General features: G+C 32.2%; 4 protein-coding genes across 7 annotated transcripts; 2 read left to right on the forward strand and 2 right to left on the reverse strand.

The window, feature by feature from the left end:
• Nucleotides 1–21,588: 21,588 nt before the first annotated feature.
• LOC129323048 (serine/threonine-protein kinase BRI1-like 2) lies at nucleotides 21,589–25,414 on the forward strand. Its single transcript, XM_054969589.1, has one exon. The coding sequence runs from the start codon at nucleotides 21,773–21,775 to the stop codon at nucleotides 25,172–25,174; it is 3,402 nt and encodes a 1,133-aa protein (XP_054825564.1). The 5' UTR covers nucleotides 21,589–21,772; the 3' UTR covers nucleotides 25,175–25,414.
• A 6,249-nt stretch (nucleotides 25,415–31,663) lies between these two features.
• Nucleotides 31,664–32,949, reverse strand: LOC129321388 (putative clathrin assembly protein At1g25240). The gene has a single exon (XM_054967129.1). The coding sequence runs from the start codon at nucleotides 32,856–32,858 to the stop codon at nucleotides 31,737–31,739; it is 1,122 nt and encodes a 373-aa protein (XP_054823104.1). The 5' UTR covers nucleotides 32,859–32,949; the 3' UTR covers nucleotides 31,664–31,736.
• A 10,159-nt stretch (nucleotides 32,950–43,108) lies between these two features.
• Nucleotides 43,109–45,565, forward strand: LOC129323077 (putative pentatricopeptide repeat-containing protein At5g52630). Its single transcript, XM_054969627.1, has 2 exons — nucleotides 43,109–43,187; nucleotides 43,543–45,565. Exons 1-2 carry the CDS (start codon nucleotides 43,124–43,126, stop codon nucleotides 45,252–45,254), a joined length of 1,776 nt encoding a protein of 591 aa, XP_054825602.1. The 5' UTR covers nucleotides 43,109–43,123; the 3' UTR covers nucleotides 45,255–45,565.
• Nucleotides 45,566–47,248: 1,683 nt separating this feature from the next.
• On the reverse strand, nucleotides 47,249–54,019 carry LOC129322864 (UPF0235 protein At5g63440). 4 transcript variants are annotated; one of them, XM_054969304.1, is made up of 8 exons: nucleotides 53,913–54,019; nucleotides 53,012–53,271; nucleotides 51,821–51,921; nucleotides 49,970–50,123; nucleotides 49,564–49,660; nucleotides 48,032–48,120; nucleotides 47,867–47,935; nucleotides 47,249–47,519 (listed from the first exon to the last, which is right to left on the reverse strand). In XM_054969304.1, exons 3-8 carry the CDS (start codon nucleotides 51,916–51,918, stop codon nucleotides 47,460–47,462), a joined length of 567 nt encoding a protein of 188 aa, XP_054825279.1. In that variant the 5' UTR covers nucleotides 51,919–51,921; nucleotides 53,012–53,271; nucleotides 53,913–54,019; the 3' UTR covers nucleotides 47,249–47,459. The 4 variants fall into 4 exon arrangements, with proteins under 4 accessions (XP_054825279.1, XP_054825276.1, XP_054825278.1 ...); XM_054969301.1 differs by having other exon boundaries at nucleotides 51,821–51,935; XM_054969303.1 differs by having other exon boundaries at nucleotides 51,821–51,987.
• Nucleotides 54,020–54,445: the final 426 nt, after the last annotated feature.

Raw genomic sequence — 54,445 nt, forward strand, 5'->3', positions numbered from 1 at the left:
CTTTTCATTTATTTTTCCCAAATTTTAAATTTGAAATTATTTATAGGGATTTTATCTAAACACTAGATATGTTCCTGTGCGCCACACGAAATTTGAAGAAAATGTCATATTTTTTATGTATACTGAACAAAAGTGTAGTTCAAGAGTAAAATGATAAAAAATAATAAATATATATACACATCAAAACTTGATGAGGCTTGTTGTCATTCATTTTAACATAAAGTATTTGTTATATAAACAAACACAACATGTATGATACACACTACAATAATAAATTAACAAAGTATTCCATTTAATGTATACTATTTAATACAATATAAAGTATTCAAGAGACCTTGCATTTAGAGCTTGTAATTTAGTGAGTCGGGCTTCTTTAGATTGAGCTTAAAGTATTATATATATATATTTTAAAAAGCTCATCTAATCAAACTTGATTCTAACTTTTTTTTTAGATAGGTTCGGGTTAGACCGTCAAACTTAGCTTGAATTACATACTCTATATACATATAAAGTTGTTAATTTTGACGATTAGGCTTATTCAGGTTGGTATTATTTTAATCGGATGTAAAATATCATGTACTTTTTTTAAAAAAGCACATTAATTAAATTTGACCTAACTTCTTTCAGGCAGATTTTGGTTGGCTTGTCGTGTTTGACTTAAATTATTGACTCTACTTGTATTGCTACAAGAAACTGCCAACGAGGCGGATAAAAAAATGAGCTTCAAGCTGCTAACAAGATGTGGCATGGATAGTAGGTTATCTAGGTCCCTTAAGCGTGTGACTAGGGTTTAATTCCCAAATCATGTGTATGGAAAAGCATTTATTGGAAGAAGTCAGTTCCTTAAATGGAACTCTCGTATTGAGGGATTAGTGTTGAGAAATACCTTGAGATTTTTTTTTTAAAAAAAAAAAAGATAAAAGAGCTTGAGCCAATTAATTAAAGCAAATATATAAATAATGATTCTCTTTTGGCCACTTAGCTATAACTATGAGTAGTGGGGTACAGCATCTTGCGAAAGTCCATCCTAAGGCCCTCCCAATTCCAACTTTCATGCTCATTAATATTCTGTTTGGAAGCCGAGAAAATACAGTGACGAATTTTCTCTCTTCTAATTGAGATTATCATTGGTACCTTTATTTGGTCAACTTTATCAAGAAATTAAATAAAATTCCCACCACTTGCTGGTTGAAATTCCAACACCAATCGCAATTATTCGATATCACTAAAAGAAGAAGAAGAACAGAGCATGAAATGGCAATGCATGGCTTTCTATGCCCTTATCAGGTATCATAAATCCAAATTAGAGGGTAATGTATAGAAATTATGATGAGGAGTTAACATTACAATTACAAAATGAACTCCCAATTAGAGTTGACAATTTGACAGGTTGATTAACTCTTATAGACTCAATTTTTATGGACTCAGGTTATTAAACTCGATTTTTTTAAAATTTTTTATTTTTTTGAAACTCAACTTTTATTCAAAAGGCCAAGGGTAGGGCCTCTAAACCTATTTTAGAAAAATTAAAATAAAATTTAATATTATAATGTTAAAATATTCTTAAATTCAAAATAAATCAACAACATACAAAGCAATGTTGGACAAAATTTTACTGTTTGCCCTTTTCTTCTACCTTGATTCAACAGTCTAACTTAAAAGAGCTATGAAACCAAAATTTTATTGATATCAACAATAGATCTAGATTGACCATCTAATCAAGATTTAAATCAAAATTTTCTTCACCTAGAGTTCCTCCCCCAACAGATCTAAACTAACTATCTAATCAAGAAATGAATAGAAATCAACAGCAAAAAAAAACTCCTTCTTGTGCTAGGAAAAAGAAAAGGCATACATTCAGACATAAAAGTGCAAGAGTCTAAGAGATCACTACATAACACAAAAAATCTTTTAAAATGGAGCACCAAATGTAGATTTGAAATAGAACAGAATGACAAAAGGATTAAAGAACAATGTTGTGGCTTCTTCAAGACATGTACTTTTTAAGGCCAAAGGATCGATGAAACCATAGCCTTAGGGAGACACACATGGCTCTGAGTTTGATATGCCAAGATTAGGTGAGGGAAGTGATGCGATGAATGGTCATCAATAGAGGTCAAAGAGTTTGAGATGCACAAGATTGAGATGACGAGATGGCGATGTCAAGATCATGAGTGATAGAGTGAGGAGAGGAGTTGAGTGACTAAGCACAGTGACTTGAAGCTAAGAATTAGAGAGTGAGAGGTGAGAACGCAAAGAATGAGAGACATCGACAGGCTGACCTACTTTGTATAATGTTCTCCTTATTATCTTAGCATTTAGCCAAAACCTCAATGATACCTATGGATTAAATCATACAATTATCAAATTATAGTTGTAGACTTTAATTGCAATTATTAAAAGACTGGCCATAGTAAAAAAAAATAAATCAAAAGTCTACTATAGTTAAAAGGTTTTTAAAGCAAGTATTAGAATACTTACTTCACAATCTAATAACAATTTTATTTGAAAATATAAAAATTTCAAAGTTGGGATCTCAAGTGTAATACCTTAAACTTTGAAATCAAATATAAACTAATTTAAAATAAATAGAAACATATACAAAAGTATGAAAATCATATAAGATAAGGTAATAAATTCATTTATGGTCAAAAGAGCCAAAATAACATTTCCGGCACAATATACCACAGCATAATGCACATATACCGTTGCACATGGAACAACAAGCACACTTTAGCATTTTTGGCATTACGCTGTGGCATTCACATTTTATACCAAGGCATAAAATGTAGAGCCCATCATAGCAATATGCTATTATGGCAGACTTTTTAGCTAGGCTTCCAATGAGCCCCAAGTATCCATCTAATATCTAATTGAGATGATCAAGGTGTTCAAAAAAAGCTCTTTTAAAACTCTAGTTAATAGCACTAGTTTTATTTTTAAATTCTAACCCAATCATAAATTGAACACCTAAAATGCAAATTATCACATTGTCACCCTTAAATCACAACTAAGGTATCCAAAATTCACATTAAGTGTCAAAAGCATAACCTAACACCCAAACCATGCTTAATAGACTTAACACACCATAGTAACTAGATGTCATATATTTCACAAATTCAACGTTTAACCCCAAACTCATCAAAAGCAAAAAGGGAGGTCATCATCAATTAAATCATCTAAATATTTATTTACAGCCTTCAAAATAATCTTAAACATACTTGCAACAGTATTTTATCCTTGAAGACGCATGTTTAACTCATACAAACTAACCAAGGACAACAAAATACTAGCAAACAATCATATATGCATGCAATAGTGCAAGTAATCAAAATAATTATCCTAGTTTACACATTAATCAAAAGTATTTGAGGCATTATAGTAGAAAATTCAATTCCTAAACCTCATATGCCTTTCCCTTGTCCAAACCAAAGTTAGTGCCTATAAAATGTTTAAGAGAAAGGGATAAATATGACTACTCAATAATCAAGGTACTATAATGTATGCGTAAGAAATCCAATTAATTATAGAAAATGAAAAGTGGGCCATTAAATATAGCACAGGGCCATAACAATTCATATAATTGCAAAATATGCAAGATAATTGTCACAAACCTTTCAACCATGCAACAACTATGAATGATATACATAATCAATCACCACAGTCACAATCTTATCAACTATATAACAAATATCAATGAAATGTGTAATTCATAATCGTAGTCACAATCTTGTCAACCATGTGACCATGAATAATGGTATGCATAATCAATGATTACCCTTATATCCTCCTCCTTATAATCAATGGTATGCATAATACCCATTTTACTAGTTGCTTTAACAAGCTCATTGATTAAGTAGTGTGAGCTGATGAAGCTTACTAGACATATAATCGAACCATAAGTTCCCCCTCGATGAACAAGTGGAGCATTGTAGCCCTAAGCTAGCCTCTTCGAATAATAAGTAGAGATGAGTTAGGGCTGTATCTCTCAACAAACAATGAGATAATCCCTTAATGAATAAGTTGGACATAAATGGGCCAACCATCAAGATTCGAATGGGGGTCTTACCATATGGATTTATATCTCTACTCTAATTCTTACGCGAACGTCCACCAATTATGATTATGAAACAAATATGCTTAATGCAGACATAGAATGCTATTATTCATTACATTAAGTTCTAGGTATTTAACATGCCACATATCTCAATCACATTTATCACTCTGCATAATCTCATTTAATATGCTCATCACATAATCACATGCCACATAATTATCATCCCATTACATAATTTCATGCCACTTCATCTTATTTAAAAAATTGAATATAGACTTTCACATTTGAAAAACCACATCATGCATTCATTACATTTCTCATGTCAATTCACAATATAAAATCTCATTATGACTCATGTTACTCAAGATTGCTTTAACCATCAATTTCAAAGTCACACTTGCATTTTAAAAGTTCTAAATCATAATTTTATATCATGATAAATATGAAAGCAAGTTCATATATTCAAATGTGTTCATAAAACTTTATAATAAATCATCAAGGAAATATAAAAAATTATATTCTTCCTGTTATTTCAAACCTTTAAGAATTAAAGTTTATCCTCAATGAGCTAAATTCAAGGTCTTCGGTGCTTCAAAAGTTAATCTACAGTTAATATTAACACTCATTACTAATAGTCATCAAAATCACCACTTGCAACATCTAATTTTATAATTTAATAATCAAATTTTTTAACTACAAGATCAATCCTACATCCAATGAGTTCCTTAACTCCCATTAACTTTATTTAACTCTCAACAACTTAAATAACTGCTAATATATCATCTAATAACCCAATCATTATCATTACTAATGGCACTTTAATGCATAAAGTCATCCACAATTAAGAATCTACTTTTATGGATGCATACAACCATTGTCTCTATGCTTAGATAATTCAAACAATACTCATTAACTCCATTTAAGTTAATGGGTTTGGATCCAAAGCTCCTAAGGTTAAAAAATCATCTTTCAACTACAAACCTTAACTTAAAAATTGTGATTAAAAGCTTTAAATCTCTTTAAAATACCAACAAAATCGTGCCCTAGTAGAGAGAATCGTAAGCCTTATTGTTCTCCTCTTTTTCATTTTTTTTTCATGAACACAAACACCCTCTTAAGTCTAATTTTTGACATTATGTTGTGACATAAATACATTATGTTGCGGTGCAATGTATAATGGGTCATATTCTTATTTTCTCTCTTCAATTTGAATTCTAGTGGCCTAATTCACTTATGAACCCAAGCTAAAGACTAAAGCCAAATTCAATAAGCCCATTAGCCATCTCTAATCATCCTCAAACCCAATTATAGTTAAATTTATATAATTACCTTTCATTAGTTTAATTAATCTAGGGAATAATTTTTAGGATTTTTCAAGTTGTAATGATAAGAATGGACTTTGAGGACAAGAAGACCAAGCAGCGGCCACCTAGCACCCATGGTGAGACAATCAGTCAATCATCTAAGGCTACACTAGGTAGCAACGAGAGGCAAACCATATCGCAACTTCAATCATAAGAGGGAGAGTAGAGAGGAGAGCAGATAGCAAGATGATGAGAGGAGAGGCGAGATGCAGAGTTGGGAGAGGAGAGTTGAGATTGGAAACTTAGAATGGAGCTTAAGGTATTTTTGCCTATTACCAAATGGTGCGCTTCAAGGGTAGAAAGGCAAAATAAAAAAAAATAGAGAGCTAAGCTTGGAGGGCCACTTAAGCTTAAGCCCCTTTGTTTAGAGCTTATAAAGGTTGGGTGTTGAAACCTGGTTACCCTTAAAAATTATATTTTTCAAGTTTAAACCCTTATTTAAGTTGGTCCTCCAAACTCAGATCTTATTCCCGACTTTACTCCAAAGTCCTACCCTATTAATTAAAACATTTTTTCTTTCTTGCACTCTGACATTGACATAAAAATTCCTTTTATCCTTGCATGCATCAGGCTCTCCTAAGCATCTTGCCATTCTCTACTATACTTGGCTAGTCTATGTGAAGGGCACGCTACTTGTAACCTGGCCTAATTAATCTTATATCACCCTACATGCTAGGCACCCCTAATTAAATGAGACCTTAATTCTCATAAAATTATACTACATAATGAAATATTTTTTTTAACTCCACTTTATTCCATTCTGCAATTCATTCTATCAATGATCATTCTATTTCATTTTGGGAGAGGGGTTCCTTCATTTCTTTTCTCTCCTTTTCCCTCCCTTTCCCAATCCCCACTATTCATTAAATTTGTAATTAAAAATATTAAAAATATTTATTTTTAATTACAAATTTGATGAATGGTGGGGATATAATTTTTAATTACAAATTTGATGAATGGTGGGGATTGGGAAAGGGAGGAACTCTCTCCCCTTTCATTTCATATTAAACTTTGAAATCCTAAGCAAAGGGCATGCTGCTTATGGCTTGGCCTCACCTTATGTGACCGGACATTGTGGCATTACTTGGTCTAATAAATTATAGGTTCAACGAACACCCCTAATTAAATGAGGCCTTAATTCTCATAAAATTACTGAATAATGAAATGTTTTATTTTGCTTCACTTCACTCCATTTCGCTTCATTTCATTAATTAATCATTCTATTTCATTTCATATTAATTCAAAAATCCTAAACGAACGTCATGCTGCTTGGGGCCTGGTCTAACAACCTGACCTATTGAAGTATATGTTCAATAACCACCCCTTATTAAATGTGATCTTATTTCTCATAAAATTACTAATAATAAAATATTTTATTTTATTTCATTCCGTCAGTCTATTTCATTTCATATTAAACTCAGAAATCCTAAGTTACGTGTCTCTCTTTTTTAATTCTAGTGGAATCGAGAACTCATTATCTATCAAGTGAAAGCTAATGCCCTCAACAGGTGGCCACAAGTTCAATGAACTAAATTATATCTTTTCTACTACGTTACAAGTAACTTTTTCCGTTAAAAATAAATCAACTTTGTTATTTATGGTTCAGTACGAAATGTTTCGATATATTTTTCTCTGAAGGAAAAGCCATTTCCAAAATCTATAAATGGCACCTCAAATTAATGAAACGTTTACCTTTGAAAGCCTTTGATCTTTTGTATCTTAAGATTAAATATTGAATTTTTTTTTATTCATCACCCAGTAATTCTCCAATACTTGAAAATAAGATTTAAATAAAATAGATATTCATTTTACACAAATTAATGAATATTGGACAAAATAAATTATTTTTTTAAAACTAAATATCAAATAATTAATATATCATTTTTTAATAATATTTTTATTTTTTTGAAAAATAATTTTTCACATATGGTTGCATTTTAATAACTTAATAGTTATTATATATCATTAAAAATAGATTATCTCAAAAGAGATAAAAGGAAAAAAAAGAGAAGGGTTAATAACTATCATATCTTTTCAACTATTGCGTAAATAATATTTTAAATCTTAAATTTGTGAAATGTATAAAAATGTTTTTTAACTTTTAAATTTTAAATACCTGACCCTGGACGTTAAGTTGAGAAATGTTGACCATTAATTGTAATGAGAGAGAAGATGATTTGACTAAATTATGCCAAGTTGGCATGCCAAGTGAGATCTTCCGTTCGCAAAGCATGATGTCCACTTTGAAAGAAAAAAAAGGAGAAAACAATAAGAAAATGGTCGACAAACATGATTCTATTGATCGGGTGACTCAGAATCAAGATTTCAATTTCGACTCCAATGGCACTACTGCCTTGGTCGCACCTCCACAGTGTTCAAAATTGATGGTAATCAGAACCATCATTGGCTGTGGATTGTTCTTGTATTGTTTCCTGATGTTTTAGTAATGGATTCCAGTATTTATTCCCAAAAAAAAAAAAAAAAGAACCATCTTTGGCAAATGCTGCGGCCACGTCTTGTTTTCTGTCTAGCATGATCAGTTATCTATTAAACTGATTCTGCTTCTCGAGCTTTCCATCTTCATCTTCACAAACTAGTTGGTCCATGAAATGTAATTCAAGTTGGTTCAAATAGCCCTCAAATGCGATAGATCTAGACTCAAATCTTGCTCGCTCTGATTAGTACCTGTTTGAACCATGTGGCAAACACTCGAGTTCACAGCAAAGGGGAAACCAAGCAAAAAAGCCAAGCTGATTCTGAAGACAATCTAGTGCATGTCGATTGAAGCTGAGTCTTACCATCCAGCTTGAAGATGGATCCGAGATTGGAAGAGCTCATGTATATAAGTGCTAATTACGAACACATTGTGGGACTCATTTCATCTCATTAACCCAAACGAGTCACCCGATCAAGAATCATATCATTCAGATCTAGTTGCATTCAGTTTTTATGCCCTTTGATTGCTGCCATGTCCTCTGCATAATGTTGTGTTTCTTTATCAATGGTAAAGCATTTTGGGTCTTTGATTTCAATGACCTTTGGAGTGTTAAAAAAACAGTGAGGGAGTGAGAAAGCCATAATGATGATTATTCAAAAGCACATGTCAACAACACCTCAGCAACATTAAGGTAAGAATGAGTGCTATGTTAACGTGTAAGTGAGTCTCATCATCTAAAAGTAACGATCGTTTTCTTACATTTAATATTAAGGGTCATGTGCTTGAAATTTAAAAGTTAAATTTTTTTTTTGAATACATTTTATAAGTTTAGAATGTACGATACTAGTCGCATGATAATTTAGACTGTATATTACTCATTAATTTAAAATAGAAATGTCAAGTCTTGCACGCCAAGGGAAATAATGTTTCATTTCATGTTTGAAAAAGGTTGATTGAATTGTTCACATGTTGATGGTTACAATTTGTCTCCGAAGATTCACACAATGACATGAATTTAGTAAATAACAGTACACACAACAATATGCTTGTGGGGTCTCGATCAATCGTTAATTTGTAACATGTAACCAAAGTTTTCTTACATTACATCCCTCTCACCAGAAACTCTTTTAACTTATTTACTTTTTTTATTTTATTTATAACTCATTTTTAATATATTTTACTCGTATCAAAGAAAACTTTAAAATTGATTAACTTTATATTAAAATTTAATAATTTATCAACTTTACCCTTATTAAATGTATATATTTCAATAACATATTTTCTTTCTCTAACATTTAATAAAAGGTAAAAAAAAATTTTGATAAAAATTTAACGATATAACTTATAAATGAGATCAAAAAATTCTTTTCTTTCTATCGTATAAATAGGATTAGAGAAAATATAAAGTAAAGAGTATTTTTTATTATTAACAGATGCCTTCAAGTTCAAATAATGTTGACAGATTATTTATCGATAAGATTCTCAGATTGATAGTAAATGTTAATGAAAATATATATTATTAAAATATATTTTTAATGAAATTAATATTAAAAAATTATTAAATTTATAAAAAAATTAATAAATTTTAAAATTTTACTTAATTTTAATAAAATATGTTAAAAATGATTTATAAATTAATAAAAAAAAAGTTTGGAAATGAAATACAAGTCGGTCCGCTGGCGTGCGAGGGACGACAATATGGTCTCTCTCAGTCGCTTTTGCATCAAAAGCCTCACTTCCTTTCCTGTGGGACCCATTTATTTTATACAGTCCCAAATCTTGAATCTTTTTCTTTTAATGTTGAAATATTTGAAATACAAAAAAGCTTGTAAACTTTAATATATATATATATATATATCATTTGTATAAAAAAAAGGTGTTAAAAACATATTTGACCATTTTTTCAATTTGGATAATTAAGTAGAATTAAAAAAAGTTAAGGTGAGTAGTAGAAACTATCATCACACCAAATAAGTTATTGAATTTTTGATATTCAACTTTTATATATGTAATAATTTAATTAAAAAAGATTTATCCATTGCTATCTGAGAAGAGATATTCTCTACTAATTGAACAACATACAAGTCATCCAAGTTAATCACCTTGATTGTCCCTAATAGCAACAAATTATCATTAATAGTAATGTTATTGTCTCTGTATCAAACTCCTTTATAGGATGCGTGAATTATAAGAGTTACATTTACATTAGGTCTCGTTCACCACACCAGAGATTTAATTTTAAATAGATTGTATTGTTCACAACTTATGAATAATGCAACCTTTTTATTATATAAATAAATATTGAAACACACATCATGCAGTGAAACCAAGTTTCAAAATTCTAGAAAATATTCTATTGATCAATTTAAATTAAAAACCTATTAATTTGTTGTCCAATCATCGAAGGATGCTCATATCTCTATAGTTCCAAAGCCCCTGCTAGAGGGATTAAAAATGATGATGATCCAAGGGTTCAAGTACAATAATTAATAACAACCATACTTGGAAAAACTTTGCACCCTATTCTCACTCATAGATAACTCTTAAAATTGAAGTTAGTGCCATGTTAATCAGCTATATTAACAGTGGCCAAATCAGCCTCAAAAGTTTGGGGGGCCAATTTTTTAAAGATTAATTAGTCTCTCTTATCTCTATTAGAATGCACATCTATTTAAGGAAATATAGTTAAATAATTAACTTTATCTAAAAATAGATAAACTTCTAATTTTATTTATATTTAAATAAAAAAATTTAAATTTGCATTACAATTTTTCTAATAATTAGAAAATTTAAATATAGGTAATATTAAAAAAATTGTATATTAATATAATATCAAATTTCTTATATTAATGAAAAAAATCCTTTTAAAACGTGACTTATAATTTATAAGAGCTGGAGGAAGTATTATACGACCTTCATCTCAATTTATAAAATACTTTTTTAAAAAATCATATATATTAATAAAATTTATTAAATAAAATTTACAACTTTATCCTTTTAAAATAAAAATATAAATTTTTAAAAATATTTTTTATTTAAAATTTTAAATTTTATGTGTAAAAAAATACTAAAGAGAGAGAATATAATAAAAAAATAATATTAAAAAATTATAATTAATAAAATTTTATTTTTATTACATTGTGTTATATTTTAAAATTAAATATTTTTTAAAAATATCTTATAAAAGAGTATGGAAAAAAAATAATTTTTTTAAATCTTAATTCCTCACATGCCTCCACTATCTCTCTCTTTCCTCGTTGTTTGGAGATTTTGGCTTCTGTTTTTTATCATATCACAATTCTCTCCCTCTTGTTTTTTTTCCCCCACCTTCTTCTCCCTGTTGACATGAAAGGGCGCGGAGAGTTGGGGGAGCCAAGGCCCCACCCATCGTCAACGTGGGTCAGCCCTTGGCTATATATATATATATATATATAATTCATGGTTTTTGAAAAGCCAGAATATAATTTATCGAACCAGTGGATTACAGTAGTGATCTTCCGAAATTTATAGAAGAGAAGGAAATGGATTCAAGGATAGATGTGTTTGGATATATAGAAAAAAAAAAAACTAACCCTCAATTTGATTAGAAAGAAAAATTGAGAGAAAAGAGAATGAAAGGAAAGAAAATAAAGAGAAGAGAAAATTAAAAAAAAATATTATCATTCTTTTTATTTGGATAGATGGGAGAAAATAGGGAGAAAAGAAAATAAACAGATATTATAATAATTATAATGCCCTTATATCAAAATATATCATATTTCATGTAATTATATTTGTCAAAATAAATTTAAAGTAGAAACTATATTAAAATTAACCTAATTAAATTAATTTAAAATTAAATTATTTGTTAAAAATATATTTTTATATTATATTTTAAAATAAAATAATTAAAATTAAATTAATGTAATTCTAGACACTTTAACTTGTCAATGGTTAAATTATTTAATTAAATAGTAAGATTAATGTAATTCATAACTATAAAAGTTAAAAATTATAAATCAAACTGTTTAATTAAAATTAAATTAATGTAATTAAGTTGTCTTTTGAAAGTTAGAGCATGAAATAATTGTGTGAGAGAGAAGGGGGTAGATGGTGAAAAAAATTTTACTCTCAAGATCTCTTCATTTTTGAAAAAAAAATTAAAAGAAAAATACAGTAGATCTCACAGCCTATTTTTTCTCACTTTTTCTTTCTTCTCAATTTTTTCTTTTCTATCCAGATAGGAGAAAGTTTATTTTCTCTCCATATTTTCTTTTTTTTTTATTTTTTTCCAATCAAACATAGCATAAAAGAGAAGAAGAAGGAGCATCTTTATCAAATATTTCGAATATCTTTAGAGCTATATGTCACGACATGGGAATAAAAAAATTTTGACCATTGGTTCAAAATTTTACCAAGTCCTCACTTCTTTATATTTTTAAGTTCCATTGTTTGGGAGATATTTAAGAGGGAAACATTTATTTCTTTCCTTGTTTTTTTTTTTGGGACCGAAAGAAAAAGTGTCTTTTCAATAAGGGAAATATAATTGTCACTTTTTTTATTCTCTTACCTCTTCATCTTTTCATTAGATTCCCTCCCTTCTTTTAAGCCCTTTTTTTTTATTTCAAAAAAGAGAACAAATAAATCGTATTGCAAATCTTGAACGCTATTCGCAAGAAAATGAGAGAAGGGAGAATGAAGCAACAAGGAGGAGCAAACAATCACTCTTCTTCCTGTATGAAGAGAAATACATATCAGCTTAAAAATTGTAGTAATTTTAACATATAAATAAGAAGAAATCTTCGGATGATAATTTAGAATATATTTGATAAAAATTCTTCATCGTGCTCCCTGTGTGTCTGTTTAGAAGAGTCTATCGTGCTTTAATATAATTCATCATAGATTATATATAATAATGTGTGTCTGGTCACGCGAGTTAAGTCTTCGAAGAGAGCTCATAACATTGAGAAGATTCATCGGACAAATATGTAGTTGATTTTGAACGTTTCACTTTTTTAATCCACATGAGACTTCATATTTTCACACTCGATCGATATATCAACAGTAATCTCTAGCTACCCATACTATGAGTGTGTAATTCATTGCATGTTAACCTAAATTTCACGCGTGCCTAATTAATACACTTAAACACACTCAGCAGTACTCTCTAAGGACTTTAGGTTTTAATTCATTTTGACCAGAGAGGTTACCTGCATACTCCCTCTGCTCAGTATTGTCAAACACTTTTTTGAAGTATCATGTTAAAATATATAAGATATTTTAAATCTTTTAAGTAGAATTAATACTCTTTCCTATTTAAAATATAAGTATATTCTTTCTGTTAATCTTGGCCCAAAATATAAACATATTAGTATTTGTAAAATTTTTTTTTTCACTTTTCACTTCTTGTATTTATTGTTTTCACTTTTCACTTCTTGTATTTATTGACACATAATATTGTGTCTATGAATTTATAACCTTCTTCTCACTCATCATAAATTGAAATTAAGGGTGAAAAAAATGAAAATAATATATATTTTTATGAAAATAGTAATTTTATTGGTATGCAAATTATTGTTAAAAAGGTGCTTATATTTTGGATTGGAGGAAGATTTTTTTCAGAACTACTGTTAATTAGGGAATATAATTAATAAGATTTTTTAATTAAGATACTATTTAAAAAAGGTAAATATAGAAAGAATACATAATTTTAAATGCCATGAGCTAATTTATTGAGATATATAAATTAGTGAAAATCTGAACGAAGATAGTGAACCTTTGGCTCACATACTTTTGTTTAAAAGCCAGAGTTAGTTTCAAACACTAAAAGATGTATTGGGTAACATATTTCATCATCGTCACACACCTCCAATAATGTATAGTTGAGATTGAGATTATATTGAACATACTGTACACTACACACACACACACACACACTTTTTTAAGACCACAAGCGTATTGTATGTAGGTTGGAGTGAAAATGTGCTTTTAATTTGTGCCTTTTAGTTGTGTGAAGGAGATATGGATTGAGAACAACGGATGCTGTGCTTTAATGAAATCCATTTTTGTGTACACAAGAAGACTCATCTTTATCTTACTTTTACGTCGTGTCCAAGTTTTCTCTTATCCTTACAGTAGTCCATATAATAAATTAGAAATGATTACTGATGGGCCACCGTGTTCACCACTCGCAATTATAACCCTCATCATCACACATTTTCCCCTCAACGCACCATTTTCTAACCCTCATTATTCAATCCCAATTAATCCGTCACACCAACATATATTCCTTCTTGTTTTGCTTTTTATGCAATGCTGAGTAGGTTGAAGAATAAATAGAAAAGGGACATTCACTGGGTTTTTTTTTTCCTTGATTTCCAAGCACAACATATTGCTTTCGCCTCACAATATGGCCCTAAAACCGAGGTGGTATCATTTATTTCATGATTGATGATATATGTGTAACCCTTTTGAATTTATGTAATTTTGACTCAACTCATACGTATATTGTTGAAGATGAGACACACACACTCCGTCTATTCATCGATATAACTATACACAAGGAGTATTATCTTCTATAGATTTCTACATTTGAATTAATTATATTTTATTCAGGAAACATATAACTGTATATGGATCATGTGATGCCTTATCATGTTGATTAGTCAAGATTAGCAAAACCTATCATTAATATTTTATGCAGAAGCTTAAAGTATATATTTTTGAAGTTATAAAATCACTTTGTCTCTTGTATATCTTATTTCCCCCATAATATTTTACCCCATTGCGTTCCAAACAGCTGGATATTGCTTTTCACCTAACCATCATCAGACTGACTGATTCTCATAGAGTAGGTTTGTTTGATTTCAACATGAAACTCTCTTGTAGAATAATAACACGATAATAACCCTTTTGAATTTATGTAATTTTGACTCATCTCATGTATATTGATGAAGATATTTATAGTTTACTCTATTTAAATTATAATATAAGATATTTTTTAAAAATTTTATTTGATATAAAATATAAAATATTTGGTAACTTTTACTATTATTTTTTTCAACTATATCACTCCTTCACTTACTACTTATCTTTAAAAAATGATACAACTAAATTTTATTATTATTATCAATGCTCTTATACAGGGCATTTAATAAAGATAGTATAATTAAAAAGATATAAATATTTTTAAAAAATTAATATTTTAATTAACAATTTTTTAAACTATAACTTAGTTACTAAGTCTTGTATTTTGATTCAGAGGGAGTATTCTATTGTATATACTCCCTCAACTCATTAATATAGCTGTATATATGTGTGTGTGGAGTATTATCTTCTATAGATTTAATTTCCACATTTTACTAGGAAGCATATAACTCTGGACTATGTGATGCCGTAATCATCAAATTTTTTTTTTTTTTGGCCAGACGTAATTATCATGTTGATTAGTCAAGATATAGCAATATAGCATAGCAAAACCTATACATCAATTTAATATTTTATGCAGAAGCTTAAAGTATATATTTTGAAATTACAAAATCACTTCGTCTTTTGTCCATCTTATTTTTTTCATAATATTTTACCCAATTACGTACCAAACAGCTGGATATTATTGCTTCTACCAAACCAACACACACACACACACACACACATATCAAAGAGTGGGTTTGTTTTCATCAGCATGTAACTCTCTTGTAGAATAGCAAAAAATATCGTGACTAACCGGATTAGACGTCTTAATTAATTAATTCATTTTCAAATTGAAGACAACTAATCAAACTTGAGTCCATTCCGATCATTCATTAAATTTACTCTACTATTGTTAATGCCCTCTAATCACTTAATTTCATACATATAGGAGGAAAAATGGAAAAAAGCACGTTTGGTCCTTGAGCGTATGTATGATTTCAGTTTAATTTCTTAATCTTATAAAATATCTTTTTAATTCTCTAAATGTCACCACTATTAATGATTTTTTGTACAAATCATTATTATTTATCAATATTTAAAAATTCAATGTCAATTTTTTTTTTTGTTAAGATTAGAGGACTTAAAAGATAGAATACTTTATTAAAAAAATAAGAGAACCAAAATGAAACATTATGTTAAAGTTAAAGAACAAAAAATATATATTTATCTATATACTATTATTTTTACCACAAGACCAATAAATTAAAGATTCTCTAAATTTGTTTATGCATGTTAAGCAAATTTAAATTTGTGGATTTCAAAAGAAAATTAATGGCACCAAAATGTGTGTCAGTCTCTCTCTCTCTCTAGTCTCTAGCAGTTCATTTCTTCTTCTTCTTCTTCTCCGCCTCTCTCTCTATACATACACACAGGCGCACAAACTTTACAACAGACTTTATGTATAACTGAACAAGTTCTAAACTCTTATGATTCGCTTGGTTCAATGAATCAAAGGGTATGTTTTTAAAAAAAAAAATAGAATGTAACGTAACGATGATTACCGTGTATTGTTTTGGAGTAAACATATTTTTTATAATAAAAAATAGTAAAAATATAAAATGACCCTTTTATATCCCTAATCCCTAAACAAATATATTTGATACCTCTGGCACTCCAATTATTAGCCTCATTACAAATACCATCTAAAATTATTATTATTATGCCAAATTTATAGCTCGAATACATGTAATTTTTTCTTCTGAAATTCCTTCTATAATTGAATTATCTTTCTTCCAAAAAAAATAAATAAATCACTTATTAATTAATTACAACAATACCTACGTTATAACTATTAATTAATTAATTAATTAATTAATTTTTAACTTCAATTGTCTTGGGAATGATTGTTAAGAGTCTCACATCAAAGAGCTTTACAATTAGTGTGAGATTTATAAGTATAAATGACTCTCTCATCCAACAGGCTAGTTTGTTAGATGGTAATATAATTTCTTTTGGACTTGTAGTCTCAAAAAGGGCTGCCCAGTAAAGGTTTAGGGTTTTGATCAACCGAGGTCGAGTGAACTCCGATGGATCGAGAGCCACTTGGATTATAGGTTTGGTGGCATTATTATTAAGCTAGTCTTTTGGGATGTGCTTTTCTTTTAAGCTTGTACTCATCACATTGGTACTTTCATTGAGAGGTTAATGTCATAGGAGGGCTACCCAAGGAAGGTTCTGATCGGTAGGAGGCCGAGTAAAGTGTCGTAGAGTACAACCATCGTGGTTGTTGACTTTTAATGAGATGGTATCATCACGAGTTTCGCATCGGAGAGCCTTACAAGTGTTATAAGGTTTATAAGTATGAAAGGCTTTTTTACCAAACAGGTTAGTATGTTGGGTGGTGATGACACTTCCTTTAGGCTTATGGTCTTAGAAAGGGCCTATCATTAAAAGTTTTAACCAACTACGACTGAGTGAAGTGTCATGGAGCAGGAGTCGCCTAGATTATAGATTTGGAGGCACTCCCATACTAGGTTAGTCTTTTGGAATCAGATATTCCTTTTAGCTTTCCACAACACTTCACTCGATCTCCTGTCAATTAGAATCCTTTGTGAGTAGCCCTTTTGGTGACACTGACTTCTCAATGAAAGCCCATCCCAAAAAATAGTCTTTTAAGTAGGAAGATCCCTCACACTTATAAACCCCATGTTAATTGTAAGACTTCTCGATGTGGGACTCATGATAGTGAAATACATGCATACTATATATATATATATATATATATGTATGTATGTATGTATGTATGTATGTATGATGTAGCCTAAGATCCACTTGCTATCTTGTGGTTTAAGCCAACATCAATCTAATTACCCCCCTGATAAAATAAAATATGTCATTAGTTAATCTTCTTTTTTGGATATTACGCTATATTCCAATTAAGTAGGCATGTCAAACTTAATTTCAATTCATTCTTCACTAAATTTCAACAAAGCTTCAAATGAAATAAATTAAAAATGTTTAAGATATAAGTGAAACAAATATTAAATAGTAAAAGTGCCCATTATTTCAACATTCACGTGATTTTTGTTAGTTGATATCTGAAGTTAGATTAACGTTACAGAATAGTTAAGTCGTCTTCAAACTAGATACAGGAGTGTTGGATAAACTTGTGAAGAGCTGATTTTGGACTCATGTATGTGTGATTATTAATTACAATTATTATTTTAATAACGAACAACCAATCCTTTTATTAATAATAAGCTTGTCAAATTTTTTTTTTTTTTTGCAGCGCATCAATTTAGAATAGAATAATCCGTGGCAATAGTTGTTGCAATATAAAATATTTTTCTCCTGTAAAGGCAATTCGATTTATTTTTGCATTAACCCTCCATATTTATACAATTTCATATACCAATGGTTTAGGATTGATACATCAATCAAACTTACGAACGCCTTTCAAGGTTTTGAGAATAATACCGCATTAATTAGTTGATGATCATTTGATGAGACACGCACGATATTTCACTTGTCAAGGTTTTGTCTTAGAAACAGTAAACTAACCTTGCTATAATTGGTCTACATGTTGGTGTGACAGAGATATTCAGGTTCAAAAAGAGAGATATATTTATTTTTTGTTTGTTTGTTGGGTAAGGTAAGATATATTATATGTTTAAAAATAATTTTTTTTTAAACTATAAATTGGTGCAAGAGCTTTTGCATTCTAAACTTTTTTTTTTTATAATGTTCCCCTATAATAATTGAATACTTTAATTCATATATTGAAGAAAAATATTATACAAAAAAATATAAAATCTCATACACTACTAGCTTATAGTTTAAAGATAAAATTTTTCAATAATCCAAATGTTATAGCTGCTGTGAGGATATTAAAAAAATTTAATTGTGGAAAAAATTATAAAATATTTATAATGAGATATGTATATATTTTTTATCTTCACAACTTTACATGTTTTTTTTTTTTACCGAGATATGTATATATTTTTTATCTTCACAACTTTACATGTTTTTTTTTTTACTATTAGTTATTAGTACATACTCCAGTATGCTCTTCTATATGTTTCCAAAGAAAAGAAGTCTCATGACCATACGAAAAAAAGAAAAAAAAGTCAAATGAATTGAATACAGGTTTGAGTACAGTCAAAATGATGGAGCCCCGAAGGGAATGCAAATATCTTCATTGGAGACCTCGGAGAGACCAATCTAAGTAGAATTTTTTTTTTAAATTGGCACAATAATAATAGTAATGATAATGAACTCATCGAAATTCGAATAATGAAGAGATTTTTTCCCCCTCTTTAGAATAATGAAAGAGAAAAGGATCCAAATGCACACACAGCAAACAAATTATGTACACTCATCGAAATTTGTTTGCTTGTAGTGGTTGGCAAAGTAAAGGTCTCCACTTTTAACTCAAGTCAAGTAAAACTCAATACGTACGCCCCTAAACTGTTTACTCCGGTCAAAACTCATCATCCTTATCTATCTTTACTTCAATTGCATATTATATAGTATTTTCTAAAGTCTTTATTAAAAAAATACTTTTAAAGAAGGGTGATCTTTATTGTAACTCTCTCAATAAGTATTAATTAAATTTTTTAATATTATTTTTATTTAAAGTTATTAATTTTGAAAAGTAATGTAATGCTAATTTCATAATATCTCATTTAAATACAAGTTAAATGGAAAATTTATTTCATTTTAAGACAAAACTAACAACTTAACTATCTCTTATTAGTTCAAGATAAAAAAGTTTTATTGTTAGAAAATCTAAAGCAGCTTGCATTTGTATGTATAGATAAGGTAGAAATTAATTGGAACAGTTATCACAAGATAGACTGATGGATTATACGTATCTGACAAACTCTCAATTTGTAATTGCAAAGTTGCAACTTGCAACCAAACATGCATGGTTTCTCAATCAGGTTTTAATTCCAATTGGCAATATAATTAATCCAAGTTCAACTGAGGAGACAGCTGGGGGTAATTAATTAGCAGAAAACTTTAGAAGCAACAAGAATGAAATTTGTGTGGTATAATATACTCCATCCAATCTTATTTATAAATCAATTTTGACCAAATTGTGCAGATTAAGAATTAAAATTAATTAAGAGTTGATTTTTTCAAAAAATTTTACAGAAATTTCAATTATCCTTAATTACAGCTATAACTTTATCTTTAAATCTTAAAGTCAAACATGCCACCTAAATGAATCAATTGGACATGTGGGTATTTTTGAATATAATTCATTAATACTTTATCAAATTTTATAAGGTGTCTCATGTAAAAAACATGAGAGAATATTATATAATCAAGCATTGTTATTATACAGGCAATAAGAAACGAGAGAGGAAGAAAAAGAAGGGATAATGAGGCATTCATTAATGATCACATCGCATGGCATTAACAGAGGGCCTAATTGATGCGGTTCCTTCATGGTGGACCTCCCTTTCTTTGTGTTTACTTTTCTACTCTTCATTTTATTTATTATTTATTATTTGTATTCAATTCATTCTCAAAGCATTCCAACCATGGCTCTTTATCATTGCATTCATATTCCCCTCTTTTCCTTCTTCTTGGGCCCCTCACCCTAAACCTTACCTTTCTCAATTCTTTCATTCAAAATCATTTTCATTATTACATGTCAAACTTCCCCATCAATTAAAAACTCCTCACTAGATTTTTTTTTTTGGGGTACAAATTCACTCTCTCTCTCTCGATATATACATGTATGGTAAAAAATATTAACCAAAATAGAAAGAAAAAAGAGCTAATAATAGAATAAAAGATTATGTGAAGTTTGAATAGTGGGCTGCATAAAGAAGTTTATGACTTGGAAATAATAAGATCGTATAAAATTTCAAAGATTGATAGGAAGAGATGTAAAGATAAGGAAGGGCATGATGGATGGGGAAGCAACAGAATCAAAGAGAGATTCAGGCAATAATTGGGCCGCAAGGGAAAGCCATGCGTGTGCAAATATAAATGAGGAAGGGAAGGAAGTCCAGAGAGTGTGAAGCATGACAACAAGTAAAGATATAAATGTGCATTTAGAGCAAAATTGTGTGAATATCATGTCCCTTGGTTCCTTTCCTCATCCCATAAATAAATGAGAAACAAAGAAAGTAGAGTACAAACAGCAGAGGAGGTGTCATATGAATATGACATAGACACAGTATTAGTGAGTGAGACTTGTGTGTGTTTGTGTCTGTGTGTGTGTGTGTTTATATGTATGTGTGTGTGTGTATATATATATATATGCAGATGTAAGTAAGGCACAAAGGGGAAACATTCTCTCACGCTCACTGACAGGGACAGCGACTCCTTGGATCAAGCAACAAAGCAAAGCACCTCGACACAACGCAGCAATGTTTCTTGATTTTATTTTTGTTTTTTTTTCTTTATAGCGCCGATCTTTTGTTGGACTCTTTCTCTTTTGGTGGGTTCCCACCTCTTTTCTTTTTGACTACACCTCAATTTCTCCCTAAAATCCCTCTCCCTCGCTCTGCAAATTAATAAATGTTTTCTTTCTTTCCGAGCTCATATGCCAACTTCATCGTATCTCAGTCTTTGTATCCGGACTCATTTTCTTCCTACTTCATGTTGTTTTTTTACTCACCCGTCGCCAGTATTGTTAATTATCAAATACTTAAGATATTGAAATTTGATCCCATTATCTAAATACAAGTGCTTTATGCAAATATGGGCAGAGATCAAAGCAAGATTTCAATATCCAATTTCCTTGTTTAGTTCTTTCCTCTGATATTCTCTTCTTTCTCACGTTCCCTCCTTTTACAATTTTTTAAAACACACAAAAGCATCTTCTTTTCCTAAAGGCCACCCTTCTCCTTTTCCACAACACACTCTCATCATTCTCGCCACCATCACCCACCACTCTCCCTCTCCCTCTCTATCTCTCTGCAATATCAGTCTCCTTCAGAACCCCCGACCTCTGTGTGTGTGTGTGTTCTGTTCTGTTCTGGCGTTGCTCAAGCTTGTTTTTTCCCCATGGAGAACCACCCACTTCAGCTTTTTCGCTATCATGCTCTCTCGCTCCTCTTTCTCATGGCTTCTCTTTTCTTCCCTCTCACCCACCAACTTCCAGCTTCATCATCCCTCAAGACTGATGCGCAGGCTCTTCTCATGTTCAAGAAGACGATCCAGAAGGACCCTGACAGAGTCTTGTCCACCTGGCAGCTCACCAGAGATCCCTGTACCTGGTATGGAGTTTCCTGCACTGCAAGACGTGTCACTCAGCTTGATCTCAGTGATAAGAATCTCGTTGGGACTTCTTTAGGTCCCTTGTCTTCTTTAGATATGCTGTCTGTTCTGAATTTGCATTTGAACTCTTTCCCTGTAAATTCCACTTCTTTGCTTGACCTTCCTTACAGTTTGACACAGCTTGATCTGTCCTTTACTGGAGTTTCAGGTCCTCTTCCTGAGAATTTTTTCTCCAAGTGTCCCAATCTTGTAGTTGTCAATCTTTCTTACAACAACTTGACAGGTCCTGTGCCTGAAAACTTCTTGCAGAACTCTGATAAGCTTCAGTCTCTCGATATCTCTTCAAACAACTTGACAGGGTCGATATCGAACTTGAAAATTGAGTGCAGTTCCTTGTTGTTTCTTGATCTCTCTGGAAACCATTTATCAGATTCAATCCCATTTTCCTTGTCAAACTGTACCAGCCTTAAGAATTTGAATTTAGCACACAATTTCATTACAGGGGCAATTCCAAAATCTCTGGGACAGCTCACTGAGCTAGAGACAATTGATCTTTCTTATAATCAGATCACTGGTTGGATTCCTTTTGAGCTGGGAAATATGTGCGCTAACCTTAAAGATCTAAGATTTGCTTTCAACAACATTTCGGGTTCGATCCCACCAACTTTTTCTGCTTGCTCTAGCCTGCAGTATCTTGACATATCTAACAACAATATGTCAGGGCCATTACCAGGTGGAATCTTTCAGAACCTACAGTCAATTCAGGAACTGTATTTGGGAAACAATGCTATCTCAGGACCGTTTCCGTCTTCAATATCATCATGCAAAAATTTGAGGATTTTGGACTTAAGCTCTAACAAAATCTCAGGATTTATTCCCCGAGATATATGTCCAGGGGCAGCATCACTTGAGCAGATTAGAATGCCAGATAATCTCATCACTGGAGAAATTCCTGCTGAGCTCTCAAAATGTTCCCAGTTGAAGACTATTGATTTTAGTCTGAATTATCTCAATGGCTCAATCCCTCCAGAGCTTGGACAGCTTGAGAATCTTCAGCAGTTGATAGCATGGTTCAATGGGTTGGAAGGAAAAATCCCGCCAGAATTAGGTAAATGCAAAAGTCTGAAGGATCTTATACTGAATAATAATCAGCTAAGTGGTGAAATTCCTGTTGAGTTATTCAATTGCAGCAATCTTGAATGGATTTCGCTGACAAGCAATGGACTCACCGGTCAAATACCGCGTGAATTTGGCCAGTTGACTCGATTAGCAGTTTTGCAGTTGGGAAACAACAGCTTGACGGGAGAGATACCAGGAGAGCTAGCTAATTGTAGCAGTTTGGTGTGGCTGGACTTAAACAGTAACAAGCTCACTGGAGAGATCCCACCAAGACTTGGCAGGCAGCTTGGAGCAAAATCATTGTTTGGGATTCTTTCAGGGAACACATTAGTGTTCGTAAGAAATGTGGGAAACTCATGTAAAGGAGTTGGAGGTTTGCTAGAGTTTTCCGGAATCAGACCAGAAAGACTTCAGCAGGTGCCAACATTGAGGACTTGTGATTTCACGAGATTGTATTCTGGTCCAGTCCTGAGCTATTTTACCAAGTACCAGACTTTGGAGTATCTAGATCTTTCATACAACGAGCTTCGTGGGAGAATCCCAGAAGAATTTGGGGACATGGTGGCTTTACAGGTTCTTGAATTGTCTCACAACCAGTTATCAGGAGAGATTCCCTCATCACTTGGCCAGCTTAAGAACTTAGGTGTCTTCGATGCATCACATAATAGGCTGCAAGGTCATATCCCCGATTCATTCTCAAACCTATCATTTCTGGTGCAGATTGATCTGTCTAACAATGAGTTAACCGGGCAAATTCCATCTAGAGGACAACTGAGTACACTGCCAGCTAGCCAGTATGCAAACAACCCGGGACTTTGTGGCGTTCCACTGCCTGAATGTCAGAACGATAACAGCCAACCAGCAACAAATCCAAGTGCAGATGAGAGCAAAGGTGGCCATAAGGGAGCAACAGGATCATGGGCAAATAGCATTGTGATGGGAGTTCTCATTTCCATCGCTTCTGTATGTATCTTAATTGTGTGGGCGATTGCAATGCGTGCAAGGAGGAAGGAGGCTGAGGAAGTTAAGATGCTTAGTAGCTTGCAAGCATCTCATGCTGCCACAACATGGAAAATTGACAAGGAGAAAGAGCCTTTGAGCATTAATGTGGCAACATTTCAGAGACAACTGAGGAAGCTCAAGTTCTCACAATTGATTGAAGCAACTAACGGCTTCTCAGCAGCTAGCCTCATTGGGTGTGGTGGGTTTGGAGAAGTGTTCAGGGCCACACTAAAGGATGGCTCAAGTGTTGCAATTAAAAAGCTCATTCGATTGAGCTGTCAAGGAGATCGAGAATTCATGGCAGAGATGGAAACCTTAGGGAAGATCAAGCATAGAAATCTTGTCCCTTTATTGGGATACTGTAAAGTTGGTGAAGAGAGGCTTCTGGTTTATGAATACATGGAGTATGGAAGCCTTGAAGAAATGCTCCATGGGAGAACAAAGACACGAGATAGGAGAATTCTAACATGGGAAGAAAGGAAGAAGATTGCAAGAGGTGCTGCAAAAGGACTTTGTTTCCTACACCACAATTGCATCCCACACATAATACACAGAGACATGAAATCAAGCAATGTACTACTTGACCATGAAATGGAGGCCAGGGTTTCAGACTTTGGAATGGCAAGACTAATAAGTGCTCTTGACACTCATCTAAGTGTCAGCACACTAGCAGGGACACCTGGATATGTTCCACCAGAGTACTACCAAAGTTTCCGGTGCACTGCAAAGGGCGATGTCTATTCCTTTGGAGTTGTCATGCTGGAACTTCTTTCTGGGAAGCGCCCTACTGATAAAGAGGATTTTGGTGACACTAACTTGGTGGGATGGGCCAAAATGAAGGTACGTGAAGGTAAACAAAAGGAAGTGATAGATCCTGAGTTACTTTTGATGACTAAAGGAACAGATGAAGCAGAGGTCAAAGAGGTGAAAGAGATGATGAGGTATTTAGATATAACATTACAGTGTGTTGATGATTTTGCTTCCAAGAGGCCAAACATGTTGCAGGTAGTGGCCATGTTGAGAGAGTTGATGCCTGGATCAGCGGATGGAAGCAGCAACAGTGCTTGAATTATCATATCCTTGTCTATAAATATGATAAGCGAATGAAGATCATGAGGCTTGTAAGATTTTATCTGAATCTGTTAATGAGTTGCTATTGCGTAGTTTTCAATCACTTTCTCCACATTTGTTAATTCTGTTTACTGCCAGACACTGAGAAAGTGGATATAAACAATGTGTATTGAACCAGTTCAAGCATTGCAGTAATCAGCTGAGATATAAAATCAGAATACAAGATGTATTAAATAAGCCAGTTCAGTTAAAGAAATTTTCTCAAAGATATCTGTCTAGGTTAATTGGTCATTTTTCATTATGCTCTTTTAGCCCTTTCAATTAATTGCTGCACAGGAGACAAAATAACAGAGCCCAACAAATTGTCTCCAGGTGCCGCCTTTACCATGGTTATTCAAAATAGCCAGTCACGTTGATAATGAGCTCGGTATTTGAACTTTCGTTTTCTTAGGAATTGAACAGTATATGAAAGAACAAATTTTTATGTGCAATAAACTTCAAAGATTAGCTAGCATGATAATACATTACATTTGGACATCAGATCAACTTCCTCCTTGCCCTTGTCTTTTTTCAGCTATTTTTCTCCCGTTAAAGTCTATAGACCAACTCAGAATGCAACAGGTTGATACTGTTAAGATTTCTTATTTGAAATTTGAGCACAAGAATTCTTCCACCATTGTAGATATAAGATTTCACCTGAATACGAAACAATTTATTGAGTTTCTTCTTCCTGTAGAGCAAATTCTTCCACCATTTCAAGGTTTCTGTCACAAGTTCGAATTTTTCACGCAACGAATTGCTTCACGAATTCACTAAGCTTCAGTGTGAATAATGATGCAATTCATGAAAAATACAAACAAATTGGAGAAAATTCGTGAATAGAGAACGAACTATGCTAGTAGAATAATCTCAACGCTCACAGAAGAGCACATCTTGAACACCAGAAGAAGTGAGATAACTAAACATTAGGATCCAGTGAAGTGTTTAGAAACAACTACACATATTTCACAAAGACCCTTAAAAACCATATTCAAAGATGTTAACGGAGAATCATGCGTTCCCTTGAAAGTAGCTTGGCAATCCTCAGCAGAACGAGCAGCAAGCCCAGCCAAATCAGCTAATTCAAAGAAGGTCTCAGAGTCTTTCTTGAGCACTTTCAGTACGTGATGTCTGGTGATAGTGGCATTGATGTATGCCAAGCGAAAGGCAATGACGGCGAGGCCATAACTATCTGATTCTGGGGCATGGGGATCAGAATAGAGAGATTTAACACAGAATATGTAATTTGAAGTTTGAGCACATACCTCGTTTACTAATTCTGACGCATGATTTGCGAGGTTAGATGAAAGATTCAGAAGGATGAACAGAAGAAGAAGGAGCAGAGAGAGTGAGATTTGAATCCGGTCATCTTCATCTTCATGCTCTGTTTCAGCCTGTCCTTGTGATTTTTTTTTTTTTGGAATAAAACTAAAATCATACATTAAAAATTAAAGAGCATTCAGCTCGTCAAGGTTCAACAGGCAAGGGTGATCTTTCTCCATTATCCAACCCTTGTATGATTGTTGGAGGATGATCAAATATATAAAAATTTTCATGAAAAGTGTCAGAAAAGTTGGCTACATTCTTTTTCCTAATCTTCCAATCTTTGTGGATCAACTTTCTTGTAAATATTTGAGGTTGAGTAAGATGACAAAATAAAGCTTTCATTTGGTTGCTAGAAAGTGGGAATAGAATGAATTAAAAAATTAATATAAAAATAAATTAAATCATCTTTTTTTTATAGTAAGTGTAATAAAATCCATTAATATTAATATATATTATAAATGAGGGAATTATCACACTCTTTAAAAATTTTATAAATTATAATTCTTAATTTCATGATCTAAATTTTAAATTACTCTCTTTCTTTATAAATGTGATTTATTATTCATTTTAATCATCTCATTTTTACATATATTTTTTTAATTTATTTTATTTCATTTATTTTTAATTAATTATTGTACCATTATGTCATGAATGAGGATAATTGATAGTTTCATGGGCAATTAAAGCGAGTTACGTTGAAATTTTTTGCTTGTTGCCTGAAACGTGTTAAACATAAGTTGCAGCGACATTTCACATCGGCTGTCGGCTGTTTTCATTTTTACTTTTTATTAATTGTTTCCAAAACATATATTTAGAGCATGAAAATTGGATGAGATAATAAAATTTATAGTCCCTCAAATTTATCTAAGATATTAGTTTGATTCCTTAAATTTAATTTTTATGAATTTAATTTTTTATATTTTCTTAAATTATTTTGTCAGTTTTTTAAGTTTCAAAACATAAATTAACTTTTAAAATAATCCAATACATAAAGTCTGTTGATAACTTGGTATGTATATATAACTAAATGAGAACGTTGGCCAAAAAAAAAAAATGAGGACAAATAAACCTTCACATTAGTTTAATTTTTATTAATATAATCCTTTTTAGTGTATTTTGTTTTCTTGTTTTTTAAAATTTTAGAGTCAGTTTTTCCTCTACTACTTAATTTTTCTTCTTTTCATTAATCTACATAGTTGATATCAATATTTTGCTATCCATATGAGCAAATTTTAATAATGTAACCTTTTTTTTGAACAATAGAAACCAAATCAATAACTAAATAAATTTAAAGGATTAAGTTGATAAAAATTAAATTAGAGAGATTAAATTAATAAGTAAGACAAATTTGAAGAATTAAAAATTACATTATCTCAAATTAAAATAATTTTTATTACCAGTGATTGTCTTGTTGAATAGGGTTAAAAGTTAAAAATTAAAGGAAAATACTCTTATATCCTTCTATTTTGCTTTAATTACACAGACGTTCCTTCTATTTTAAAAACATACAAGTTAGTCCAATTATTTAACTCTGTTAGGCATATTCAAAACATATTTAAAAAACTTATTTTTAAATTAAAATTTATATTAAAATAAATTTTACTTGCTAATTTACCCCTTACTTTAATAAATCCTAAATTATATTATTTTAATAGTTATATAATTTCATTATAAAAATATATTTACAAATTTTAAGTTTAAAATTTAAACTATTTATATAATCTCTCGAACTTATATCATTTTATATTATGTGATGAATAAAAATATATGTTTGAAATATGTTCTTAGCAGTATTAAAAAACATAAATAAATAAGTTTCAATAAATTTCATGAAAAATAGAATTTTATAATATGTTTAAAATAATAATTTTATAATATATTAAAAAATTTAAAATGTATTTATTATATGTTTTAGTTGTATAGAAAAAAAATAATTTTTTTTGCCAAATATAAATTTTTAGATAATTCTTATATTAGAGAAGGGTGCTTTGGTCAAACTAAAAGTTTAACCGTCAAATTTAATAGTCAATTAATATTTGGATGAATGAAAATAGAATTTTAAATATACAAGGGAGGTTTATATATCACACCTTTTAATTTTAAAGAAGGTCTATATGAGTTTTTAAAATAAAGAGAATGTCTATGTAATTAAAGCATAATAGGAGGGTCGTCAATATATTTTATTGTAAAAATTATAAATGAAATAAGTTATATTAAAAAAAAAAACCATCTCACTTACAGCGTTAATTTAAGAGTCACAATCATTTAACTCGAGTTTGAATTGGCTTGAATGCAGAAAATTTCTGTAAGACGATTACTCCCAATTCATGCCAATATTCGAATTTAACATGATCAGGTAATCATATTTAAAAAAAAAACATCTCAATTAGAAATGATAATCTCATATTTGACCTAATGATATTATATAATATATTAAATATAGTTGTATAAAAAGATGTTTGTTTTTCACAAAAGTAATCATTTTAAACTTTTTTATTCCCTCCGTTAAAAATTATAAAGTATTTTTTAAGGAGTTAGATGTTAAAAAATATAAGACATTTTTAGTCTTTCAAAGTGTAATCATTGCCTTTTTTTTAAAAAATGTCTCTATTGATAGTGATTTTATATTTAAGAAAAATTAATCTTTTAATTTTTCAACTTTTAACTCACTTGTAACTCAGTCACTTAACTATGACTCGCTGCAACTCAATTTCTCAATTATAACTCGATGCGAGTTAGTCCCTCAACTTTTGATTCACTCATAATTCGGTCCTTATTTTTAAATTTTTAAAAAAATTTTTTATCAAATAAGAGGGATAAAAAATGCTCGTATGTTATTCTAAAATACCCTCCTCTTACTCATTGATGTGAGATCTAAGCTAACATAAGAAAAATTAAAAAAATTCAATGACTAATTTGTAAGTATTTCAAAAGTTAAGAAACTGAATCATAGATAAGTCTTAGTTGAAAAATTAAGTCACAGCGAGTCAATCGTTTCCCATCTCATCCTCGCAATTTCCCTTATCTCACTTTTGATTTTGGGTTTGTTTTCGTGAATTAATAAGTGTTAATTCTGCATATGCACCATGGTGCATTGACATGTTCGTTGTTGTGCATGGCATAGAGAGTCCTTTATCAATTTAAACCTTCCTCCATGCCATGACCCGCCTAAACTTTGACCTAACCTTCTTCTAAGGCTGTCCAAGGATCCAAAAATCATATTAATCTCCCATAAATGTCATTAATCAATAGTTTATCTAAATTAACTAAAATACCCTTAGACACTGATAATTCCTAACTTAAAAACTTAGGATGTTACATGCTTCCAACTCCAGGTCTTCAGCGGCAACGTCAATTGAAGAACACATGCTCCAATTCCAGATCTTCAACGGCAACGATGAAGAACACATTAAGCGACCAACAATGGCGATTTCCTCCAGCGATAGCATTCCTTCACCAACTGTAAAGTCCACACCCTCACTGATAATTTTGCTTGCTCTTTAATTGCTGTAAAGTCTTCGATGAATCACTGCATAAGCTCCAAGTTCGTCTTTGATAGGCTGAGTTTTTTCAAATTCTCATCCCACTAATGCTTTTGATTTCCCCCAGTGATGGTGTTCCCAGTTCCCACCGACAACTGCATCAAGCTGCCACGATCGTTTGATTTCTTGTATGTTCTTGATTTGGATTATTGCGTTCTTGCCTTTGATTTCTGGTGTTCTTATATTCTATGTGTTCTTGTTCTTGATTTGGATTCTTGTGTTCTTAACTTTAATGGTGTTTTTCGATGACATTTGAAGGCCGTGGCCATGGTGGGTCAATTTTTTTTAATTTCAAAGGTATTTTAGTCTTTTCAAAAATATAATACAATATTAAATAATTTTTATATCTCACTTCCACCAATATACTAAACATACTTTTAAATCTTACTTTCACTTTCACCAAAAGCATTTCTCCATACTAAACGAGCCATAAAAACATGACTAAAAAAGAACATAAGATATGGCATACAAAAGTATATAAAACGAAAAAAAAAAAAAAAGGGGAAAGGAAAGAAGAAAGTTGAGAATTTTACCCAACTAGGAAGAGGAGTGCAATACAAAGCAACAACGATTGAATTAATCAATATCAAACAGAGAATGAGCGAAGCACACGACAGCAACTATCAGAGACCAAAACAAAAAACAAAGATATCAGATATTTACGCAGCTATTTTAGTTTATCTTTAGGGGCATTTTAGGTTATTTATAATTTTTTAATTACAAGCAAGGATTCATTATTGGAATTTCAATAATTTAGAGTTAATAATTGTAATTAATATCTTTATAAGGTCTGCAATTGTCAATTTTCCTATTGTCAAAGTCAAGTTTTCCAGTTTCATTAACTTAGTTCTATAAAGGGGTATTATTATATTTAGAATTAGAATATTATACTTGGAAAATATATACAATTGAAGAGCAGGGATCCTTTCTTATTTTTTATGAATAAATTATAGTGCCAACAAAATCCTCATATTAATAGCATGATTTGATCTTATAATCTTATAAATTATGAGCCAAATCATTGCTAGATGAATAACTCATTATTGGTTGAGTAGGGATCCTTTATATATGAGCAAGAAATAAAGTTCAATCCCTCAGCTTGAATCAATGCCATGAACTATGTGTATGTGTGTGTCTAATGAAACACCCATTGAACCTTTTTTTTTTAATCCTATTTATAAGATATTTTTAATTAAGTCATGTGAATTAATGAAGGTGATTTTAAAATTAATTTAGAATTTTTTTTTCAAAAATTTCCATAAAAATCTCCAATTATGCTTAATTACAATTAACGTTACCTTTAAATCTAAAAGTCAAATATGGCACTCAAATGAACTAATTGAATATGTGAGATTTTTTGGAAGTAACTCATTAATGTTTTACCAAATTTTATAAGGTGTTTTATATTAAGAACTAAATAAAATTTCTTAAAGACATGGACAGAAGAAAGTATATAACTTTGTGAAAAGGATAAATTAAAAAATGAAGAAATGTTATACTACTAGCTTTATGTGGTTATAAAATATATATACGTATCACCTTGTTTCAACGTTTGTTTAAATTTCATGGACCGTGTTGAAAAAAAAAAAATAAGGAGGATAGTATATATGTTGCATGCCATAGAAAAGGAACGACCATCACATGCAGAGCGCCTAGAAAGTGATTAAATCTGGAAGAGGTGGATTATAAGGTACGAGGCTATAGAATGATTCCTCTAGAAAGGGGTTAGAATTGGCCGATGCAATTATACTATTATTCCCATCATTCAAACCTCTATTATCGTCCTCAAATACCTCCCATTTCTCTGTTATCACTGTCTCTGAACCTTCCTTCGATGGCAGCACTATGCCCTTCTCTTCCTTTTTCTCCATCTCTATCATCTTCTTCTCGTCTTCCCCATTGGCCATTCGCTCCAGAGTTCGAATGTTTTCTTCAGAGATTCGTTCAACTTTGGGGCTCCGATAAGCATGGACTATCCCCATTTCTCTGCAAAACTCGAAGTAACAAGCAAGTTCTTCCCCTTGTATTGCAGCTTTCTGCACAACACGAAGCCCTAAACTGGCTTCCATTTTCCCTCCCATGTCATAAATTCTCAAGAGGATTCGAGACATCTCTCCGCAGAATTTACCGTACAGATCGGACAGCTCCACGACCATGCAATCCATGGCTTCCAGAATCAGGGCCACGTTGTTTATTCGCTCGTTCAGAGGCCTGATCTGGAGGATCGTGTCGATTAGGGTTTGCATCTTCTGCAATTTCTCCAGCTCTTGCATCAACGTGTCCTCGATCTCCTTCCTCTGTTTGCTTCTCTTTTGGTATTCGGACGACACAAACGCTGATCGCTGATCCAAATACGTAAAATACGAACGAACGAAAGCATTGAAGCCCCATACCTTGTCTGATTTGGAATGGCGATCGGTGAAATCGGAGAGATCAAAAGGTAAGCGTCCGATTTTCTGTAGGGCAGGGAAGTCGCAACAGAAAATTCCATGGATGAGCATTAAGCCCTTGAGAGCGACGGGCCAGCTACGCGTCTTCTTCATGCGCAAGGACAAACTGAAAACGAGAGGTTTCAGGTGAAGCGGCGAGGCGGCGAGCCATTGCATGACTCTCTCGACGTTCTTGTAGTCGATGTGGCGCTCATCGTGGCTGGTAGCTTTGATGACGGCCGTCTCGAGAACGGGGTTCCGGAGGATGGTGGGCGGAGCGAACTTGGCCGCCCAAATGCTTCCTTTGTCTTTGATAGTTCCGGTGACCCTTACCCACGGCGTCATTGTTTCATTCGCCGTGAGATTGGATTCTCTTGCCGATGACGAAGGCCAACGCGTGCGATAACGGTTCCGAAAACCAGCCACTGCTTCTACCCCTGCGTTCCCTCTGCTTCTTCCTCACTCATTTTTTTCGTTTTATCGTCACCGTCTCCTGGTTTAGCGTTAGGCGCTTAAATTGACTAATTAGGGATTATTGTTTATATATATTGTACTCCCTCCTCGCTTATTTTATAAGTTATATTCTAAAATATTTATTTAATTCAATCTATAAATGATGATATGACTTTTTAAATAATATTTAAAAAATATTTTTAAAATTACTCTTAAAGAAAAAAAATAATATGACATTGTTTTTTGAATTTATTATATAGAGATATATTTAAAATTTTATACATTTTTATTTTTTATATTTTTTTTATTGATATTAATGAGATTGATAAAAATAATTTACAAAGAAGATGGGGAGAGCAGGGGTGATTAATTAGAACAAACAAAACTGAAATCCAACGAAATCAATTATAGTACGTATACGTACGAAAATAAAATAAATACGTTACATTTTATTATCCTCCAGAACCAAACTTAAATTATATATACCCATATAGGTAGAATAGAATAGCAGGGAAAATGAAATAAATTTTAAAAAAATTATTAATAAATATTGTCTACTTGTATATTCTTAAAATGAGACATTATATTTTTTGTTGTTATTATTTTTTAAGTCCTCCATTGAATTAATAACACGTGTGTATGTGTGATTTTATGTGTGTTTTTTTTGTTTATATATATGATCAATTTTTGTTGTTAATATAATTTGTTTTCTTTGTTAATATCATATGAATTATTTGCTTTATCAATTAATTTATTTGTTTTATTGCATTTCTTTGTGTTTATTGTGCTTTATTCATATAGTCAGTTAGTTTATATTTGTGTTTATTTATATTGTGCTTCATTATAAATTATATTTTTTGATTTATTTATGGTTATTTATTATTTTAGTGTGTGTGTGAACTTTTTTTTTACTATAATATTTATTTATGTATTATGCTTTATTTATTAATTTTGTCATAATTCTAATTGTTAAGCCTAACTCGAATTGAGCCCGATCCAAATAAGTTCAGCTCGCCCAAATTATTAGCTCTAAATGAAAGTAAGTGCTAGTTTAATATTCTAATTTATTTAAAAAAGCTTTCTTAAGTCAAAATCAAATATATTTGCTAACGCTAAAATTTCGCAATCTCTTGAATGAGTAGTGAAAACAAGTTTTAAGCACAACTCTTAATGTGACTATAAATGGTTAACAAAATATCTTCATTTTACCAACAAAACTATCCATTTATCTTTGTAAATTTTAAATCAAACATTATTTTATCCAAATTATATATCCAAGATAGCTTTCTCAAGCACAACTTACATAAACAAAACAATCCAAAAGGTAGTCAAACATTTAAAACCATTAAGCATAGGATAAAATAAACACACATATATCATTAACTATCAAAAAAAAGGAATAATCAAGTCATAATCCATATAGAGATTTGAAATAATCCTAAAATAAGTAAACTAGCTGCTCATGTTAAAAAAAAGAGCAACAAACAACAAATTGTTTAGCACTCATATCAGAAACACAAAGAGAAAAGATAAGGGAAGTAGAAAAATCAAAGAAAATTCACTTGAATTTCTTCAAATCTTCTCCCTCAAGAACCTAAAACCCTAACAGAACTAGCCTCAAAAGACCTCTAAAAATTATGTTTAACTCTCTAGAGGCATGGACATTATCATATATAACCCTAATTTTTGCTTCAGCAGCTAAAATGCACAGTAACAGTTTTAGATGTGCATCGTGGTGCACCTAGCATTCATGAAATTCTCTTCTCTCTATGCCATATGCTGCAACATGTGTCCATGTGTCACGACACATGGCACAGAGATCTTGATCTTCATTTGTGATCTACTTTTGACTGTGTTTATGTTTTCAAATACATTCTCAAGCATCAATTTGCTCTCCAGTAAGACGATTACCCATTAGAAGTCACCTGAAACAAAAAGGCACATTATGAAATCTTTCAAGGATTAAATCAAGGCAATATTTTTTTATAAAAATTTTCAATAAATTCTATCATCAACGCTAAATTCAATCAAAGCTCATTTTTCTATATTTGAATCCAAAATATTTACAATTGAACCAAATAGTAAATGAAAGTATAAAAAAATGTGCTGAATTGGCATCAATTTCAATATGTTATGAAAAAATAACTGATGAGGACTTATTATAGAAGAAATTTTTTACTTTACACGTTTCAAATGTGCTCCTACAGCAATAATATCATGAAAAGGGTTTTAAAAAGTATTTTGAATCAATATCTTAGCTTCTTGTGGTTGAACAAAATAATGAGTTGCTAATGAAAAATAATGAAATATGTCCCACTAGATTAGCTCCACTCCTTGAAGTGAGTGTGACTATATGTAGCAATTACCATGGTCAGGGTTGTGGTCATGGTCGTGGTCGTAAAAATGGTCATGGCAAGGGATGTGTTAGTTACTGTTATCATGGTGATGGTGGTATAAATTATAATCCTAATACCTATCGAAAGAAGAAAAAAATGAAGGGTAAAAAAGAGATAAGAGCGATCCTTCAAAAACTATTGAAAATCAATGTTATCAGTGTTGTATGAAGGGACATTGGTCACATACCTATCATTTGCCTAAGCATAGAGCAAAACTTTATCAAGCCTTCATAAAAAAGAATACAAATAAAGTGGAAGCAAATTTCACTTTTCAAAATGATGATATTGAAGCAAATTTTGCATACAAAAATAATGATATTAATGAGTTGGATGATATTAAAGGTCTTGAAGCTATGACATACTTGGAGGTGACTGATTTTTTTGAAAATCAAGATTAGAAAATTTTGGTTGAGAAATAATTAGAAATATGTTTTATTTATATTTTCATTTAGCTTCCTTATTTTCTTGTAAAAAAAGCATTAGTGCTTGGAATGAATTTTCTTTTGTTAAGTATTTTTTAAATACATTTTCTTTCTTTTGTTGAAGAATATGGATAGTTCCCTTTCTTTCATTAGATACAAGAATGAAGATATATGTCTCGTGGATAATGCTACAACGCACACCATACTTAAAGATAAAAATTATTTTTTCTTATTTAACAATAAGATATGGAAGTGTCAATACCATAACAAATAATAACAAATTAATTAATGGCTTCAAAAGAGCGATTATAATATTACCCAAAAGAATAAAAATTATTATAGATGATGGATTATATTCATCTAAGTCTTAAAGAAATTTGTTAAGTTTTAAAGTTATCTACCAAATGGGTATCATATTGAAACTACAAATGAGAAAGATATTGAATATTTGCATATTACGAGTTTTAGATTTGAAAAGAAATGTGTCTTAGAGAAATTATCCACATTATCTTATTGTTTATACTATACAACTATTAGTATGATTTAAATAAATGTAATAGTAAATAAGAAATTTACAAATCAAGATACATTTATTGTTTGGCATGACCAGTTAGGCCATCCCAGATCAATTATGATGCAAAAAAAATTAAAAATTCACATGGACATCCATTAAAGAACCAAAAAATTCTTCAATTTAAGGATTCTTTATATGCTGCTTATTCTCAAGAAAAATTAATTAAAAGACCTTCAATTGTTAGGACTGAATCCCCTGCTTTTCCTGAACGTATCCAAGGGGATATATGTGAACTTATCCATCCATCACATAGACCATTCAAATATTTTTTTTAATTAATGCATTGACAAGATGGTCACATTTGTATTTGTTATCCACACAAAATTTAGCATTTACTAGATTAATTTCTTAGATAATTTGATTAAGAGAACATTTCCTAAATTATGCAATTAAGACAATTCATTTTGATAATGTGAGCAAATTTTCATCAAAAACTTTTAATGATTATTGCATATCAATTGGAATAACAATTGAAAAATCTGTTGGTCATGTCCACACTCAAAGTGATCTTATAAAATCATTCATTAAATCCCTCCAATTGATAACTAGATTAATGCTCTTGAGAACAAAACTTCTACTTCAGCATAGGAACATGCGGTTTTACATGTAGAAGCTTGAATAAAAAATAAAGAGGAATTTCTTTCATTTGTTGCTTTATCCTATGACGGACACGGACTTGAAAAGTTGTAAATATGTATTACTTCATCCAATTGCTTCTTCATCTCTAGAGCATTTGTCGCTATAAGCTGTGAAGCAAATTTATTAAAGAAGACAACTAAAGCATTTCCTGATTCATCACTTACTGTGTAATGAATTTTGAGCTTCGAAAAGAGAAAGACATGGAGTAAATTGAAAATATTTCATATCAAGAAATGGTGGAGTCTTTCAATACTAAAAAAAAATCTTACTTTAGTTGAATCATATGAGGCTTCCTCTTACAATTTGGACATCTTTTCACTTCATTTTCCAAAATAAGCTTGCTTCCACACCTTGAACATCCCTCATAATGCCATCCATGCCGAGTATCAAGTTTGATTATTTCACAACATATAAGAAAATTATTATCTTTCAAGATTGACCTTAATAAGTATAAACTACCCTCATCAATTCATTTTCATGCAAATTGATAATTTACCATAGGCATGTTAGTTATCTCAGATATCTTGGTTCTTCTATTAGCACGCAACTTGTTTGACACAAATGCCTCAGATGATTGGCTTGTCATAAATTGATTGATAGTACTTGTGATTGGGAATGACAGAGAGCTTGCACTACAAATCATCAAATAATATGGTCCATTTAACAGAGATAAAGCAATACTCAAAAGCAAATAGAGAAGTAACACAAACCTTTGAATGAATGTCTTGACTTTTCAATCTCAAGACTGAAACATAACTTTATAGCATGATAAGAGCTTCACACCTCAGTATCCCTAAAAAAATGGTCAACAAATTATAATTGACTCATAAAAAATAATTACAATCTTTACATCACACAGAGAGAGGGGGGAGGGAGGAAGGGAGGAAGGGAGGAAGGGAGGAATAATGTATGAAACTACCATCTTTATCAAAACCAATTTGGCAAAGTTACAGAACAATAACAATAGGACTTGTTAGATTGTCCCAATTAGTTAGGGAAACTGATACAGCTAAGTCATCATATAACATACTTGACAGAATTTTCCTATAACACAGTTTTCATCATATGAAAATTTAAAATTGCCTTACAAAAAATTGATTGAGTTAACTTCAATAAATTCAAGAAAGTCATTACTTATCATCAACCAAGGTTAAGCAATACTTGTACTTGGTTTCATTATCCTTCTCCACTCCTCAAATAATCCCTTCTGGGTTACAAAACTAATCAAATTTGAAAGGGTGCTAAAAAGCCCATTTAGGGTTGTATTAATTGCTCTTGTTGAAATATTTATGTCTATTAATAAAACTATAAAAACATACCTACAAGATGATACAGAGGTTTTTCAGCAATCATGTTAATGATGTTTGATATTGCAAGGAAGTCATAATTATGAGTTTGGATAATTGCTTCTACTAGCTTAATATATGTTTGTTGACCTAAGGTAATCTTAAATTTATGAGTAATGGCTCTATGCTCCTTAGTATTATGAGAAACCACAAAGTTTGTCATGAAGTATATACTGTCTTTAGCAATAATATGTTGGTATTAAGGGAATAAATTCTTAGTCATAACGGATGCTTGAATTTCACTTCCCTATATAGCATGTAAAACACAGTCATCATTAATAAAAGTCTAGTGGAAAAAGTAACATATCATACGTGTAATTATGAGGCAGTAAGTAATGAATTAATACATAAATGTTTCATAATTGTACTTAATCTCACCTTTTCATCTGTCAAAAGCATTGAGATGCAAAAAAGTTCAGTTGGTGTTTCCTTTTGATATACATCCATTTCCTAAGCACCCTCACAACAATTTTCCACCTGTCAGTTCCATCATGAAGTTTATTCAACATGGAATGTTTTGCAGCACTCATGGTTTATATGATTAAGGAGGACACAGAAGGAATGTAGAAAGTATGTGTTGAGAAACAACTAAGTGAACTTAATGTATTGAGGAGGGTGAACACAACTATAAAATAAACAAATATATAGACGGAGGATGCATATTGAAAAGGGCAAGAAATGATTAGAGGTTTATATAATATATCAGCTTATTATAAGCTTTTCCTACTTTCTATCATGGCAATCTATACTCCCCAATGGTCAATCCTAATTCTCCTAAGCACAGCTAACATTGAGTATTGATTATGAAAAGTATAAAACAATGTAATTTATGACATATTAGCTTAAGATAGCAATCTGAACAATAAGACTTTTGTAATAGAGTATACACAAGCATCAAATGCATGAACTTCATAACCATGCATTGTCCCATAGTACTAGGATGTATGAGAAGTTCATATATGTAGCTGAGATTTTGAATATACAATTCAAACACATGATAAGACTTAAAGGAAGAGCCTGCATGGTATTGTGGATTTTTAATATATAATTCATGTATGAGCATTAAAATGGAGCTCTATTACCTTTTCACTTTGTGGAATCCAGCATGCATGTTTAACTAATTAAGGAAAGTCAACAATACAACTTGAAATGCCTTGTAATTTCACCAGAGGATTAACAAATGCAACGGTTATTGATGAAAAAGCATTTCACTCATACAAAAAATATTTGAACATTTCATAACATTGAGATATACTCATTACTAATGACATCTTGATAGATTGAACTAAAGCTTATTGGTCATATAAGAAAAGAAAATCCCAAGTTGCAATTAAATGATGACTATCATTGTTCTTTAGCTATTTTATTGAACCTTATCTGATTTCATTGAAATAATGAATATGGATAATTGATGTAGTGTTTGAATAAAATAGGTTAACTTAAAAGTGATCTCATATGAGTTTGATTGTAAGCAATGAATTTCTTTTGGTGAGTGTAATCTAATGCTTTGACGTGTTTAACAAAAATATATCTAATTTGCTATCCCTTATGCATAGATACAATCAACCATTATCATGTATACAAATAACTTAGAACTTTATTGCCATTATTCTTTCTAGAAGACAACTCCATGCTTAACTAACAAAGGAAAGAAAACTATTATTACTTGTAATGTCTTATCAATGCATCAAAAAACTAACAAGGTGTAAAGCATGCACCTTTTAAAATCAACTTATTTGAATTTGAATTGCTTTTCTTGATAACCTAGATATGACTTGCTAACATGGGACACAGATGAATCTAGACATGTTAGCCACGGCCCACACATTGCTCTAGGCATTTTCTAAAAGTAAATTATGAATAAAAACCTATTGTAGCAGATGAATTCACAAAAATGGGAAAAAAAAAACAACTTTGTTTGTCATTGGATGTATTTAACCAAGAGAAAAAAAAAACTTAGCAAAAGGTAGCAATAAAAGTAGCTTTTTAACTCATAAAGGCATGTGATATGACTTTAGCAATTGTAAAAAATATGTTGGTCAAATCTTAAAAATAACTTTTGTAACAGCCTTTCGCTCACCCTGCCTACCCGAGGTCTTTTGCGGCGCTGGACACTCTCCCCCCAGGCCCCACAACAGGGCGACCCCAACCCTTACGGTGAGCATCAGGAGACAAATGCTTTCCCGCAGTAGTGTGCAGGATTATTCCCCTTGCGGAGAGCCTCCCCAGATTCGATCCTCGAACCTCTCCTACATAACAAAGTTGAGGCTGAACCTGGTACCATTGAGTCAAGTTTAGCTATAAGGTGATGGACTTAAATAAGGCAAGTCTTCAAGGTTTCTAGTCTAGTAAATAGTAGAAAAATGAATGACTCTTAGTCACCTAGTTAAAAAATGACCATCGGATACAAAAATTAGCATGAAGCATCAAAAACATATCACAACTAAAACTCTAAAGAGGCCTAATAGGAGGAACCAATACCATTTGAAATGATGTCCCAATGACTAACAAAAACATAAATAACATCTAAATTTTTCATACCCATAATCTTCAATTTTATTTCTACAATATTTATTATTTCAACTTGGGATACATTCTTAAACACACTATTGAGGATGGCTTTAGATTTTTCATTGGGTCATATTTTATTTCAAAGATCCATTTTTGTGATTCACATTTATATTTTCATAACAAAAACATCACATAGTAAAAATTGAATGTTATGTAATTCAAGACTGATGTAAGTGAAATATAAAACTTATATTGCATATTGATTATAAGGAAGGACATGACTATACCCTCCAAATTACATTGTGACAAAGTGGCTCATACACTAAAGCTATCTAATACTCTGTACTTTGATCTAAAAGTTTATTAACATATATTACATTATCAAAAATGATTAAAAGTGGTTTCACATGTAGAACATGTTGCTACAACAAAAGCAGAGAGTTACTCCTTCACTACCACCATTGACCAACCAAGTGGTTCCACATGTATAACATATTGCTACAATAAAAGAAAGGAGCTACGCCTTCACTACTACTACTGACCAACCTTCGGAGCATCATGAGTAATCTATGTCCTTTTTCCTTGAAGCAGTGCCCCCTTAAGTGGTTGCAGCTCAGGAAATGAAGCATTCCAAAAAAAACTCTAGTTGCAAAAGCATAGTTGTTAAGAGAAGAGTATCATGATTCAAGGAAATAAACACCAATGAATATATAGAAAGATGAGACTGAATGTTAATACATAAGATTTTTAGGTCTAATGTGACCTTGATGCCTGTAGACAAGAGCATACTAGATGACTAAGACAACACGATAATACCTCTTATATGGCTAGTGATTATCCCACACCTTTTCAACTGAGTCACTAAGCAAAAAAACACCTAATTCTACTCCTCCTAAAGGAAAAAAAAAAGAGGAAATCAAATTCACAAAAGAAAAGGCTAGCAAATTTAATAACTTTAAATAAAAAAAATTAGTCAAGATACTTCACTTTGAATCTTCAACTACAAATTCCAGTTTCCAAGTGTACAGGCCATGATCTCTTATCATATCAAGATCACTAATGGTAATAAGGACACCATATAGATTTGAGGCACGAAAAAAACAGAGAATAAAGATGAGATATTTGATGGAACTTAACCACTGCAAAAAAATGGAACATGAAAAACACCTCTAACTTAATACGCAAGAGACCACTCCATCTTAATGGTGTCTACCGACGTGAGCTTGAAATCATGGTCTGGCATTAAGACAGTTGTTTCAATTACAAATGTGTAAGGAAGAAGCTCTATGTAGTACTCTTTATGAATCCCCTCGCCACCATTACATACCAAAATAGTCTCGATGCAGTACATCTTGTTTTGCTTAAGTCGGTTCATGAATCGATCGATCATGTTCTTGCTAACAGCACAAAGAAGCATCCTTGTGGCCTATAGCAATCCAAATGAGATAAGGAGAATTTCATAGTGGCAATGTATTATAATTAGAGGAACAAAAGGAAAAAGAGCTTACTTGTTCATTGAAGACTACCTAGTCTAGAAAGATTAACTTTTTGGGTACCCACAATCCCGTTGGTAAACATCGAAAATAGTCCTTTAAAAAAACACGATTTACATTAACTAAAACTCTCCATGTATCCTTCATCAAGGCAAGAACACTCAAAGGATCATAAGTGCTAACATCCATTCTGACACACCAAGATATTAGATGAAGAGAGAGAGTAGGGACAAGTGGAATGTGTAAAGACTAAAGGAAGTTCAACCAGCTATTATACCTAAAGCGCCACTTTAGAGGTGCACCACAATAAATACAACCATTAAGCATGCATAGAACCATGTTAGAATTGGAAGTTGAAGAACCAAAACATCATATTACAAAGCACTTAATACCTCTGACACATTCCTAAAGCTCAATAAATATGTGTTATGTCATAAGATATTATTATAATCCCTCCTCTTATTATTATATTTAGACGCTATGTTTTTTATATTTGAAGTCGCATACGAGCCATTGAGCATCACCTATGTAAGTACAAAGGCAAATGGAAAGCCATTACTTTTTTTGTGAAATTGTTACTGTTCATATGAACAGTAAAATAGGTGAAGAGCCATGAAAGAAAGGCGGCTTAAAAGGTTTTTATTTATATGTTATATTGGTTCTTTTGATCATGGAAAAGTTAAAAGGGAGAGGGTGAGGCAAATTTTTGAGAGAGGGGTCTCTATTTTTTTTCTCCCAATTTCCTTTCATTTCTCCAATTCTCACCATTTATTAAAATGGAGAGATCCCCTGCCCCAAATTTTTGGGGAATGAATGATCCACCCACTAACATCCCTGAAGGTAATATAAAATTTTTATATTTTTTATCTCATCTCGTAACATACTTTTAAAATTTATACCTTGCTTCCACTCCTACCTCTCCCTTCATAGGAGGGATAAGCAGGAGGGGACAAACATTCGATCCTTCTCACATTCTTCAATTGATACAAATAGTGCTGGTGATCTTCAGAAAAACGTATTCTTTGATTCTTGTGGCAAAACTTGAATATAAAGTCACTCTTTTGATGAGCTCGGTCCTCGTTTGAAGAATGCATTTCTTTAGAGAAGTAATGACTGTGTTGCTTTCATGTCATTTGTATGGAACAAACAGTGATGCATTCTGGGATCAAACATAATGGCTTTCTGTCTTCCTCAGGCTTCCTTTTCATGGAGCATGATGTATCAGACCATCACTGTGATCCACGCATTCTACATGCTCAAGCCATTAAAGCCTCTAAAACTGACACTTTTTTGTGCAATAACCTCATCGCTCTCTACTCCAAATCCAATTTCTCATCTTACCCCCTTCGTCTCTTCCACCAAATCCCTCGTCCCAACATTGTCTCATGGACCTCTCTTATCGCTGCTTCCTCCAACACCCTCCTCGCTCTCCACCATTTTGTTTCCATGCTTCGCCATCCTACTCTTCCTAATCAACGCACTTTGGCTTCCCTTTTCAAAACCTGTGCTTCATTGTCTTGCCTGCCCTTTGGCCTTACTCTCCATTGTCTCTCCATCAAGCTCTGTTTATCTGAAGAACCCTTTGCTGGCTCTGCTCTCATCAATTTCTACTCGAAATGCCGCTTGCCCCATGAAGCACGCAAGGTGTTTGATGAAGTTCCGCAGAAAGACAATTTTTGCTATTCTGCTGTAATCGTGGGTCTTGCTCAAAATTCACGATGTCTAGATTCACTGTCGGTATTTGCTGGCATGAGATCTTCTGATGTTGCTTCAAGCATGTACAGCATTTCCGGTGCTCTTCGTGCGGCTGCAGAGTTGGCAGCATTGGAGCAGTGCAAGATAATACATGCACATTCGGTTGTCACAGCATTTGATTTATCTGTGGTAGTTGGCAGTGCCCTTATTGACGGCTATAGTAAAGCTGGTTTTGTTCAAGATGCCCGACAGATTTTTGACGATAATCTGCCTGGTATGAATATTGTGTGCTGGAATGCGTTGATGGCAGGTTACGCACAACAAGGAGATCATGGTTCAACCTTTGAGCTTTTAAATTTAATGGAAGCTCGAGGGCTTGTTCCAGATGAATATAGTTTTCTTGCAATCCTGACATCACTTTTTAATGCCAGAATGTATCTTGAGACTGAGGACTGGCTGAAAAGGATGAAAGAAGAATATGGTTTGGAACCGACATTGGAGCATTATACATGTTTGGTGGGTGCAATGGGCCGTGCTGGACAATTGGAGCAGGCAGAGAGAACAGCACTGACAATGCCATTTAAACCAGATGCTGCTGTGTGGCGAGCTTTGCTATCGGCCTGTGCTATTCACGGTGCAGCTGACAAAGCGCGGTCTATGGCAACGCGGTTATTGGAGATTGAACCACACGATGACACAGCTTATGTTATTTTAGCTAATGTGTTATCAGCTGCAGGAAGGTGGGATGATGTTGCAGAAGTGAGATGGCGGATGAAAGATGGTAAGGTGAAGAAAAGAGGAGGGAGGAGCTGGATTGAAGTCCAAGGAAGAGTTCATGTGTTCGAGGCTGCAGAATGGAAGCATGAGAGATCTGTGGAAATCTATGGTAAGTTGGAAGAGCTTATGGGAGAGATCACGAAATTAGGATATGTGCCAGTTTGGGATGAAATGTTGCATAACGTTGGAGAAGAAAATAAGAAGAAAGGCCTTTGGGGTCACAGTGAGAAGTTGGCTGTTGCATTCGGAGTGTTGAGTGGAAGTGCACCACCAGGGAAGGCATTGAGGATTGTGAAGAATTTGAGGATTTGCAAGGATTGCCATGAGGCCTTTAAGTATATGACCAGAGTGTTAGAAAGGGACATAATTGTGAGGGATGTGAACAGATACCATAGATTTTTCAATGGTAAGTGTACTTGTGGTGACATATGGTAGCATGCATTAATGATGGCAAACAGGTTTTTTGGGGTAAATAAAGCTCGACAAGGAAGCTGAGTTTTTAGGCTATGCCTCCTCTTGTTAAATAAATGTTGTTTTTTTTCCTTTTAAATAAATATAGTTGAAGAAATGTGAGACATTGTTGGTGATATGGTCGAAGAGACAGATCAAAGTCAGCGGATGTGGATGATAGCCTAATAGGAAAGGTCAGTATACATTGGCATATGGATATGTGGATGCCATTCAGGATCACTTCCATTTGTATTCAAATTGAGCCATAATATTTATCCTATTTGAGAAATAAATTATATTGTTTATAGCACTTAATGATGTAATTAATATGATTTTCTATAAATTTTATATCTATATTGATATTTTGGATTTGGAGATCCCGCGATGATATAGACATAAAAATTTGAATATTTTATTACGTCTCTTTAGTACTCTACCTAATCCTTTTGACATAATCATATTAACTACATTATTGATGTCAGAAAATTAATTAAAATTAGTTAAATGTTAAAAATTTTTATAGCTTTCCAAAATTATTCTTAATCAAATTAAAATCATGATTCTGGCAAAAAAAAATTAAAAGTGAAAAAGACAATGGCATTTTTAAAAATAAGTCATATGTTTCATTACTTTTGTAACCAAATTTCTACTAAAGACCAACAAAATAATATCAATAATGTAATCCTGTGTGCAATCCCAATTGGCATCTAAGATGTCATCCTCAATATATCCTATGTGACAATCAAATCCTAAATAGTAGGGTTGTGCATGGGTAGAGTCAGGTAGGGCAGCCCCCTAACCTGATGCCCTGCCCTAATTGTGTTCGGGCAAAAAAATCATGCCCATAGCCCGACTCTACCTGAAAGATGCCCATTTTTGGAGGAGTCGGGCGGGCAAGGTTGGGCAAGGATTGGGCCGTCGAGCTAGATGTCCAGTACTGACCCCTTTTAGGCACCTAAAAGCCTTTTGTTGAACTAAAATATATTAAAATTGGGTTCATAATGGCCACTAATAAACCATGTCCAACAACAAATAATGAGCTCAAAGTAACTTTATTAAGAAATAAACAAACCTAAATAAAATCTAATTCATACAAATAAAACGAGATTTCCTCAATCAAGCCAATCAATTGAAAAACAATACATCCATGAACACTAAACAAGTTAAATATAAACTATAAAGTTTGAGATAGCAAATTCCTTGATCCCTGTACCATCATCTATTTGGTAAATAGTAGTATATGTGGCAACAAAGTCTTAAGTAACATGTTATTTAACCAAATAATTTTAAGCTAAATCATCCAAGTAGAGCAAAGTCAGAATAAAAAGATATATATTCAAAATGCTATAATATATAACGGGAGCCCAAATCAATACATTGAAGTCCCAATAAATAAGTACACACTTTTTTTTTATTTTTGCAAAAACACAGGTACACACTTGAGGAGACAAATTGGGTCATAATCTTACACATTTAAGCCTAAATGCATATCCTAATATACCATAGGAATTTATGAGAGTGAATGGTACTCAAAAGAATCTTAATGAGTTTAACAAAAGCTTACATGGGCTCATTAAAGGCATTACATAAAGATCAATCCAATTAATTTAATTAAGAAAATATTCTTTCTTGAGTTTAGAAAATTAGTTTTATCTTGTTTTAAATTCAAAGGATAGAATATATTCATTAAGATATGATCTTTCCATTTAAAATCCTAGATTGACTCGAATTATATCATTTAGCTGTTTTTAGAAGAATCAATTTAGACACTTAAGCCATTGCATTTTGCCAACTTGATTAAATTAAAAAATTGAATTTTTTTTTCAATTATGAAACTATTATTATTAGTATTATTTTTTCTAAGATAATATACCGTAAAATTTTGAATTTTCGTGAACTATTATTTAATTGTTTCGTATCAATCTTATAAATAAAATTTATAACCGGAGTAAGTATATGATACATATCTGGAAAATATCTAACATACATAAAAGCAATGTCGTCCAAATCCCATATGTAATGAAGAAAGTGGCCGCAGATGTTCTACAGTCGGCAAGGAACATTGGAGTTAAAAATTGTAAGCTAGCTCACTTTGTCAGTAAAATGAAATGCAATAGATTTTTCAGTACAGGTCAAATGCAGGAGAATGGTTACGTCCCACAAGCATGACCGTTGATCCAAAACAGATCATCAAGGTTGCACAGCCTCCAAGAGTTTCTCATACACCTGTCTAGCAGTCAAATCCTCCACCTGAAAAACAGTAATAATTTTAGCGCAGTTATCCACTTGTTAAAATCCCTATATATACATATATATATATATATATATATCTCAATATTACTTTTATTCTCCCAAAAATAAATTGATTAAGCTTGAAATTCATTTGGCAGTGGATTCCACTTGAATGATCAGCCACAGAATGCGTAGATTCTACAACCCTACGTTCTTTCACCGCAAATAATAATCCCATATGAGCCCCCCACTTTAGAGGATTCAGGTCCCTTGATTAGTTGAGCACAAGCATTGATGAAAAAGAAAACGTTGATGAAAATTTACTGTAGAGGATTCATTTGAATGAAGAAATTTATTTAACTCACAACAAGAAGCTTTGATTTGTTGTTCCAGCCTCTCTGAAGAGTCATCTGGCTCAACCTTAAGCCCAGCACCTGTGTAACAACATGTATATTCTTGAGTCCATAGCAAGAAGAAAGGTGCAGAGACGCAGAAAGAGTAGAAACCGACAAGCAAACAAATAAATTTACTTTGCCCATAAATTCCAAAAGTTCATTGTTAGCTTCTCCGCGCGCAGCAGGTGCTGCGACAGTGACTCGAACATCATCAGCATTTACTCCTAGCAAACATAATGAAAACGATTTTAATTCACACGAATTGTCTCGGTCTAAGCAAATTTCATAATCAAACAAACAAGTGCAAGAACAAATCCTAGGGTGAGTTACTCATGATATCTCATATCCTTCTTGATGTACTTCAGCATGAACTTTGGATTAGGAAATTCGAGTTGACAGGCATTTACGCTCCTCCAAACATATGCTTCATTGTTAATTTGAAATATGCGAGCCATAATGTAGACGAAGTTGCAACTCTATGCTTGTGTCATTCAATAAGAGTGGCACAACAAGAATCTGCAGTAAATTTGATTTTGTGCTACTTCTAAAGTTGTTGGTTGAAGCAAAAATAAACAATGTTGCACTGATTCAGTAGGTGTGCATATCACTTAGGCATATAGTAATGAATAGAGTATTGTTATCCCAAGCAAGGCTTCAATTACCAAATACAGGACTTTAATCTAATAATTTAAATGAAAAATTAATCATTTGCTCCTTAACCTTTAACTCGATGCAACTTAAACCTTGTGATTTTGACTCAGTTAAAACTCAGTGCTTAGACTTTAAATTAATGCAACTTAATCCTTATAGTTTTAACCATTTAAAATATTGGTCCCTATATTTTAAAAAATAAAATTACATAGACTGAAGGTATTTCTTAAATCTTAGAGATTAATTTTTTAAATTGCTAAAATTATAGAGATTGAGTTATAACAAGTTAAAGTTTAAAGACTGAGTTTCAATTGAGTCAAAATTATAGAAACTGAGTTGCACCGAGTTAGAATTTAAAGACTGAGTTATAATGAAGTCAAAACTATAGAACTAAATAATTAATTTTCTCTACTCTAAATGGTCAAATGAATGGAAGATTGCCAATCAAAAAAACAGTTGCTCAATCAAAGATCAACCAGAGAGAACTCTGGAACCAAGAATCCCTTACTAAATATAATATGGTTGATCTTAGCCAATGATTCTCAATGAGATTAATGGTAATTCCACAAAACAAGGTAAATCCCCTTCTTGGGATAATTCAACATGCTCAAATTAAGCCTGTCTACTCCCCTGATCACATTCATAATACAAGCCCATTGTACCAAGGAATTGATGTAAATTCACACCACAATTGCTCAATAATTTTGCCAACCAAGTCTACTAATCTAGCTATCTATATTGAATTAGTCTCTCAACCTACTCACAATACATCAACCATATGGTGGCCAGCCACTCATCAATCCAATTCAAAATGTCACGAGAGGGTTCATAGATCAATTACATCAACAAACAGATTCCGCTAAATTCCAAATTAAAATATTTAGCAGCTATTCAACAGGAGATTCAAGGACAGAACAGTGACACGCTAAAAGGAACAATCCATGATTTGGAAAATAAAAGATGGAACTTATCCAAATAATAAAGAGAAAATTGAACCAAAATGGTGAAAAAATTACTCGTGATGGCTGATCGTTGTGCACGATCTTCAACTTCTATGGCTATCTGCACAAGCCCTCCTTCTAGCTGCGATATGCATGGTGGCACTGGCGCATCCTAGAGAAAACATGTCACAAAAATATTAGAGGCAGAAGCTCTGAAAGTTAAGAATGAAGATCAAATTCACAACTTATCATTCGAATGAAATCACCAAGCAAGGCTGCAACTATACAATTTCCACAGTACATAACCAAAAAGTAAATATTAGCATCTCAATGAAAGAACAGTGTAAGAAAATTAATAGATTTTATGCCTTGAACCTGGGAGCAGTATGGCTTTTTAAATGGTAATGAAATGTTCTCTGGCAAAATTACACAATAAGAAGCCAATGACAGTAGAATGGATTTACAGTGAGTATTCTATCACCTGTGGATTGGTTTCAGCCGCAACAGTACTGAGTGCACCATCAACTACATAAACAAAAGATGCACCTTCCAGATCTTCTTCTGCACGATAACAAACAAAAAGATCACAGCCCAGACAATTCATCCGAAATTGTTTCTCCAGTTTCCCTTCACCACTGTAAATGAAAACAACACATATCCAAATAAATACAGCAAGTTCCTCAAAACTTATATCACATACAACAAGAATTAGATGACAAAGGGTATTTGTATAAAACAAATAAAAAAAATAGATAATTTGATACAAATCTGACGCAACAAAAAGCATAAAGTATACATCAAAACTTAGGGATTGAGATTATTTAGTTACTGATAGAGATTACACTAAAACTATCCATAGACCTTCACCAATTGTTAATGGTTATTGCCATTGAATCAGTGCTTCCATGACCACATTGGCTAGAAAAAATTACTGTTTGGGGAGAATACCTCTCACCAAACAGAAGATAACAACTTAGGCTATTAAACTCAAGTGTCATCAATCCCTTTGAAGATCCACAAGGAGACTTCTCCAAAAATAACTATTAGCTGAAACCACCCAGAGGACAAAAACAGTCCTCTATAGAAGAAGCATCTGATTAAAAATTCCTGAATTCTGTTCTGAATTCAAACCAAAGACATCACAGACTGACAAGAAGTGCAAACTACCATAGAAATTTTGTGTTCCTTTAGCCTACCAAAATCCCTAAACTTAATAAACAGGAAAGCCTAAAGATCATGTTGATAAGCCCAACTATCCTCAAAACTGGACATATAATTCCAAATATGCTAAGCTACTTTACAATGCAAAAACATGATAGTTATTTGTCTGTGTATTTCTGTAGCATGTTAAACAGGCAGCAAGTGACAGTTTTGTTGGCCAACAAGTCTCAAGCAGATCTTTTGACATTAATTCTATAAAATATTATAAACAACAAAGCCTTCAACATAGAAAGGCTTTTGAAGAAAACCTATAATTGTACCTGAGTCTGACCCAACACAGCCTGATTCGACTCCGTAATATGCTGGGCCAAGGTCGTTTTTATGAGTTGGCTTGGCCATTTTAAAAATGGTAAAAGTTATTTAAAGACCCCCAAAAAAATTCATTTAAATCCCTATAAAATTACATCTTTCCCCTAAAAATAGACATATAGGTACTTATGAATAAAACTTTTTAAGCCAAACCAAGTCAAACCAGCAACCTGACCTGATGTCACCAAGTTAATCGGGCTGTTAAAGAGTGAAGATTATCTAGCTCAGTCTCTCCTGACTAAATAGGGTCAAGTTGAGCTAGGCCAAAAAATTATTGATCAGGCAGAGATGGACAACATGTCTAGCACCACATGGTCCTATTAATTTTTTTCCCCCAAAAAATATATATATAGGGACATGTAAAAATATTTTTTTCAAGGGCATCTTATGTGACTTTTTTAGGGTTATGTTATAATTTTTTTATCAAAAATTCAAAAGATAATACAATGGCCTAGCTAGCTTGGGAAGCCAGTGCAACTTGAGCATCAAGCTTAGAAGATGAAGCTCAGAGCAAATAAGAGTCAAGCAATAAGCATGAAAAGTGTGGGGCGTGCTTCCTTGCTCCTTATCCCCAATCCCTGTAATTTAGGAAAAACTTTTACCATCCCTATTCATAAGTTTTAGACGTCTCACCTTAAACAAAATAAATTGGAAACAAATTTCAATTTCAATTTTAGTGAAAAACAATCACCAATTAAACTTTGACAATGCTTAAATGAGTACAAATAGAAGTCTAGCCATCCCAAGCTTTGGAGAGAATTTGTAAAGTGAAAGGTCCATAAACTTATCAAATGATCAATACCGTTTTAAGAGAACTTTTCCTGCCTCATTTATGTTCAATCTGGCAAGATGTTTCTTCTTGTCCAATACATAAGCTTTGTCGGTCTTCCTTTTTGGCATTTTCTGCAATTGGGTATCTTATATCGAATATGCTTCAGCATAAGAATTTCTCTAGATCATATAAGAGTGCTACCAGGAGAAGGTAATGAAACAAATCAGGAAACATGAAAAGGCATGAAATGCATTCAATAGTCTAAATTTTCAATCCCCACACTTTGACTTCATGTTAAGGAAAGTAAAAGATAGTTATATAACAAAACCTGTACTAGTCACAAAATATAAAGGCTTCCCCACAAGCTCAAGGACATCGTAAATAGTCAATTTAATTCCAATTTGCTTTAACACTTGAAGGGGCAGCAATTTTCATTTTTCCCTTTGAACTTCTACATATATTATGTTTTTCAGACTAGATTGTATTGCCGAAAATAAGCAGGAAAGAAGGCTTTATTATGTAAACAGTCAGATTTGTGTTTGAATCTAAGAAATCTTCTACTTGACGAAATGCTTATGTTTTATGAATGCTCGTGTTTTCTCTATTTTATGCATACTAATCTGTTTTCTCTATCAGGCATTGGAAGATAAAAGCATGCAAAAATTGCACTGTAATATCCTTAGACTTCATAGATTTGAATGTCCACCACCGTTTTCCTCTACTTTGTACTCAATTCAAGATATTTCATTGCATATCTCTGATACTTTCCAGGGCTCAATGATCCAGATAAAGACTAAAACATGCTACTAATTAACTCAAAAAGGGGAAAGCACAAATAATTTTCTCTTGCAAAAAAAGAAGAAGAAGAAGAAGACAGCTCACGATATCTTAAGCAAAAACCCAAAATCTTGAATTAGAAGCCCAAAAGTACCGAGTAAAAAATTGCCTATACACCATGTTAATTCAACAAGCCCAGTAGAATCATTGATTAGTCTTAACTAGAGCACATCATACAGATTGGAAATTGAATTCTTTCAATTAACCTTGTTCTAGATTTTGGGGGAGGAAGGGGGCCTAATCTTTGAATAATGTAAATTAAAATATTTTCCACTAAAAGTGTTTTATATAGTTTTTGATAATATGGATGCAGGATTAGAACTATGCCACTTAAATGATGAAATACGGAAAGCTAATCGCAAACAAATGAAGTTTTGAAATAACCTGTTATGAGAACATGAGATCCACAGTGCTTGCAGTAATAAACAAAGAGATCAGAGTCTGGCCCCTCTGGAGCTGCATCCTCACTTGAGTATGTATGTGTTGTCCTCTTCGGCATTTCTTTAACTTCGCCTCCTCCTCCTCCTCCTCACTCCTTTCTCCTTATGCAGGAGCAGATCTTTTATGCTTTCTCTACAAGACTCAAGGCGTCTATCCTTTGAATTAAGGAATGTTCACCACTAAAAGTACTGTTAACTTTCAAACTGCAGGGGGGGAAAAAAATCCAAATAAGCACTACAGCATTTAGTCTATACTACATATCAGCCATTAATACGCAATGAAATTACAAAATTGGCGTGCTGCGTTCGTGACCCATGGATACTATCAAGTCATCATCCAATTGTCTTAGTTACAGATAACAACTTATCTAATTGTTAACAAGAAAAAAACAGGAAAAAAAAAAACGCACACAGATATTTTACAAGTGGGTTGACGCGACGAATTTTGACATTCTCATCTGTCAAACATCTTCATTTCCTTTAAATGTAGTTCCGTACACCCTCCTTAACACAATAAAATATCTTGAATGGCAAGAATTTAAGCAACAACTGAAGTCTAAGGAACAAAAGAGACATTCCCTGAGATGGAGCAAAAGTTGATAAGACATCAAATCATAGACATGGAAAACAAATACCAGAGTTGTCCCCTCGGTAAAAGGCACGAAATCCTCATCGAATAGTCATGTACATACACACAACAACTAAGTGACCCAAAAAAAATGAGTAAAACAATGCAAAACCTTTTGGCAGAACGAAGATGAAGAAAGGACATGAATAAAATAACAAATACAAGATGTGAAATTCCACTAACCAGAAGAAAGAAAGAAGATGGAGGCAGGACGGACCTGATGTGGAGAGAACTGGGTGTACGGCTGCCTGCCAAGAAGAGGTCGGGGGATGCGATCGTCGCAGTGGCTGGGTGTGTGGAGAAGGAATCGAACGGGGAAATAAAACAAAATAAAATTACCATCAGGTCCAAATAAAAAAGGGAGAATGGCAGATACAACCTCCCAAAGGATAATATTTTCTCTACAAGCCCAATAGATTCTAATGTACAATTATTTTTAAAGCCAAAAGGATCGAATTAACTTCAATGAGTGAGAAAATACATGCTATATATATATATATATATATTAGCCAAATAAAATTAACAATACAATGTGTAAATAACAAAAAAGTACAATTACTTACAATAAGATATCTGTTTATTTTTTCAAAAAAATCCATGTGAGTTTACATTTAAAAAAAATTTCCTAATTAATTAACTAAATGAAATTAACGAATAAAATATATGTAAATAAAAATAAAATTATAATTAATTACATTGAAAACTCCATTTATTTAACTGAACCATGTGAGTTTACGCCTTTTTACTCAT

Source organism: Prosopis cineraria, unplaced genomic scaffold (genome assembly GCF_029017545.1).
Source record: "Prosopis cineraria cultivar Desert tree isolate PC_DT_omini unplaced genomic scaffold, ASM2901754v1 PC10, whole genome shotgun sequence".
NCBI lineage: Eukaryota > Viridiplantae > Streptophyta > Magnoliopsida > Fabales > Fabaceae > Prosopis > Prosopis cineraria.

Coding starts and splice junctions, on each gene's coding strand:
- LOC129323077 (XM_054969627.1), top strand. CDS start 43,124: ATGGAGAGATCCCCTGCCCCAAATTTTTGGGGAATGAATGATCCACCC. Junction 43,188..43,542: donor ACCCACTAACATCCCTGAAG/GTAATATAAAAT, acceptor TGTCTTCCTCAG/GCTTCCTTTTCATGGAGCAT.
- LOC129323048 (XM_054969589.1), top strand. CDS start 21,773: ATGGAGAACCACCCACTTCAGCTTTTTCGCTATCATGCTCTCTCGCTC.
- LOC129321388 (XM_054967129.1), bottom strand. CDS start 32,858: ATGACGCCGTGGGTAAGGGTCACCGGAACTATCAAAGACAAAGGAAGC.
- LOC129322864 (XM_054969301.1), bottom strand. CDS start 53,126: ATGCCGAAGAGGACAACACATACATACTCAAGTGAGGATGCAGCTCCA. Junction 50,124..51,820: donor GGAAAAGTTCTCTTAAAACG/GTATTGATCATT, acceptor TTTCATTTACAG/TGGTGAAGGGAAACTGGAGA. Junction 48,121..49,563: donor ACAACGATCAGCCATCACGA/GTAATTTTTTCA, acceptor TATGTTTGCTAG/GAGTAAATGCTGATGATGTT.